The 72,089-nt window shown below is 35.9% G+C and overlaps 2 protein-coding genes and 1 long non-coding RNA gene across 3 annotated transcripts; 1 reads left to right on the top strand and 2 right to left on the bottom strand.

The window, feature by feature from the left end:
• Window positions 1-35,454: 35,454 nt before the first annotated feature.
• LOC107607002 (uncharacterized) lies at window positions 35,455-36,303 on the bottom strand. Its single transcript, XM_016308995.2, has 2 exons — window positions 36,298-36,303; window positions 35,455-36,099 (listed from the first exon to the last, which is right to left on the bottom strand). The coding sequence occupies exons 1-2, from the start codon at window positions 36,301-36,303 to the stop codon at window positions 35,455-35,457; spliced, it is 651 nt and encodes a 216-aa protein (XP_016164481.2).
• Window positions 36,304-37,256: 953 nt separating this feature from the next.
• Window positions 37,257-50,380, bottom strand: LOC148550631 (uncharacterized). Its single transcript, XR_015892275.1, has 4 exons — window positions 50,060-50,380; window positions 38,215-38,282; window positions 37,739-37,819; window positions 37,257-37,604 (listed from the first exon to the last, which is right to left on the bottom strand). It is a non-coding gene; the product is annotated as an uncharacterized LOC148550631 (long non-coding RNA).
• On the top strand, window positions 39,933-41,341 carry LOC148550632 (uncharacterized). The gene is made up of 2 exons (XM_088492617.1): window positions 39,933-40,983; window positions 41,304-41,341. The coding sequence occupies exons 1-2, from the start codon at window positions 39,966-39,968 to the stop codon at window positions 41,339-41,341; spliced, it is 1,056 nt and encodes a 351-aa protein (XP_088348743.1). The 5' UTR covers window positions 39,933-39,965.
• Window positions 50,381-72,089: the final 21,709 nt, after the last annotated feature.

The raw sequence follows: 72,089 nt of genomic DNA, 5'->3' as shown, positions 1-72,089 counted from the left end.
TTCCTGATTTCTAATCCTAATTCCCAATTCAAACTTAGAAACCCTAATTCCCAAATTAAGAAACCCTAACCCTAGAACCTCCACCCCTCTTCAGCACACATCCATACACAGAAATATGAAAGAAAGAAAGAAACAGAGGAGGGAAGAGGGAAGAGAGAGTCGCGCCAGGAGAAGAGAAGAGAGGAAGGGGGCTGTCCGCAACGTCACTGCGCCGTCGCCACCGTTCCATGAAGCTGCCATCGTCGTCATCCTCGCCAGCTGCAGCGCCGCCGTTCGACCTCGTCCCGCCGCATCTCCATGATCGCCGTTGCTGCGAGCTCGCCGCTGAGGAAGGGAGCCCAACCGCCGTCGCTGGAAAGGAGGCTTGGCCGTTGATAGGTGATTTTATGTCGGTAAAGAATTTCACAAAAATAATTGTTACGTTTCAAGTATAGTTCTAAACCAACAATGAATCCTCACATCGAAATTTAATATGATTGTCACTAGTTCAACCCCAATAAAATAACCGAGAGTATTAATCCCGGGTCGTTCTCCCTAGGAATTACAATGAAGTGCTTTGTTATTGGCTATGAAGGAATTTTTTGGGGTTTTTTGTAATAAGAGACAATGAATGAAAATAACAAGAGAAATAAGCTAATAATTAAGAAAGCTCTTGGCGAGGGATGAAAATTAGAAGTCCTATCCTCATTATTATCGTCAATTGTGACAAGAATTGTCCATTGTTCCCACTTAGTTAACCTCTAACTATGAAGGAAAGTCAAGTGGATACAATCAACTTGAGTCCACAAGTCTTAGTCAAATCTTAAGGAAAGACTAGCTTTAGTGGCATTCAAATCAATTTGCAACTTCCAATTATCAATCAACAAGAGAGTTTGATAACTCAAGTGTCTCTAATTATTCAACTCAAGCCAAGAAGAGAAAAATCTAACTCATAACTAAAAGAGACATTTCATCAAACACATAGAGGGTAATAAAAGTAAACATCATAAATTGCAAGAATTAAAGGAAGCTATAACTACAAAGGCAAGAGATCAACAGTAGGAAACTAAAGCAATTATAAAAGACATGAAAATCATAAATTGCATTAAAAGAAAATGGAAATCAATAAAAGAGTTCATAAACTAAAATTGACAAAATAAAGAAAATTAACAAGAGAAGTAGAATGAACTAAAGTTCTAGAACAATAAAAGATGTAAAGGAAAACTAAATTGAAGGAAGATTGAAATCTAGATCTAAGAAGAAATGGAGATGAGAACCCTAAAATCTAGAAAGAGGCGAAAGCGTCTCTCTCTAGAAACCTAGCCTAAAACATGATCAAAACTAAAACTAACACTACTTGGTTCATCTCCCTTCAATCCTTGGGTTCAATAGCATCAGAAATGAGTTGGATTGGGCCCAAAATGAGCTAGAAATCGCTGGCCGTGAGTTGCTTAAAATGGCCCACGCTGATCATGCGACATGTGCGCATGGAACGATGCGTACGCGTCACCAAACGTCCTGAAAACTATAATAAATTGCATATCATTTTGAAGCCCCGGATGTTAGCTTTCCAACACAACTAGAACCGCCTCATTTGGACATCTATAGCTCAAGTTATGATTGATTAAGTACGAAGAGATCAGGATTGACAGCTTAGCAATTCCTTCATTTCTTCATGAGTTCTCCATTTTTACATACTTTTTCTTCATTCCTTCAATCCTATATTTGCCTTCTAAACCTGAAATCACTTAACAAACATATCAAGGTATCAAATGGAATTAAAGTGGATTAAATTTATCAATTTTTGGGCCCTAAAAATCATGTTTTTACTTTTACGCACAATTAGGAGAAATCCGCAAAACCATGCTATTTTACTAAATAAGTGTAGGAAAAGTTGATAAATTCCACCAAATTCAATACAAGATAAACCATAAAATTATGGTTTATCAACCTCCCCACACTTGAACGTTAGCATGTCCTCATGTTAAGCATAAAGAAATAAAAGAAATAGGGTATGAACATTTATTTAATGCAAAATGCTTCTACCTACTTGGTTAAAAATGAATCAATCTCCAAGAACATATATACGCATGTAGGGCTCACAGATAAACCACTATTTTATGGTTTATATTGTGCTTAAGTGTATGGTTTTATCACTTCTTTACCCACTTATTCATATGATTGGCATGGATTTATATTTCCTTCCTAAAATTATTACATGATTGAATATTTGCTTCCTAAAGACTTTTAATTATGTATTTTAATTCTCCTTCATTCCATTAGATGCCGTGATCTGTGTGTTAAGTGTTTCAGGCTTTATAGGGCATGAATGACTTAGAGATTGGAAAGGAAGCTTGCAAAAATGGAAGGAACACAAGAAATTGAGGAGATGACCAGCGAGAAGTGACACGGACGCATGGCTAACGCGACCGCTCGACATAGAGGAAATCGCAGTGACGCGGACGCATGGCTCACGCGACCGCGCGAATTGGAACTGCACAAGTGACGCGGAGGTGTGGATGACGCGCATGCATGGCAAGGCAAAACGCTGAATGACGCGTTCGCATGAATGACGCGATCGCGTGACATGCGCGAATTCGCTGGGGGCGATTTTGGGCCCTGTTTTGACCCAGTTTTCAACCCAGAAAAGCATACTAGAGCCAGGGAACATGCAGAAACGAAGGAGAACAATTCATTACAGACAAATCTCAGTTTTAGATATAGTTTTTACTCCTCCTCTAGGTTTTCTCTCTACACATTCATAGTTCTTAGGATTTTATTTTTATTGCTTTTCGCATTGGGATATTGAGAAGAGTTATTACCTCAACGAGACTTCGTCATTCTAGTTTGTTTTCTTTACCTGTCTCTTACTCTTCCATGTCCTTTGTTTACTCAGAAATATTATTGGATTATTTTTAGAATTTATTAATACAAGAACTATTTTTATTTCTAATTGATCCCTTTGATTATTATTTATTATGTCTTTCTATATTTCCCTTTCCTATGTTATGAATTCTACATTTACAATGAGCGAGTAGTTTCATAACTTGGATGGGAGTTGATTGAAAGGAAGACCTTGAGTTGGAATGCTTAAAAGAAAAATTGTAATTGGGTTTATTGTTGGATTGCCTTCTAGTCACTGACACCAATCCTTTCCAATTGAGTGGATTGGAATTTGTGAATAGAAATAGCTTTCCAACTTGCTTGACTTTCCCTTACCTAGTAAGGGATAACTAAACAGAACAACCCTCAATTATCAATTAATCTTGAGAGTACTCCAACAAGAATAGGGCTTCTAACTAATCTACTCCCAGTCAAGGTTTTTATTTAAAATTACATAAATTCTCTAATTTAATTTCCTGTTATTCAACTCAAACCATTTTTTGAAAACATCTGATTAATAAAATAGCACACCTTTCTGCAACTCGTTGGGAGACGACTTGGTATTCATACTCCCAGTATTTTAATTTAAATTTTGTGACAACCCTTCTAAATTGATAAGCGGATTTCTGGTTGGTTAAGAACTGTACTTGCAACGTCTCTCTTATAATAATTTCTTAACTCGCCAATTTCCGCCACGTCAATTTTTGGTGCCGTTGCCGGGGAGTTGCAATAGAGTGCTAAAGTTATTAATTGGAATTTATTTATTTGTATTTTATTTTATTTTGCTACTATGAGCTTCATGTTTCTTTCATTAAATGACGCGTTCACTTCCTGATCCAAGCTTGCCAGTATTCGATCCTGAGATTGAAAGAACTATTTCACGAATAAGGCAAGCTCGGCGTCGGTTAGTCCTCTCTGAGGGCGGATCTGAAACGTCACTTGAGGAAGAAACATGCTCCCTTTCTGCTGATTCGGTTGATTTACATGCAGGTGACATGGCAGCACCTAGGAGAATTACTATCCAGAAGGCTAGAGCCCCTGATTTTTCAATGCAACCGTTTCAAGCGCATCACCCAACGGTGGCTACAGACTTTGAAATAAAAATAGCACTACTCAATTTAATGCCCAAGTTTCATAGCTTACCTGCTCAAGAGCCTATCAAGCACCTTAGAGACTTCCAAGCAGCCTGTTCTACTGTCAGGTGTGATGGTGCAGATGAAACTTCAATTTTGTTAAAAGCGTTCCCATTCTCTCTTGAGGGAAAGGTGAGAGAGTGGTACTACACTCAACCCGCAGCAACTATATTTGACTGGGATACACTTAGAAGAGAATTTTTGGAAATTTGAAAAAATTCTTTCCAGCTGAAGTTACTGATAAACTAAGGAAAGACATTTCCATGATTGTTCAGGACGAATCCGAGACTCTCTATGAATACTGGGAGCGCTTCAACAATCTTCTGGAAGCATGCCCCTACCATATGATTGACAAGATAGTGTTGCTCGGCTACGTCACACAGGGCATGATGCCTCAAGATAAGACCACATTGGAAAGTGCTAGCAATGGGTCTATGAAGAAGTACAAGACCACTGATGAGGCATGGCAATTAATCAGCGACTTGGCTGAGTCTACAAGGAATCACAGGCAGAAACAAGGCCGTTCAAAAGTTGTTGCAGAAGTATCCTCTAGCAGAGAGATTGCTGCTCTAACTCAGAGTATCTGTGAAATGACCAACTTACTGAAGTAGATGCAATTGAATCAACAACAAGTTCAGCAAGCTCAACCTTCTCCAGCACAGCAAAGCCAATAGTTAGTCCCACAGAGAGTTTGTGGAATCTGTGCTGATTATAGCCATTATACTGATGAATGTCCGCAGCTCCAGCAGGAAGATAACACTGTGGCAGCCACTCATAACTTCTATGACCGCCCCAACCAAGGGTACAATCAAGGTGGCAGTTACAGCCATGGATGGCAGGACAATTCTAACCAGAATTGGAGAGATAATTCTAACCAGAATTGGAGGGACAACAATAACAGAGGAGGCAGAGACAATCAGGGAAATCAGAGGTGTAATAATAACAACAACAGGCAGCATAACCAGAATCAGCCTTACAGAGCACCTCACCTGAGGCAATCCCAAGGATCACAGCACAACCAACAGCAGACCTCTCAGATCACTTACCCCTCTTCATCTTCTAATGATGAGTTACTACAATCTATTGATCGGAGACAACAGACCATGGAAAATAACCTTAATTCTACTCTAAATGGTCTGAACTCTACCTTGCAAGCTCTTATCTCACAGATTGGATCAATGAATAACTCCAATAACTAGCCTTTGAGATCCAGTGGAATCCCCTCTCAACCATTACCTAATCCAAAGGGTGGCATTAATGCCATCACCCTAAGGTCCGGAACCACACTGCAGGAGAGGAATCAGGAGGAGCCAAACCCACCAGAACACGCCTCAGCTGAAGAGGTAGTGGAAGTAGAAGATGTTGAAGAGGAAGAGGACATACAGGACATGGTTGATGAAGAAGAAGTTCAACCACAGGAAGAAGCACCAAAGGACGCTGAAGCTGTGAAGAACGCCATTCCTATTCCATTTCCACAAATTTCAAGGAAGGCCAGGAAGCAGTTGGAACCTGATCCCAAAATGGTAGAGATATTCAAAAAGGTTGAGGTAACTGTTTCCCTTTTTGATGTTATTCAGTAGGTACCTAAGTACGCAAAGTTTCTAAAAGATTTATGTATACATAAAGACAAAATTAATGAATTAGAAACTATTCCTTTAGGTAGTTCTATATCTGCTTTAATGGGAGGTATACCTGAAAAGTGTAGTGATCCAGGTCCATGTATGGTTAATTGTATTATTGGTGGTGTGATATTTTCTGACTGCATGTGCGATTTAGGAGCATGTGTTAGTATAATGCCTTTGTCTATATATGATAATTTGAGGCTCTCTCCCTTAAAAAGGTCGGCAGCTCATTTTGTGTTAGCAGATAAAAGCATTATTACAGTGGCTGGAGTTGCTGAAGATGTATTAGTGGGCATTAAGGGGCTCACATTTCCCATTGATTTTTATATCCTGGAGATGCCCTAAAATAACTCAGAGAAGCCATCATCAATCCTGCTCGGAAGACCATTCCTGAAAACCTCAAAGTTCAAATTAGATGCTTTTTCAGGAACATACTCTTTTGAAATAGATGGCCGAGTAGTAATCTTCAATCTGAATGGAGCTATGAAGCATCCTCCAGAGGATCATTCTATCCTCCAGTGTGACATCATAGATGAAACCGTGGCTGAAATTCACCAGGAGGAATTTGAAGAGAAGTATATAGGACAAGGTCCGAGTGTGGGGACACTTTCTGAGGACAATGACAGTGCTTTACCATTGTTACCAGCTCCAAACAACCTAGAGCCTGACCATGAGCAGAAGTTAGAATTGAAACCCCTCCCTCCACACCTCAAATATGCTTACCTTGAGGACAAGCAGAAGTTTCCAGTTATCATTGCAAGGGAACTCACTTCTCAACAAGAAGAGCAGCTACTTAGTGTGCTGAGGAGGCACAAGAAGGCAATTGATTGGAGTTTAGCAGACATAGTAGGCATCAACCCTCGAGTTTGTGAGCACAGAATATTCTTAGAAGAGGGAGCAAAGCCTATCCGTCAACCCCAGAGCAGACTGAACCCCACTATCTTAGAGGTTGTCAAGAAGGAAGTGACCAGACTACTGGAGGCAGATATCATCTACCCCATCTCAGACAGTGAATGGGTAAGCCCAGTACAAGTGGTGCCCAAGAAGTCTGGAGTCACTACAGTGAAAAATGAGCCTGGAGGGTCTGCATTGACTACAGACGCCTAAACCAGGCCACTCGTAAGGATCACTATCCTCTTCCATTCATTGATCAAATGATGGATCGCTTGTCAGATAAATCACATTATTGTTTCTTAGATGGTTACACAGGCTATTTCCAGATTTATATAGCTCTTGAAGATCAGGAAAAGACCACTTTTACATGTCCTTTTGAGAGTTATGCTTATAAGAGAATGCCCTTTGGCTTGTGCAATGCACCAGCTACTTTCCAAAGGTGCATGATGAGTCTTTTCTCTGATCTTATTGAGGACTGTATGTAGGTTTTATGGATGACTTTAGTGTATATGGTGATTCCTTTAATCTTTGCTTGGATAGTTTATCTAGAGTGTTAGATAGATGTGTCAGTACAAACCTTGTATTGAATTTTGAAAAATGTCACTTTATGGTTAAACAAGGGATTGTACTAGGACATGTTGTGTCTAATACTGGCATTTCTGTAGATCCAGCAAAGGTGGATGTTATTTCTGGTTTACCTTATCCCTCCTCTGTGAGGAAAGTCCGTTCGTTTCTTGGCCATGCAGATTTTTACAGGAGATTCATTAAGGACTTTAGTAAGGTAGCACTCCCCTTATCCAGACTACTGCAGAAAGATATTGAGTTCGAGTTCAGTGAGGATTGCAAACAAGCGTTTGATAAGCTGAAGACCGCCCTGACTCAAGCTCTAATTGTGAGAGGACCAAACTGGAGCCAGCCATTTGAAATAATGTGCGATGCCTCCAACCATGCAGTAGGTGCAGCATTGGCTCAACGTGAAGGTAAGGACCCCTTTGTAATTGCTTATGCGTCTAAAACTTTAGATGCCGCTCAGTCTAATTATACTACTACTGAGAAAGAGCTTCTTGCTATTGTTTTTGCTCTGGATAAATTTCGAGCCTATGTACTTGGTACAAAAGTAGTAGTGTACTCAGACCACGCAGCTCTAAAGTGTAAAAAGGAATCCAAACCAAGGCTTATACGTTGGATACTGCTACTACAAGAATTTGATTTAGAAATTAAGGATAGGAGTGGTAACCAGAATCTAGTGGCAGACCACTTGAGTTGCCTTGAGCACATTAAGCATGACTCCACTCCTATAGCTGATAATTTCCCATTTGATAACCTGCAAGCAGTATCTGAGGTAGTCCCTTGGTATGCACCGGTAGCTAATTATCTAGTTAGCCGCACCTTTCCTCCAAACTTTACTAAGCATCAAAGAGACAAGCTGAAAAGTGAGTCTAAATATTATATATGGGATGACCCATATTTATAGAGATGTGGCGCTGACCAGGTAATTAGACGGTGTGTACCTCAATCAGAATTCCAGTCCATTTTAGAGGCCTGCCACTCATCTGAGAGTGGAGGACATTTTGGCCCTCAAAGAATAGCTAGAAAAATCTTAGACTGTGGATTTTGGTGGCCTACTCTTTTTAGAGATGCTGGTGAATTTTGTAAATCTTGTTTCCCATGCCGAAAATTTGGTAATATCCAAGAGGGATGAGATGCCTCAACAAATTATGCTTTTCTGTGAAGTTTTTTATGTTTGGGGCATTGACTTCATGGGTCCATTTCCAAATTCTAATGGTCATTTTTATATATTGTTAGCTGTGGATTATGTTTCCAAATGGGTGGAAGCAATTCCTACCTGCACTGATGATGCTAACACTGTTGTTTCCTTTGTTAGAAACCACATTATTTGTCGCTTTGGATCCCCACGAGCAATCGTGAGCGATCAAGGCACCCATTTTTGTAACAGGAGATTAATAGGATTAATGAAGAAGCATGGGATAATTCATAAAGTTGCAACCGCTTACCATCCTCAGACTAATGGGCAAGCCGAGGTGTCAAACAGAGAGATAAAGCGTATATTGCAGAAGATAGTCAAACCTCATAGGAGAGGCTGGAGCACCAGGCTACAAGATGCACTTTGGGCATACAGAACAGCATACAAGACACCCATTGGGATGAGTCCTTTCCGCTTAGTTTATGGAAAAGCCTGCCATCTCCCAGTTGAAGTAGAGCACAAAGCCTTTTGGGCAGTAAAAGAGTGCAACATGGGGTTTGAAACAGCCGGAGATGAAAGGAAGTTGCAACTGCAAGAATTAGAAAGTCTTCGTTTGGAAGCTTATGAGAACTCAAGGCTGTACAAGGAGAAGATGAAGGCTGTACATGATAAGCACATCAAGAGGAGAGAGTTCCAACCTAGGTCCTCCTTTATAAATCTCGACTGAGGCTCATGCCAGGCAAGTTGAGATCAAGATGGGAAGGTCCATACAGAGTAGAGAAGACCGAGCCGTACGGAGTTTTTCACCTAAGTCATCCTTCAAGCTCTGAACTCATCAAAGTTAATGGACATCATTTAAAGCTGTACCATGGCGAGAAGTTGAAGAAAAATAAGGAGCTCGAGATCTTCCTCTTGGAAGATCCACATATAGCCGAAGACTGAGCTAGTGGAGCGTCCAACTTACGGACGTTAAAGCAAAGTGCTAGGTGGGAGATAACCCACCATGGTATGATCGTTCTTTTCTTTATTTGCAGTTTTCTTTTTCAATAACTCTTCTCCTTATTCGTACATTTATCTTGCATCTGCATTTGCATATTTTTATTTCAAAAAAAATATTTTTTTCACGCGACGCGACCGCATCAATGACGCATCCGCGTCGCAGGTGGCTTAGAAAGAATAAGAGAGCGAACAGAAAGTCACGCGAGAGCGTGGCTGGAGGCATGCCTTTGGCACAAATCGCCCCACGCGATCGCGTGCCTCACGCATCCGCGTCAGGTGGACAATTTGCCTCTCACATGACCGCGTCACCCACGCGGCCGTGTGACATGAAAATTGACGTGAAAAGGGTGCATAGCCGAAAGTTATGCTGGAGTGGTGCTGGACTAGTGCTAGACGCACAGTCCCTACCACGCGAACGCGTGCCCCACGCATCCGCGTCATACGCGATCGCATGACCCACGCGATCGCGTCACCCATATTTTGGCAAAATAAGATTTCGAGCAGAGACTTGTGCGAGCGCGAGGCTGCCCTCGCGCCAGTAGCATAAAACGTGTCACGCGTCCGCGTCGCTTGCGCCGCACAGCTTACCCTGATTTGCCAAATATCTTATCTTTCTTTTCCCCAAATCCTATTTTCTCTTTTCCCTCCTTATTTCTTCCTTCTTCCTTCTTCCTTCTTTCTCACTTTCTTCTCTCTCTCTCTCTCTCATCCCCATTATCAAGGTTTTTATTTTCTCTTCCTTCCTTACTTTTCCATTACCTTTCTTATTTTTATATTTTCTTCTTTTCTTTTCTTTTTACTTTCATTATTCATATTTTCTTTTTCTTTCTTTCTTTTTTCTTTTAATTGGTGTTAGAAATTTAATTGAGTCATTATTTCTCATTATATGCTTGTGGATTGTTGCAAAATTGTTTGGCAATTATATATTACTTTTTAAAGGGTTGCTTGCATGTTCAAATTATTATTTTCAATAGTTTATTCATCATGCATGCTACGTGTTTGTGAAAAAAAACCCATATGGCATTATGCATTTTCTACATTATTTTATTCTACTATTCAATGCTTGCTTTTTATAAATTTCCTTTACTATTTTATTAATTTAATTTAATTGTTAATACAAACGTGATGGTTAGTTTGTTACGAGTGATAACATATTTAACAAATTAAATGCTTGATCTATGCTACTCATGCCTTTGCCTGCATGCCAATAAATACCTTGCATTTAATTGTCATCAAATGCACTTTCTATATTTCCATTGGTGAACTTTTCACATGTAGTCATGACCATGTGTTAACGACATCCTCTTTACCGTGCATTGATTATCACTTATACCATCCTCTTCCTTGCTCTGCCCCTTTGAATTCATGTTACTTTCTTTTTCCCTTTTCAGGATGGCCACCAAGAAAGGAAAAGAGAAAGCTACTCCCAAACCACCAGCAAGAAGAGGAATAAAAAGAGCATTAGTGGCAGAGCCTTCTTTAACTGTAGTCAAACCCTCAACAAAAAGAATTAAGAGGATTATAAAGGTTGATGAAAAAGAGAAAGCCTTTCCAGCAAAGGACACTGCGCGATTTTCCAATCGCTACTGTGAGCAGATGTTTCCTATCCTGGCAGAACGGAGCTACAACAACGAATACCTTCTTATCCTCCCGCCCAATATTGCTACCTTTGTTGTGCCGCAAATTGAACGAAGACAATGAGGTTTCCTCCAGAGACAACCAAGGCAAGTTAATCTTTCTTGGGTAGTTGAGTTCTACTCTAATTTCTACCTGCCAACCCTACAGTCTGTCTATGTACGTCAGAAGCAAGTCCCCATTACAGAAGAGGCCATTCAACAAGCTCTAGATCTTCCCCCTGCTCCAGAAGGATTGGACGCCTTTCAAGAAGCCTCACTCAAGCGCCAGATGTACCAATTTAACTGGGATGCCGTTCTCAGAGTTATCACACTACCTGGCAGCAGATGGATGACGATTGGATTTTTGACGGTTTAGAAATTCACAAATGAAATCTCGTTGTAAAGTATAGCTTCTAAACCAACAATAATCCTTTCATGCAAAAATTTGTTTGTCACAAGTAACAAACCCCTAAATTCTATAAACCGAAGTATTTAAACCTCGGGTCGTTCTCCCTAGGAATTACAATGAAGTGTCTTGTTATTGGTTATGGATTGTATTTTGGGGTTTTGGGATAAGAGACATGAAATGTAAATGACAATGAAAATAAACTAACAACTAAAAAGCACTTGGCAAGGTTGTGAGAATTAGAAGTCCTATCCTAGTTATCCTCCTCAATTGTGACCACAATTGTCCATTGCTACCACTTAGTTAACCTCTAATAATGGAGGAAAGTCAAGTGGATGAATCAACTTGATTCCACAAGTCCTAGCCAACTCCCAAGGGAAAGACTAGCTTTAGTGGTATCTAAATCAATTAGCAACTTCTAATTATCAATCAACAAAGACATTAGATAACTCAAGCGTCACTAATTACTCTACCATAGCCAAGAGGAACAAAATCTATACTAAAATCCAACCAAGCATTTCATCAAACACTTGGAAGGCATAAAAGAAAAGCAAAGTAAATTGATAACAAAAATAGAATCTAACAACAATTATGGCAAGGAATTAACAACCACAATCAAAAGGAACACCATTATTATGAATTACCTCTAATTGAATTGAAAGAAAATAGAAGGAGCAAAAGTAGATCTACAACAAAACATAAGAACAACATAAAGGAAATTACAACAAAAGAATAGAAGAAGAATGAATGTAACAACAAGGAATTGAAAGATAGAAGGAGATGAAAGCATGAATTAAAATCTAGATCTAAGGTTATTGAACTAAACCTAATCCTAATTCTAGAGAGAAGTGAGAGCTTCTCTCTCTAGAAACTAACTCTCACTACTAAACTAAGCTAAAACTAAACTAATGATAACAAGTATCTAAAGTATGAAAGTATGAAAAGTCTCCTCCTTCCCCCTTCAATCCTTGGCTTAAATAGCATCAGAAATGAGTTGGATTGGGCCCACAAGGCTTTAGAATTCGCTGGCCACGTTTTGTTTTAAGTGAACCAGGTGGCAGCAACGGCGCGTGCGCGTACTTTGCGCGTGCGCGCCACCATACGTGTAGCAACTATAGCAAATCTTATATTGTTTCGAAGCTCCGGATGTTAGCTTTCCAACCCAACTGGAACCGCATCATTTGGACCTCTGTAGCTCAAGTTATGGCCGATTAAGTGCGAAGAGGTCGGCTTGACAGCTTTCCGGTTCTTCCATTTCTTCATGAGTTCTCCAACTTTTCATGCTTTCTTTCTTCATTCCCTTGATCCAATCTTTGCCTCCTAAACCTTAAATCACTTAACAAACATATCAAGGCATCTAATAGAATCAAGGTGAATTAAATTTAGCTATTTTGAGTCCTAAAAAGCATGTTTTCACATTCAAGCACAATTAAAGGAGAATATACAAAACCATGCTATTTCTTGAATAAATGTGGGTAAAAGTTGATAAAATCCCCAAAAATCAATACAAGATAAACCCTACAAATGGGGTTTGTCAACCTCCCCACACTTAAACCAAGCATGTCCTCATGCTTAAACCAAGAATGAAGTAAGGGTATGGCATTTATTCAATGGAAACTAACTAAATGCAATCTACCTATATGCAACTATCTAAATGAATGCAAGTGCTTGGTCAAAATAAATCAATTCCCAAGAAACATATATGCACAAGGGCTAAGGACTAGCAAGTCTAATCCACAATTGAATTGAGTTATTAAATATTTTTACAAACTTGCATGAAAAGAGATGATCATAGGTGAAAACATGTAATTGAGCATCAAACCCTCACCGGATGTGTTTGCACTCTATTCGCTCAAGTGTTTAGGGTTGATTCACTCAATTCTCCTCTATTTCATGCTTTCCAAGATTTGTTTTTCTTCTAACAATCAACATTTATTTCATGCATGCATACAAGTATCATGAGGTCTTTTCATTGGTTGTAATGGGGCTAGGGTCAAGGTAGGATGCATATTTGGTCAAGTGAGCTTGAAATTTGAATCTTTGATAAGCTTAAACTTCCCACCTAACCTATGACATCCTATACAATTAAGTTCTAATCTAGCTACCCATTCTTCACTTTTTCACATACTCATGCATTTTCTTTTTCATTTCACAACACTTATGCATTGATTTTATTGGACCTTGCCTTGGGGCATTTTGTCCCCTTTTTATTATTTTTTTCTTCTTTTTTTTTTCTATTTTTTTTTTCTTTTCCATATTATTTTTCTTTTGTTTTTCTCATTTTTTTTTCTTTCTATATACAAGAGCATCAATGCATAAGGTTTTACATTTGATCAATACATGAGTATGTACCCAATTCCCAATATTTTCAATAACAATACAAAATACCCTTTTATTCACCCAATGTCCCAAGGTTCCCACACTTGAATGATACTCACACACACTAGCCTAAGCTAATCAAAGATCCAAATTAAGGGACAATTATTGTTTTTCGCTTTAAGGCTTGTAATGTGCTAAAATAAGAATAAGTGGGTTAATCGTAGGCTCAAATTTGGCTAACAATGGAAGATAAAAGGTAGGCTATTTGGGTAAGTGAGCTAATAAAATGATGGCCTCAATCATATAAATACATGAATACACAAAATAATGGACATAAAGAATCAAACAAATCAAAGATTACAATCATAGAAAGAGAATAATGCACACAAGAAGGAAAAATAAGTGGTTATAAGATGTAACCACATCATTAGGCTCAAATCTCGCAAGCTTGTGTTCTTAGCTCAAAACATGTTCCACAATATATATAATTCAAGCAAGTTCTATGAAAAGTTTTCACTCAAATCAATTGACATGCCCTATAGATAGAAATCTTGAAAAATTCTCATTATCTTGACTAAGCTTATTGTGTATACATATGCAAAAATAAGAAAATGCAAGTAAAAATCCTAAAATCCTAAAATGAAATGCAAAAGTGTTGGGATTAGAAATTTGTCACCCAAAATCGCCGACCGGTCGGACGACCTCCCCACACTTAAAAGTTTGCACCGTCCTCGGTGCACTCAAAGATGAGCAAGGGGTACGGCGACTCTCCGGATTGCTATGTGTTCTTTCTTCCGCTTCCATGGTTGCTTGTGGTGCATTCGTTATGAAAAACAAAAATATAACACCATAAGATGAGAAGATATAAAAGCAAGGAAGCATATATTGTTGGAATGAGGTAAATCACTAGAATGAGGTGAGTGAATTAATGTGACATTAAGAAATATTAGGTGTGTGAATTCTAAATTGCGCGGTTTAGAATACACATTAGCATAAAAGCTATGTCACAAAAGAAGCATGCACTTCACTTATCCTAGTGTGCTTGAGATGCTTTAAGTAAGCTTGTAAGGTAAGACAAGCATTAGAGAAGCATGAAAGCATTCAAGTCAAACATATGGATGGATATAATCATGAAATACAATGCATTAAGGTAAATGCACCACATCATCCATCAAGAGGTTGCCTAATCGAGGGAAAAGGATCCAAATCACATGGTGGCTAGCTACAACATGCAATTCAAAAGAGTTATAAGCTCGAAGACAATTCTCATCACTTGGTATTTTTTCAAAAGGTAAGCATGAAGAACTCAAAACCAAGTAACAAAATATAACCTCAATCATAGAATCCAACAAAGATTATCTAAAAACATTCATGCTAAAATAACATTTAGGTAATAAGGGATATAGCAATGTATAGTAAACAAAGTCAATACTCCAACACTTATGATGAAAAGAGAGAAAATAAAATGAAAACTAAACTAAAACTAACTAATCAACTAACTAACTAACTAATTTGTTAACTAAAATAAATGGTTGTCAATGGTGTTTGGAAGTGTTGGATGAGGGGTAGGAGGAGGGAGAAGGAAAGAAATAGAAAGAGGAGAAGAAAAGAAATGTGGTGAAGGAAGGAAATCCGCGCGTACGCGCGCATGCCGCGCGCGCACGGATGGCTTATTTCGAGAGTGACGCGTACGCGTCATGTGCGCGAGCGCGCAAATAGGTTTGTGCTAGAGGCATAACGTTGGCGCGGCACAGGAACAACTCTCTGGAAAATGTATGAAGGTTGGAACTTCTCAATCCATGCGTACGCACGCATGGCGCGCGCGCGTGGATGGTCGAAAATGCTGTAAGTGCGCGTACGCGCCATGTACGCGTACGCGTGGATGGTGCTCTGTTTTTCAAAAAAAATTTTCTATGTTTTTGCACCAATCCAAGCATTCCAAACCTCCAAACAGCTACCAAAACACCATAAAACCTTATTTAACATACTTAAACTACCAAACATACTCAACTAACTAAACAAAACATGAAATTAAGCTAATTCTACCAATATATACAAAAGAGAAAATGAAAGGATTTTACCATGGTGGGTTGTCTCCCACCTAGCACTTTTGTTTATTGTCCTTAAGTTGGACTTATGGGGAGCTCCTCATCAAGGTGGCTTGTGCTTGTACTCATCTTGGAACTTCCACCAATGCTTGGACTTCCAATAAGCTCCATCATTCAAGATTAATATCTTCAAGTTTTGATGGAGTTCTTCACAAACCATGGGCTCCCAATGTTGATCCTCATGTGTTCCCGGATCCCATATTTTGTCTTCACACCCATCTCCAAGTTGATTATCATTAATCCATGTGGGTGGTGAGCAAGGTGAATTCTCAACAAAGTGACCAAACATCCTTCTAGACCCATGTACTCTAGTTATATACCAACCTTTGCTATCAAGCTTTGGACATGTGACCATAATGAACCTAGAATGATGCTTCCAACCACTAACCATCTCCTTTTTACTCTTAAAGCCACTGATTTTTCTAAGTTGACCATCCGTCTCAAGCAAACCATATTCACGGGGAATAACAAAGCTTAAGTATAAGGAATTTACCCACTTGAATGAGAGAATGGATGGTGGTGGCTTGGGGAGAGGTATCTCCAATGTGCTTGCAAGCTCTACTCCCTTGTTTGCTTCCTTGTCAATCTCCACCTCTTCATAAACTTCTTCATTTTCAATCCTTTGTTCATCAACTTCCTCTAACTCTTCAACATCACTCAAGTCATAAATGGGAGGTTGAGAGAAATCTACCTCCACATCACTTTTAAATTCATTGGGAGAAGGTTCTTCAAATTCAAAGGATTCTTCACCAAGAAGATTGGATGCATGATCTTCATCACCAAGGGAACTCAATTCTTGCTTCATTCTCTCCAAGTCTTCATATAGAATATGCCTCGGAGGTTGTGCACATTCCTCCTCAACATCAACTTCAATCTTCTTGGAGGAGTTTTCTATAACTCTAGGTTCCCATGGAGGTTCCGCATCTCCTAAGTCTTCAACCATTTCTTCCTTTTCTTCAATAATCATAGGCTTCTCCAATTGTTCTAACACAAAGTAGCATTCCTCCTTTTCCACCGGAGTTTCCAATCTTTCCTTCATGCTATGCTCTTTAATTGGTTCTCCACATGTGACCATGGGAGTGCTTAGTGCTCAAGCATTGGGAGGCTAAAATGCTTACTACCTTGGTTAAGGTAGCCATAAATTCTAGTGTCTCCCTTTGCATTTCTCCTTGCCCTTGAAGTATAAGGCTAAGGGTTTCATCCATTGAGAATTGGGGTGGATAAGAGGGTTCATTGTCTTGGAGAAAGAGTTCATTATAGGAAGGTGGTTCTTCTTGGTAAGGTGGTGGTGTGTATTGAGGTGGTTCTTGGGAGTAGTAATCTTGGAATTGTGGTTCCATGTATGGCTCATATGGTTCAAAAGGAGGTTGGTATGGTAGGTAAGGATCATGGTCATATGGAGGTGTTTGTTGAAAATAGGCTTGTGAGTGTGGTTGAGGTTCATGTTGAGGATATGACTCATAGGCATATGGTGGTGGTTCTTGAAAGTCACAAGGAGATTCACCATAGCCATTGGATTGATATGCATCATAGAATGGCTCTTCTTCATAGTGCATTGGTAGAGGTTGTTGCCAAGAGGATTGATCATAAGCATATGGCTCCTCCCACCTTTGGTTATCCCATCCTTGACACACATCTTCATTGTAGCTCCCATCACCTACAACATAGTTGTAATCACACTCATAGCCAAAGTGAGAATTCATAGTAAAAAGTAAAAATAAGAAACAAAAGCTAACAAGAAATAATGAAACAAAGTCCTAGAACTAGCAAAAACTAACAAGCAATCCAAAAATCAAGCTATTCACAATATTCACATATATACAATAACCAATAACATAACACCATTGCAATTCCCCGGCAACGGCGCCATTTTGACGATTGGATTTTTGACGGTTTAGAAATTCACAAATGAAATCTCGTTGTAAAGTATAGCTTCTAAACCAACAAGCACCTACAACAACCCAACTGCTTCATCAGATACTTGAAAAGTTAGATCGGCAGGAACAGAAAACTAAGCTAAGAGAGCGCCGTAACAAGCGCCGATTCACATACCTTAAGGAGCTGATTATGGGGAAATTCAAGGACTCAGACACCCTGGACTCCACTTTCTTTACCAGCACAGGGAGCCATGACGGTCCCGACTGTGGAGATAGTGCTACCATCCCACCCTTGTTCCTGACAGATGGCACCGAGGACGGTGCAAAGCCTTAAGTGTGGGGAGGTCGGTCAGTACCTGACTTCCGGAGGTAATTTCTCTTCCTTAACACCAATATATTAGGATATTTAGTTAGTTTTTCTTTTGTAGAATAGGATAAATTGCATAGTAATAGGTTAGTTGCATGCATGTTCTACTTGATTGAAAAGACAATAAGTTTCTTCTAAGACCCTATCTTTAGAACAAAATTTCACTAATTTTAATCAAAACTCTTATATTAAATTTGCTTGAAGTTGTATTTGGAACATGGTTTTTGAGCTAAAGAACACACAACCTGTGAGATTTGAGCCTTTATGCATGGTTACATTATTTAACCATAATTATTTTATTCTTGTGTGTTTACTTCTATATGATTGTAATCTACATTTTGTTTCATCCTATATGCCCAATGTTTAATATATTTATATGTTTGCATATGATTGAGGCCATTACTTGTTTAAACTCACTTATCCAAATTAAGCCTACCCTTTCAATTACCTTTGTTAACCACTTTGAGCCTTTAAATCTCATTTGTTCTGTATTTTACTACATTACTAGCCTTAAGCGGAAAAACAATTTTATACCCCAATTAAATCTTTGGCTAGTTTAAGATAGAATTGTGTGTGTTAATTAAGTATGGAAAATTGTGGGAACAAAAGATAATAAGGGAATGTGTCATGATAATATAATGGGAATTTGGGTACCTACTCATGTGAAACTATAAGAATAAAAAAAAATCTATGTGCATTGATTAGCTATGTTTATTTTTTTCATGTTTATATTAAAAAAAATCCAAAAATATTCGATAAATAAATAAGGGGACAAAATTACCCCAATGCTAAGTTAAGAATTCAAAGATCAATGCATGTATGGTAAAATTAAAATAAAAAGTTGATACATGAGTATGGAATGTGAAAGAGAAATTTTGGGTAGCTAGGTGTGAATCTTAAGTTATATAGAATATATATATGTTGGGTTGAAGCTTGGGTTAATTAAAGATTCAATTTGTAAGCTTACTTAGCCATATATGTATCCTTACCCTTACCTTGGCCCCATTACAACCTTGAAAAGACCTCATGATGTTTGCATTGATATATTAATTGTTGTTGATTGGTTAGGTGAAGAACAAAAAAAATTAGAAAGCATGATTAGAGAAGGATAGAGTGATTGCCCTATACACTAGAGAGATTAGAGTGTACATACATCATCGGTGAGGGTTCAATGCTTAAGATTCTATGTTCCCTGCTTTCATGAGCTACCTTCTTGCATTTTTATCTGTTCTTACTGTATAAGAATTGAATTAGTGGAGTTTGATTTGTGATTGTCTTGAAAACCCTATTTACTTTTGATCAAGTAGACAAGAATCATATAGTTGCATTCATATATATAGGTTGCATTGCATTACATGAGTTTTACATGTTCCTGCTCATTTATTTTATCTCCTTCAACTAAGCATGAGGACATGCTAATGTTTAAGTGTGGGGAGGTTGATAAACCACTATTTTATGGTTTATATTGTGCTTAAGTGTATGGTTTTATCACTTATTTACCCATTTATTCATATGATTGGCATGCATTTATATTTCCTTCCTAAAATTATTACATGATTGAATAGTTGCTTCCTAAAGACTTTTAATTATGTATTTTAATTCTCCTTCATTCCATTAGATGCCGTGATTTGTGTGTTAAGTGTTTCAGGCTTTATAGGGCATGAATGACTTGGAGATTGGAAAGGAAGCTTGCAAAAATGGAAGGAACACAAGAAATTGAGGAGATGACCAGCAAGAAGTGACGCGGACGCATGGCTCACGCGACCGCGCGACATAGAGGAAATCGCAGAGACGCGGACGCATGGTTCATGCGACGGCGTGGATTGGAACTGCACAAGTGACGCGGAGGCGTGGACGACGCGTACACGTGGCAAGGCAAAACGCCGAATGACGCATCCGCATGAATGACGCGATCGCATAACATGCGCGATCTGCAGAATCTGCAGAATTTGCTGTGGGCAATTTTGGGCCCTGTTTTGACCCAGTTTTTGGCCCAGAAAAGCATACTAAAGCCAGGGAACATGCAGAAATGAAGGAGAACAATTCATTACAGACAATTCTCAGTTTTAGATCTAGTTTTTACTCCTCCTCTAGGTTTTCTCTCTACACATTCATAGTTCTTAGGATTTTATTTTTATTGCTTTTCGCATTGGGATATTGAGAAGAGTTATTACCTCAATGAGACTTCGTCATTCTAGTTTGTTTTCTTTACCTGTCTCTTACTCTTCCATGTCCTTTGTTTACTCAGAAATATTATTGGATTATTTTTAGAATTTATTAATACAAGAACTATTTTTATTTCTAATTGATCCCTTTGATTATTATTTATTATGTCTTTCTATATTTCCCTTTCCTATGTTATGAATTCTACATTTACAATAAGCGAGTAGTTTCATAACTTGGATGGGAGTTGATTGAAAGGAAGACCTTGAGTTGGAATGCTTAAAAGAAAAATTGTAATTGGGTTTATTGTTGGATTACCTTCTAGTCACTGACACCAATCCTTTCCAATTGAGTGGATTGGAATTTGTGAATAGAAATAGCTTTCCAACTTGCTTGACTTTCCCTTACCTAATAAGGGATAACTAAACAGAACAACCCTCAATTATCAATTAATCTTGAGAGTACTCCAATAAGAATAGGGCTTCCAACTAATCTACTCCCAGTCAAGGTTTTTATTTAAAATTACATAAATTCTCTAATTTAATTTCCTGTTATTCAACTCAAACCATTTTTTGAAAACATCTGATTAATAAAATAGCACACCTTTCTGCAACTCGTTGGGAGACGACCTGAGATTCATACTCCCAGTATTTTAATTTAAATTTTGTGACAACCCTTCTAAATTGATAAGTGGATTTCTGGTTGGTTAAGAACTGTACTTGCAACGTATCTCTTATAATAATTTCTTAACTCGCCAATTTCCACCACGTCACTCACATAGCATGATGATTCATGAATTCCACCAATTCAAATCTCAAAATAAAGCACAAGTAGACTTACAAGAAGAAAGCTCATAAAAGCCTGGAACAAGGAATTGAGCATCGAACCCTCACCGGAAGTGTATCCGCTCTAGTCGCTAAAGTGTATAGGGTTGATTCACTCAATTCTCTTCTAATCATGCTTTCCATGATTTGTTTTTCATCTAACAATCAACAGTTATTCAATGCATGCATATATTCATCATGAGGTCTTATTCATAGGTTGTAATGGGGCTAGGGTAAAGGTAGGGATGCATATGGTCAAGTGAGTTTGAAATTTGAATCTTTGATTAACCTAAGCTCTCACTAAACACATATAACAACCTATACAACTCTAATACAATATCTAGCTACCCATGATTCCCACTTTTTCACATACTCATGCATTCTTTTTAATTCACATTCCATATGCATTGTTATTACTACTTTGCTTTGGGGCATTTTTGTCCCCTTTTTTATTGCATTTTTTTTTATATATTTTTGTTTCTTTTATTTTTTTATTATATATATATATATATATATATATATATATCTTTTTTTCTCATTTTTTTATTCATTTTCATTTTTTCAAACTAAAATATATATATATAAAAGCATCAATGCATATGGTTTAAACATTCAATTAATACATGAGTATGTACCCAATTCTCAAAATTTTGAAAAAAATATAAAAATACCTTTTTATCCCAACCAATGTTCCCAAACTCTCCCACAATTAAATGATAAACACTCTCACTAGCCTAAGCTAATTAAAGATCCAAACAATGGACATTTATTATTTTTCGCTTTAAGGCTTGTAATGTGCTACAATTAATAACAAATGGGTTTAGCATAGGCTCAAAGTTGGCTAACAATGGAAAGTAAAAGGTAGGCTATTTGGGTAAGTGAGCTAATTGAAACAATGGCCTCAATCATATAAATGCATGTATACACAAAATAATGGACATAAAGAATCAAACAAATCAAAGATTACAATCATAGAAAGAGAATAATACACACAAGAAGGAAAATAAGTGGTTATATGATGTAACCACACAATTAGGCTCAAAACTCACAAGGTTGTGTGTTCTTAGCTCAAAAACATGTTCCACAATATATAATTCAAGCAAGTTCAATTAAAATTTTTTTACTCAAATCAATTGGTAGGGTGCCCTAAAACAGTTTTCTTGGGAAAGAAGTCATCACCATAACCAAGTAGTCCTAATAAGAAAGGAGTGGTAAAATATGTACAAATTCTAACTATCATGCAACCTATCATGCAATGCAACAACTAGCTAACAAAGAAAATAAAAAATTGGTGTTGAAAAAAAGAAATTGTTACCCATGGAGATCGGTCATCGACCGAACCTCCCCACACTTGAAGATTGTACCGTCCTCGGTGTATGCAAAGAAGAGCAAGGTGGATAGGTTACTACAACTGATGAGCTCCTTCAAAAGGTTGTGCGGACGAACTTGTTTGTTGCCCCATCTAGAAGCTTTTTCTTTCCCTCTCGGTGGCCAGTTTAGAATGAGAGAAAGAGAAAGAAAATTAAGCCTATAACAAAGATATCAAAGCAAATAGAACATAGGTGGGGCTAATGCCAAATAAGAATGGGGTTCTCAACTACATGGTGGCTACAACATGTGAGTGAGAAAACAATATAGGCAAAGGCATATCAACTCATACTTGATGAAAAAGTAAAATCAAAGAACAAGTAAATGACATGAAGAGCATGTTGAGCATCAAGTTCAGACAAGAAAGAGTGGGTCATGAAAGACAATATGAATTCATATCAATGCACAAAGGATGCAAGAGTCATCAAAGATTAGGCATTGATTCAAAGGTTTCATCACCCATCAATATCAAACAAGTCAAAAAGCACCAAAATTAACCAAGAAAATCTCAACAATTGAGTAAGAGAAATCTAACACCAATGTTAAAATAAGAACTTAGAGAAGAAAATAAGAACAAGCTATAAAAACAAAATTAAAATGTAATGAATAAAAATATGCAAATGCAATAAGTAAAAGAAAATGAAAGATGAGAAAAAAAAGTGAATTTTTTTCTTTATTTATTTATTTATTTATTTATTATTATTATTTTTTTTTTTTGAAGAGAGGAAAAAGAAGAAAGTAAGAAAGGAAGGAGAGAAGAAGAAAGGTAGAAAGAAAGAAAAAGGAAAGAAGAAAGAGAGAAGAAGAAAGAAGAAGAAATAGGGCGCAAGGCGACGCATAAGCGTCACCCACGCTTACGCGTGGGGTGCAGCAGGGACAAGCAACGCGTAAGTGGCGCCCACGCGTACGCGTGGAATGCAGAAAGTGTAGGGGACGCGTAGGCGTCGCCCACGCTTAAGCGTGGGTCCAGATTGTGCTATTCGCACAAAGGCAGCACAATTTCAGCACAACTCTCTGGTTTTTGTACCAGGAGTCCCCATATGGCATACGACGCGTGCACGTCTCCCACGCTTACGCGTGGATTGACCTTTTTTTTTCTTAAACATAGAAAACAGAAACAGGGCACTCTCCTAACCTATAAACACTCTAAAGCAACCAAAATTCAAATTTAACAAAAATCTTTTAGTTTTTGAAAAATTTTCAAAGACAAAACAAACAAAACTTGCACTTCAAGCAAAATGAAATTCAACAACAACTATTCTAATCAAAGCATGAGCCTAAAAAGCAACCTAGCAATCAAAGCAAAATATGCTAAAGTATGAAAATAAGAAAACTACCTAACAATGGCAACTCAATTCATTCATTGATTATATATACAAGAGAATGGAAAGAGTTTACCATGGTGGGGTATCTCTCACCTAGCAGTTTTATTTTAAGTCCTTAAGTTGGACATTTGGTGAGGTTCTTGATATGGTGGCTTATGCTTGAACTCTTCCTTGAATCCCTACCAATGCTTTCATTTCCAATAGCGTCCGGGATCCCAAATTAGGCGCACAAGGCCTTTAAGGAAGCTTAAGCAAATGACAAGGCCCAAAGTTGATGATTGTCTATGTATATTCCGGGGTCCCATAATTTGTTTGTCAACCCCCTTTCTTCTTGATCTTCATGCTTCCATTTGGATGACTTGGCTGACAAACTTCTTGAATTCTCCTTAGAACTCCTAATCCTCATCCTAAATCCCTTGAATTGAACTTCACTCCAACCATGAATCCTAAAATTTGAGCTTCCTTCCACTATGCACCTTGATTCTTGTTGCCAACCAACACCCAACTCATTTCTACTTTCTAACCCACACATAGCTCTAGGTTGACCATCCGTTTCTAACAATGCATATTGATATGGGCCAAGAAAATTAAAAGATGAGATGATTACCCATTCAACTTGTAATTTGGATGGTGACTTAGAAAGGAAGATATCTAATGGTCTTGACAATGTAGGCTCCACTTCCTTTGACTCCTCCTTGATGACTTCCATCTTTTGACAACCTTCTTCAATTTCCTCTTGTTTGCTAACTTCTACTACATCTTTCTCATTAATCAAAATGTGTATTGGAGAATGTGCACATTCCTCCTCAACATCGGTTTCACATTCAATGGAAGAAGCGTCAACAAGATCATCATTGTCATTTGGTATAGAGTTGTCTTCAATGATGGAGCTTCTTTCTTGTTCAACCTCCCCTAGGTCTTCTTCCACTTCTTCTTCCTCAACAATCTCCATCCCTTCCACTTGTTGCAAAACACACTCCATTTCCTTGTTCTCAAGTTGAGACTCTAAAATCTCCCTCATACTCCTATCTTCGGTTGCTTCTCCACAATCATCCGTAGTCATATTTTGCTTGTGGTATAAATCCCATGAGTCCAACTTTTGATGGACGGTTGCTTGAAGCTGATACATCACTTCTGTAAGAAGATCCTTTGATTCTTGTTCTACTTCACTAATATAAGTAGGATCATATTGCTCTTGGATTGATGGACATGGATATTCTTCCATGGAAGGTTGTGATGGAAAGGAGAATTCATCATGTGGTTGGAAAGGAGGTTCATCAAAGCTTGGAGGTTGGAAGGTATTTTGGTTGTTGGTAGAAGATAGAGGTATGCGGGATATAAGCTCTTGGAGGGCGGAGGTAAAACTAGTGAGTGTGGTTTGGAGCTCTTCTTGCTCTTGAGAAATGATACCAAGTGTATCATCCATAGAGGCTTGGTTGGAGAAAAAAGAAGACTTGTGAGGGTAGTGATGTTGAAGTGGTGGTGGTTCTATGGGTGCTTGTTCATAATGGTTATAAGTGTGTGCATATGGAGGATATGGATTATGATTGTGTGGAGGTGATTGATGGAAATAGGATGTGGATTGAGAATATGGTGGTTGGAATGGTAATGTTTAGGGACTATGTTGAGAGTATGCTACATGAAATGATGGTGGTTGAGTGGCATAATCATGATAAGAACCATCATATCCATTGGAATGATATGCATCATAGGAGGGGTTGCAATCATAGTAGCTTGGTTGAGGAGGTTGCCATGATGATTGCTCATATGGATGTGGCTCCCTTCTCAAGAATTCATCCCTTCCATAATGTGAGCCATCATTAAAGTCTCCATTACCTACAACATAATCACAATCATATCCAAAACCACAAGGATGAGAATTCATATGGAAAAGAGGAAATCAAAACAAAAATCTCAAAAAGGCAAAGAAAAAGTAAACTCCTAATTACTAGCAAGACTTAGAAATAACCAAAAAGTAAGATACTCACAATATTAACATATTCACAATAGCCAATAACATAACACCATTGCAATTCCCCGGTAACGGCGCCAAAATTTGATAGGTGATTTTATGTCGGTAAAGAATTTCACAAAAATAATTGTTACGTTGCAAGTATAGTTCTAAACCAACAATGAATCCTCACATCGAAATTTAATATGATTGTCACTAGTTCAACCCCAATAAAATAATCGAGAGTATTAATCCCGGGTCGTTCTCCCTAGGAATTACAATGAAGTGCTTTGTTATTGGCTACGAAGGAATGTTTTGGGGTTTTTTGTAATAAGAGACAAGGAATGTAAATAACAAGAGAAATAAGCTAATAACTAAGAAAGCTCTTGGCAAGGGATGAAAACTAGAAGTCCTATCCTCATCATCATCATCAATTGTGACAAGAATTGTCCATTGCTCCCACTTAGTTAACCTCTAACTATGAAGGAAAGTCAAGTGGATATAATCAACTTGAGTCCACAAGTCCTAGTCAAATCCTAAGGAAAGACTAGCTTTAGTGGCATTCAAATCAACTTGCAACTTCCAATTATCAATCAACAAGAGAGTTTGATAACTCAAGTGTCTCCAATTACTCAACTCAAGCCAAGAGGAGAAAAATCTAACTCATAACTAAAAGAGACATTTCATCAAACACATAGAGGGCATTAAAGGTAAACATCATAAATTACAAGAATTAAAGGAAGCTATAACTACAAAGGCAAGAGATCAACAATAGGAAACTAAAGCAATTATAAAAAGGCATAGAAATCATAAATTGCATTAAAAGGAAATGGAAATCAACAAAAGAGTTCATAAACTAAAATTGACAAAATAAAAAAAATTAACAAGAGAAGTAGAATGAACTAAAGTGTTAGAACAATAAAAGATGTAAAGGAAAACTAAATTGAAGGAAGATTGAAATCTAGATCTAAGAAGAAATGGAGATGAGAACCCTAAAATCTAGAGAGAGGAGATAGCCTCTCTCTCTAGAAACCTAACCTAAAACATGATCAAAACTAAAACTAACACTACTTGGTTCATCCCCCTTCAATCCTTGGGTTCAATAGCATCAGAAATGAGTTGGATTTGGCCCAAAATGAGCTAGAAATCGTTGGCCATGATTTGCTTAAAATGGCCCACGCTGATCATGCAACGCGTGCGCGTGGAACAACGCGTACGCGTCACCAAACATCCTGGCAACTATGGCAAATTGCATTTTATTTTGAAGCCCCGGAAATTTTTACAACGCAACTAGAACCGCCTCATTTGGACCTTTGTAGCTCAAGTTATGATCGATTAAGTATGAAGAGGTCAGGAATTACAACTTAGCAATTCCTTCATTTCTTCATGAGTTCTCCATTTTTACATACTTTTTCTTCATTTCTTCAATCCAATCTTTTCCTTCTAAACCTAAAATCACTTAACAAACATATTAAGGTATCGAATGGAATTAAAGTGAATTAAATTTATCAATTTTTGGGCCCTAAAAAGCATGTTTTCACTCTTAAGCACAATTAGGAGAAATCCACAAAACCATGCTATTTTAATGAATAAGTGTAGGAAAAGTTGATAAAATCACCAAATTCAATACAAGATAAATCATAAAATTGTGGTTTATCAGTCATCGCCTAACAGAATGTGACGATACTGAGAGATATCACTGTTGTTGACGCCGGAGGTCGACAACGGCTGTAGCACCATCCAAGCCACTTCCTAGTCATCATCATCGTCGTGCCTACCAAGACCCGAGGCAGAGAGCAGCGCTGAGAGGGAGAGAGGCCACCGTTGCTGTCATTTATGCTCTCCGAAAGGAATCCTATGGTCGCCATCACGCCTTGCACCTTCAGTTTCGTTGCACCGCCGTCTCTGAGTTCGTTGCCGTGCTTCGTCTCTGCCGTTGTTACGGTCACCAGCGAGTTTCATGGTGTCGTTTGGGTTTGAAGATGAAGGTTCATAGATTGAGGTTTTCCAAAATCAAGGTTTAGGTTTTGGTCAGGTTGGTTCAGTGGTTGGATTTTGGAGATTACTGTTTTGGGAGTTACTGCTGGAGGAGGAGAAAGCTGTGTCACCGAGATTCTGGCCACTGGAAACGGTTCTGTGGCCGACGAAACCACCACCGAAGCTTCTGCAGTTTGGTTTAGTCATTACACCTTTGTTACGATAAGCCTTTATGTTTTGAAACCTTTGAAAACCAGTATTTTGTTGTGTTTGGTTAGAGATTCTAAGGTTTTAGTAATGAAGGATTGTTTCCTGGTTGTTGCATGTCGCGTTTGGGGTTGCCGCCGTTGCTGCGAGGGTGGAATGGGCTGTGGTTGTGATGCTGAGGGTATAGGCCGAGAGGAAATGAAATTTGTCACGTAGTTAAGTCGTGAACGAGGTAGGGGTGACTTCTTAAACTTAATTCACTATTAAGAATTGCTTTAAGTTGATATTAATAGTGAAAATATATTTTTATGATTTTGCAAGTTTTATGAATTGAATTGAGTTACCCAGAATAAATATAAATGCTAGTTTGAATGGTTTATTGATTGATTGAAAAATGTTTAGTTAACTTTTGTACTTGATTTAAGGTTATTATGATGATGATTGAATTGTGACTGTTTTTGATTATTAAGTTGGAAAGTCGATTTGATTAAATACTATGTAAAATGATTTTCTTGGTTTGAGGTTAATTTGATATTGAGAATGAATCCGCATTTGAAACTATCTGAGATATTGGGAATGAGTTTTATTGATTTATCGAAAATGATTTCTGATATTGGAACTGGTCTGAGTTATTGGAAATGGTTGAAAAGAGGTTGAGAATGGTTCGGTTGGGACCCGAAACGGGTGACAAAATCTGAGTTTTAGGGAAAATGCTGTCGAAATTTTATTATGAAACTTAAGCACTTTGTTTATTTAGAAAAAGGTTGGACTTGAGAAATCGTATTGTTTGATTTTTGATTTATTAATAAAAGATTTATGTTTGGGTTTGATTTATTAAGGAAAAACTTTATGTTTTGAATGTGATTTGTTAAGAAAAGATTATGTATTGAATTTTTACTCATTAAAGAAGACTTTATGTTTTGAGTTTGATTAAAGAACTACTTTTAAGGAATTATGATTCAAGGAGTTTATTAATTTTAAAGAACGAGTTTGATTGTCGTCCTCCCTAAAGGCTCGAGACTTTGCCGTGAGATTTACTTAATAAATGATTCTTTTTAGTCTTTTGAAAGAGGTTTAAATCTAAAATGTTTTTGAAGTTGGTGTTGGTTTTAAATAAAAATGATTTGAGTTTGGTTTGTTAAGAAGAAGAAAGAAACAGAAAAGAGAACACGGCATGTGTGATTTATGAAATGATTAAAAGGTCACGAAAGGGTGACGGAAAGTAAGTGGTTAAGGTGCTGATGTGAAAATGTTAAGCCGTAGGCTTTATGTGTGAATGATTGTGCGGGAATGCCCGTGTATATGGAATGGCTTCCAGGAGAAAGGGGCACATGCTTCAACTGGAGAATCAGCGCCTGCAAAGGTTTGGGACCTTGCAGAGGTTATGCCGCTGGAATGCCTTATCTGACTTGCGAGTCAGATTGCGTCGGGTGTGGGTCAAAACCGACAAATGAGCTCATTACCTGCGTTAGGGATAGACATGCATCATGTTGCATTTGTGTGCTTTGTTTGGGTGTGCTTAAGTGTTTTAGTTTGCTTGTTTGATGAATTCTGTTTATCTGGTAATTGTTCTATATATGTGTTTGCTTTGAATTTGATTGTGTTTGTGATTGATTATGTTGAACTTGAGTTTCGATGGTGAATTGTTTTGATTTGGTCCAGAGGCCAAGATTTAGTTATGCTTGGGCCGGAGGCCATGATTGACTGGATTAGAGATAAGTTTTGATTAAAATGTTATTTTACGTGAAATTTTTGTAAGAGAAATACAAATTTTAGATTTGAATAATAAGTTAATAATCACTATTTTTTTAAAAATAGTTTTAATTACAATATCTTTTTTTTGAGAATCATTTCGAGGACGATGTTCTCACTCCCCTACAGACTTTCTTTTCAGGAAACGAACGAAGATGCTTATGAAGAGTTTTTTAAGTTTAACTAATGCGATATGGATGTATTAGTTTAGTTATTATTATTCTTCCCTCGCCATTAATATTATAATTTTTATAAGAGGGATAAGAGTTGTATGATTTGTATGTATAAAGTTACTTGAGTAAGAAGTTTTGTTTATATATATACTTGTTTATTTTATCGGAAAAGTATTTTTTGGTTTTTTTCAAATAAAATAGCAATACAGTTTCGAGTCAAAGGCTCATATTTTATTATTAAGTACACGAAGTCATCGTAATACCTTTTGCTATCAGAGTGGCACACCCAGAAGCGTGACATTCTGATAGTGAGGGTGTTACACAGCATAAAGCGTGCTATTATCACCGCCACCATCATTACTTTGATGAAAATGAGCATCAATCATCTAATAAAATATATAACACATTATCAATAAGTTAAAAATTAAAATTATTTTAATAAATGATTAGAAAATAAACTATAATACTCACTAGTAAGACTTCCATGTTAATAGGAATATGAGGCTCTTTTTCAATAACTTTTTCATCATCCAAAAATTAAGTAAATTGATATTTTCATAATCAATTGGATTATATTGTATTTTTTGCTTCTTTTTTTGTTTTTATTTTCTAATAAATTAAATACAATATATATAAAAACAATATAATATATTAAATACACAAAATCCAATGATATGAAATAAAAACATGAAACATGTATTATCCATATTTAAGAGCAAATTATATGTAACATACACAATATCATTTAGCCTTTCATACTCCAATCTATTTCTTCTTTTCATATAAAGATAAAAAGACTCTAATTTCTTTCACATTTTGAGAAAGCAAATGCTTGACTAAGAATATAAATTGCCATTTTTTGTAAACATGGAGCAAAATTACTGAACAATTCTCACCATTCATGTATAAGTTATAAATCCATAACCATACTATTATTTATCAAAAAAAGAAAATGAAAATATAAAATAAGTTACTATCAAACAGATATTTTTACCAGGATGAATATTTTTTGCAGCTCGAATAATATTATGGCCTATCGAAGATTTCCTTCCGATCTCTATGTAAGTATATTTGTTTCATTGCCTCAACTGAATCTACATAAGGGAAAGTATGAAAAGCCAATGAAATATTTATACAATGTGTACAATGGAGGTTTAAGGAGTATTAGAGATATAATCATTAGTGTTACCTTTTCCCATCAGCTAAAGCTTTTGGGATGAGTGGTATCATGACATGGTATTAGAGCGCTAGATCCGAAAGGTCAAGAGTTCGATCCCCCAAAATCAGTTTAAGCTTTTGGGAAGATGTTTATTATTGCTAGTACTCAGATGGTTATTCTAGATAGTATGGGAAATGTTCATTTTGTAACTCAATAGTCCATTGTCTCCCTAGCGGGATCCCGCTAGCACGATATTGTTCGTTTTGGCACACAAGGCCTCACAGTTTTGTCTTTGACAATAGGGATGATAGCCGAAGCCCCCCACACTCACTCGTCAAAACGCGTCATACTAGGGAGAGGTATCCACACCCTTATAAGGCATGCTTCGTTCCCCTCCCCAATCGATGTGGGATCTTACACTTGCCGCCTGTTTTGTTCCTCTGTCACCGCCAGTTTGGTTCCTCCGTCATTACCGGTAATCTCCTCTTGGTCAAATTTTTTTTTGTTAATTTTTATGATTTTGATTTTCTGTTTGTTAATGATTTTGGGACCTGGAATAACTGAATAATGTTTATAATTATATGTAAGAACAGTCAAAATTTATGTTAATTTGTTTTGTTAATTTTACTAATTCTGAGTTATTAAAATTTGATTCTTGAGTAGCTATTTTTCTTTTTTTTTTCTGTTTGCTGTATTTTAAATTGGTATTATTGATGGTGTAATTGTTGAGTTTGGATTTTCTACTTAATATTTATGTTTTTAAATTCTCTAGTTTTTCTGTATTTAGATTTTGAGTGTTTGTTCAATTACTTGATTCTTCTATTTAAAAATAGAATGGAATGGAAGAGGAAATTCATTCTTCTACCTTATTTTTATTTGACTTTAGAAAGTTTAGCTTAGAAGAGAAAAATGGTAATGGATTCAATGAGGGTCACTGAATCCATTAAAAAAGGCCTTTATCTTTTACATAATAAGGTAAGCATCCATTTGTTGTTGTGAATGTTTGGAGCCAAATAAAATGAGGGAATGGATCCTCTCCATTGTTAAAAAAAATTGAGGGTGTAAAGTGTGATCTCTAGCCCTTCATTATTCTCTCTCTCATATTTATTATTGATCCCACTTACAAAATTAATGGTGAGAGATTACATTTTACTCTCTCAATTGTTAAAAAAAATTGAGAGGATCCATTCCCATAAAACGAAGGCCGGCTATTCTTGACTTTAGGACATTGTTATCAGAACCGAACCGGACAGGCCGGTTCGACCGAATAATCAGAAAACTGGTGGTCTGGCCGGTTCGGTTGGTAAATTAGACCGAAATTCCAATTGAACCGGTCAACGGTGGTCAAACCCGTTGAAAACCGGCAAGTTCGCGTTTCAAACCGAATCAACTCGCGCAGGTCCACAATACACTGCACGCTGCCGAACCATGGAAGAAGCTCCTGCAAAAGCCACAAGCCCAAAAACGAACTCGGTCAAGTTCGAACGCGGAACATCTCCCCTATGCCACTAAGCCATTTGGTTTTCTGTTAATATATCTGCCAAAATTTAAATATATAATATTCTATGAACGGATTTTTATTTTTTTATCTTTTTAAGGATGGATTGATATGGATACCAAACAAGTAACAACACATGATATATAAATAAATTGATATATTGATATTGATTGTGTTATCTTTTATTTTTTCTTTTGTTTATTTAAATTGAGAAAATATTTTGTATTAGTGACTAATTTTTTATTTCTTTTTACATCATAAATTATATCTAAAAATTAATATTTGATTATTATTAATATATTTTTAAAAATATGCATTTTAACTTTTAATTTCAATTTTATTTTTATAATTTTATATTTTTATTTTATTATGACCGGATTAACCGGTTCAACCAGTGACCCACCGGTTGAACTAATAACCCAGTAACCTAGTAATCTGACCGGTTTGATTACCGGTTCGGTTCCGACAACTATGCTTTAGGACTATACGGGTCCTTGTTTTCTTGATCAACTAACTTCATGCGGAAAAAATTTAGATCTTGGAGACTAATTAAAAATCTTTTATTTTGTGAATTTTTAATAATTAAATATGAATAAATTATTATGTAAAATTATAAAAATTTTAAATTTTATTAATTTAAAAATTATTGAATTTAAATATTTAAAATTGTATATTAAATTTTTAATAATTTTATTATATATTTAATTAAATTAGTTTAACTATGATTCGATTTCAGTTGGACTTTTAAATCATTAAACCAATTATGTGACCGATTCTAGGACCGATTCAGTTCTCACAATTTTAATGTAAATGTAAATTGAATTTAAAATTTTAAACTAAAATTGAATTCTTTAAAAGTTTGTATTTTTATAACGCATGTAACTTAAGTCGCTATATAGAAAGAAAATATATAATTTTAAATAAAAAATTTTCTAGAATAATTCATATTTAATGAATAATAAATGCCTAAAAAGATATAATTTTTCCCTCTCTATTCTCTAAAACTAATTTCTTCGCTAAAAAAAATTTCATTTACATCCCTTCCGAAAAAATAAACCCTATTTATAAAGCAATGTTGTATATACAACCTTTTTTTTTATCATTATCTATTTATATAAAGATATTTGACTAAAATAATTAAATATAAGTTAACTTTGTATGTCACACAAGCTTGTGTACTCGTAATTTTAAAGAAAGGCATAAGCATTCCTTGACCAAAGAATAAATTAAAAGATTCAATGATGAAGATTCTAAATGATCTAAACACAATACTTTGTAAAAGCAAAAACTAAAAGTCTAAGATAAAAAAAGAAAAACAAAGTTATGGGCAGTGGTGGAGTTTGAAATAAAATTTTGGGGACCAAAAATTTAAGGTCAAACTCATCTGATGTAATTTTTTGAATTTTTGAAGGTTGTATTTCACTTTTTTTGTGATTCATTAAAGTAGAAGAATTATTTATGTGTTGATATTGTAGAAGTTATATATATGTTCTCCTTCTTGAATATTAGTCTTCCTCTTAAAAAATGTATAAATTTTTTGATTTTTTATTATTATTTTGTATAAAAATTTGAATATATATCCTGTAAAATATATAAAAAAAATTAGAAAAATAAATATTAAAATTTATAATATTTATTAATTTTTTTATCAATTTATACAAATACAATAATATCAATACTTATTGAATATTCTAATATTTTTTATCATATAAAAAAATTAAATTAAATAAATAAAAAATACCTAATTTTAGAATGAGAAGCAAAACATATTTTTATAATGATGATTGGCCCACTCTAAAAATTATTATGCAATAAAAATATGAGATAAGATTTAAATTTAGGTACCCTAAATTATAATAAAATATTTAAGTGAACTAAACTACTCTTTATTTTTTGAAAAATTACTACTAATCTTTTTATAAAAAAATTTGGGAGGTCATACCCCCGTTGCACTAGTTAAGTTTTACCATTGGGGAGTATTCAAACAGGAGGACAAAAAAAGTTAACATCTGATAACACTTCTTGGCAACTCCCATCTTCTAAATTGAAGATGCCAATGTTATGATAATAAGTCTCTACTATTGATTGCTCTTCAACCAAGCTATCTGTAAAGTAGATTTGATTTTCTTTGGAATTTAAAAGATCGCCAGCAAACATTTGAACAGAAGCATTCAATCCAATTACCAGTATATAATTTCCCAAACTACTAATCCTTGACCATGCATTTGAATTTTCCTTCAATTCATAAATATCGAATCTGGTTGTCTTATAGTAACGTTCATCTTCCCCACAAATCAAATTAATAAGATGTATTATCACTATCAATAAACTTCCATCAGCAGTCGCAATCAGATATTTTTGATTAATGTCTTTAACAGTATCAAATGGAGTCATGGTTTAAAAATTCTTACCACGGGCCCTGCTTTTGTCGTTGTATCAATTTCGTATAGCCGCCCATCATGTTCTATTGCATATATCTTCTGTTGAAAAAATATGACATCTTGAAAACATGGATCATCCCTTGCTGGTAATTTCAGCCATCTCCTATTACTTGGCTTGTAAAAGGCCAATCTACAACCTCCATATAAAGCCACCGCCATAAAATTAATGTCACCCGGGACTGAATTTATGATAACCTTCCAAATTAGAAATTTACTAGTGTTAAATTCGTGCGATGCACGGACTTATATTTAAATTTGACATATTAAATTAAAAATAATATTTTATAATCATAAATTTTTTTAGTTTAGTATAACACGATCATCGTCATTATATAATAAATGTACTGAACAGGTTGTTTTATCTTTATTTAAAGTAAAAAATAAATAGAAGAATTTGAAGTCTATAATATTCTTGAACTATAAGGAGAGAGACATGAAAAAAATAAGAATATATATAACTGTAATAATAGCATGTCAATTTTACACTAAATTTTATATTAAAAGGCTAATAAAAATTTATCAACAACCTAGTATCTTATTAACTTCATTAGAAAAGCAATTGGAATATGATGTTATGCTCCTTGTTACACATTTCATCTCAAATCTGAAAATGAAGCTGTAGATAAATTAGTTATATCTACAGTAAATATTTTATATAAAAGTGTAAATTATAACATGCTATTAAAATGAAAATAATATTATTCTTACCTAAATATTATTAAAAATTTCTTTGAACACGACGTTTATTGTTAATGACTTTGGATTGCCGTATTCGTCTAGAATTAAAACCCTGAAACCACTGCGACTCTTAATTCTTGACAAAGCAACATAAAGTTGTCCATGGGTGGACACTGATTTTGGCAAGTAAAGTCCTACATGTGATAATGATTGACCCTGACTCTTGTTAATGGTCATTGCAAAGCATATTATTAATGGAAATTGTCTCCGTTGGAACTTAAATGGCAATCCTAAATCTGAAGGGATCAAGTTCATTCTTGAAATTTTATCTCCAATATTTCTACCGGTCACTACCGTCGCTCCAATTACGTTGCTGCCAAGTTCATTAATTATTAATCTTGTCCCGTTGCATAAACCTAAAGTCTGGTCTATGTTTCGCAGTAGTATTATAGCGACTCCTGACTTCAAATTCAACTTGTGATTGGATAGTCCCGAATATTTAATGTCATTTAGGAACTCTGGTGTAAACCACTCTTGTTGTACATCTTCATTCTCATCAGCTTGACATGTTGTGTCAAAACTCAAATACTCCTTTTCCATTTCTGAAAAGATTGTCAAGACAAAATCGTTTACCTTCTCGACACTCTCAAGCGTGGGTTCAAGAATTGCCCTACTCTAAAAATACATGTAATCTGACATATTTTGCAACAAATTTGGATATGCAAAGTCTACCAAATGAGAGAGATAGAGGGTCATCAGTAGTTGTAATCAATAGATTATCTGGAATTTCAATTTTTGATTCATCACCAACAACAGAACCAATATTTCTATTTTCAACATCAAATATTCAATTAGCAAATCTCTTCATTTTACCTTCATCTTGATCTAAAGAAGAGATTAGAATATTTATGATTAAGAACATAGGAATTAGTATTAGAATTTCAAATTTTAAAATTTTAAATAAAGTTTTCTAATTAAAACGTTTGTTGTTCATTAGGAATATAGGAATTTATTAATTTAAAAATAATTTTTATTAATTTTGTCATAAATAGTATTAATCCTATTATTTGTCGATAAAAATAAATAAAATTAAATACAATCTAAAAATTAATAACCTTATAAATTACGTAAATTTAGAAAAAAATATTTAAAAAGAGAGAAAAAATGAAAATACTTCTATTGTAGAGAAACAATCTAAAATATAACAATGTAAATTGAGTAAAGAGAAAATTTATAAATGTGGCAAGTATAAAAATTTAAATTTAAAAATCGAAATGGTTAAGGAGTCACTTAATTATGAATTAGTATTAGAATTTCAAATTTCAAAATTCTAAATAAAGTTTTCTAATTAGCTAGTACAAATTTTAAATTTTTAAATAGAATTTCCTGAATTAATTTAATTTTTTCGAAACAACATTAGAAACAGAATTTAGTATAGAAGAATGTCAAATTAAAATTTTCTTTTAAAAAGTATAAATAACCTTACATTTTAATAAGACTAATAATTCTATTTACTTTAATATAATCTTTTGTAATTAGCATAGTAGCTTATAAATTATATAAAGTTTTAAAAAATATTCTCAAATCCAATTGCTTAATTAAAAATTAAAAAAAAAAGTTTATTTGAATTTAAATTTACATAATACTTTCATTAAAAGTTATAATTGATTTTTTTTAAAAATAAGTACACATTAAAAATTAATAACTAACTTAATTGTATCAACAATAATTCATATGAGAAATTTATAACTTTATGACATTAAATACTAAATTAGAAATTAATAGAATATCAACGGTGCGAATCAAGTTAAAAATAAAACCACAAGTAATAACCAAATAACTTCAATTTATATTTTAAAAAATTCTAAATTCCAAACATAAAAATCGAAAAGAATCAAAAGAAAAATAACAACTCAAGAAAAGATAATGTTTCCACCAAAACAAACATATACTTGTTGGTATTATTCTATTAGATAGACTCTAAAAGAGATTCCAAAACATGTGCATCCAAATTCTCAAGTTTCATTCTCAATCTTGATCTTCTTGCAAGTTGAGGTATCTCCTTGCACCTTCGAATCTTCCGACTCCGAGGATAGTCGCTTGGTTGGTGTAATAGCATTTTTCAACACTTCGGATTCATCATTGTCCGCAACTTCATTAGAGAATTCAAGCAACAAATTCTGTATAAAATACTACGTTAAATTAAAGACTTCCTTCTCACATTTGATTTTATCTCAATAATATTTTTTGAATAAAATAAAGATTTAACTTTTAGAAAACAAACAAACAAAAAATTCATTTTTTGAACAAATACCTTAGCACCTTCTACTTTCTCCCCTTCAATGATTGAGGATGCCTTTGAAGTTAGAAGCGAACCACCGATATAGTTAACATCCTAAAATTATAATTAGTTATTAATTATTATTTATAAATTAGATACTACTAATGACCAAGAAAGAGAAAAATAAACTAATTTTTAATAAAAAGTACACTTATAACTGTACTCACAATTTGAATAGGGTGAGCCTTTTTGAATTTATTTATGAGGTCCATATTATCAGTCATCTTCTTAACTTTATAAGAATGTGAAAAATATGGATTATCATATATTTAAACTTCAACAATGAAAAAAAAGGTCTTATCAATTAGGTTGAGAAAAAGTGTAGGTGTATCCGATAGATCTCCTTTCTGCAGGGTATTATATAATATATTAATAATAAATAATATAAAAATTAGCATAAAAAATATCTTTAGTAATGTTTTTAGAAATAAATATTAGTTAGAACTTACCAATAGGAGTGAATCAAGTATCTCTACACATCTCTTTTTCAAAACTTGTTTTGCCTCCTTGTCAAAGACTACAAAACATGCACAGTCACAGTCATCAATGACACCAGGCTTTATTTGGTATTTGCTTAATAAAAAAAATAATATAAAAAAATGTTAAACATAGACTTATTCAATATCTAATTCATTGTGATTAGACTTTAAATTAAAAAAAATAAATAAATAACTCCAACTTTGGAGTTATGGATAAAATGAGACGGCCACAACTTGAACATTTGAAAGTTTTTGTAAAAGCATATGTGGACCTGTTGCATTCACATTGATCGTACTACCAGTCTGGAGTATCTATAATATGACTTATAGTAGCCAAAACAACACAAACAGCATCTATAATATCTTATTTGGTAAGATATTCCTTCGTTTATCAAATTCACGAATCGAGACACAAGAACCCTCTTAACCGAGACGTATATTTTTCTTCCCTAGAATTGATAAACAAAAATCAAAGAACAATTAGTTGGGGATAAACAAATAAATTTAAAATAAAATATAAAATTATTAGTAGAAAACTCACGGCTTCATCAAACCAAACCATCTCAATTGAGTATGGCAATGAAGAATTTCCGTAACTTGGTAGTGTCCATAACCGTATCACTCGTATATGTACAAACAAATTGTCGATTGTAGAATTGATTTCTGCGATTTTGTGAATACCAGCCATTGGAATAAGTAGAGAAATTTTAGATTTTGGATGTATGTAAAGAAAGGGTTTGATGTACTTTAAATTGTGATGCTATACACATATCATAATTTATACTTTTATAGTTGACTCATAACTAAAATTTTTTAAATTTGATTGACTTTAATTTAAATTTGAATTAAATTTGTAGATAAAGTAAATAAATATATTAACAATTTTAAAAATTCTAAATTAACATAAATATATTTAAATTTACGTATGTAGCTATAATTTTTGAAAATAATCTACAAAAATTTAAAAAATAATGCTAAAAAGAATCAACAAATTTTTAAAAAATAGTGTTAAAATTTAAAAAATAACAACTTAAATAAAATAATTTAAAATTTAAAAAATAACAACCTAAGTATAACAACCCAAACAAATAATTTAAAATTTGAAAATAACAACCTAAGAAAATAATAATTTATAATTTATAAATATAAATCTAAAAATTTCGAATGACGACACCTAAGCAAATAAACTCCCAGACTCAAAAAAATCTAGAAAAATTTTAAAAATAATGCTAAAAAGAATCAACAAATTTTTAAAAAATAGTATTAAAATTTAAAAAATAACAACCTAAATAAAATAATTTAAAATTTAAAAAATAATAACCTAAGTATAATAACCCAAACAAATAATTTAAAATTTGAAAATAACAACCTAAGTAAATAATAATTTATAATTTATAAATATAAATCTAAAAATTTTTAGTGATGATACATAAGCAAATAAATTCTCAAACTCAACGTATGAGCGCCACATTGTTGAGATTTCTTATACTTAATTATAGAAATTCTATAACTTATTTTTAGGGATCTCTTTTTTTGTAAATATGGAAGCTATAAATTAGAATACTAAATTATAGGGTCAGTAGCTAAAAGATAGGGCCTAGAATAGTAAACAATTTTTCTATATATGTGTACATATACGTTGAAATATTATGAGAGAATACAATTGATTTTCTTCTCATAAAATAAACTTGGTATCAGGAGCCCAGGTTACGTCTAGTACAATGGGCAAGTCAGAGTCTGACCCCTCTGAACCCTCTGGCACTAAGACTGCTCCCATCATTATTCAATCTGAAAATTCATCTTTCAATGCTGGAATTGTTCTTAATGAAACGAACTATGATGTTTGGTGCCAGATGATGGAGATGCATATTGCTGAGAAGGAGAAACTCTCCTTTATTCGTGGTAAAACAGCACCACCGACTGAAAAAGATGCAAGTTACGACAAGTGGTACACAGACAACCAAAGAGTCAAGAGATGGCTATTGATGTCCATGTCTCCAGAAATCATGAAGCGATATATCCGTCTTCCTACTGCTCGTGAAATTTGGAAGGCTTTATCAAAAGCTTTCTATGATGGGGCCGATGAACTGCAAGTTTTCACCTTGAATCAGAGGGCTTTCTCTGCCAAACAAGATGGCAGAACGCTTTCTATCTATTATGGTGAATTAATCGAAATTTTTGGTGAGTTGGATCATCGCAATAAGGTGAGTATGGAATGTGAGAAAGATGTAGAACTGTATCGCAAATCCATTGAGAGACAAAGAGTGCATATCTTTCTTGCTGGTTTGGATTGTGAGTTCGATCATATTCGTGGTGATATTTTGAGAAAAGATCCAATCCCTGAATTAGAAGAATGCTACTCACTGGTTCGTCGTGAGTCTGTGCGGCTTGCAACAATGAAAGGAGAACCTGAGAAGCCTGAAGCTTCAGCCCTTGTTAGCCGGAACCGATCCACTCAACACAAATCCAATTGGTATCCCAATCAGCAAGATCGAACAGGTTCCAATCATTTTAAATCTACTGCTAGTGCTAACAAATCCACTTATAGATGCGCCCATTGTGATCAATCTGGCCATACCAAAAGTCGCTGTTTTGAACTTGTGGGATATCCGGATTGGTGGGATCATAATCGTGATCCACGAAAGAAGAATTCACACAAGAACTCCACTTCTGCAGTTGTAGAATCAAAGGCAGAACAAGATATTGAGAAAAAAGGCTCGGCTTTGGTAGCAACAGCAGGTAATGGAGGTAAAGTTTTAAATATTTACGCACCTGTTTCTAATAGTACATGGATAATTGACTCTGGTGCTTCGGATCACATGACCTTTGATTCTAGACAGGTTCCATCCCTTAAACCTTCCTCAAAAAAATTTGTCTCTACTGCTAATGGTACCTCAGCTCCTGTTATAGGAGAAGGATCCTTGTCTCTTACTGATACTTTGAATTTGGATTCTGTTTTAGTTGTTCCATCCTTGGATTATAACCTTTTGTCAGTATCTCAAATCACCTCTGCTTTATTTTGTGTTGTAATTTTTTGGCCTGAATTTTGTGTGTTTAAGGACATCCAAACAAGGCAGACGATTGGTTGTGGTGTTAAGAGAGGGAATCTATATTACTTAGACATGGAGTCAAAGAGTTTGAATCAACTGTGTCAAGCATTGACAATGGACAACGATGAAGCAACAAAAAGAAAATCTGATATCTGGTTATGGCATCGACGTTTGGGACATGCCTCATTTGGTTATCTTAAAAAATTATTTCCTAGCTTATTTGCAAAATTTGATATTTCTAGTTTCCGTTGTGATACTTGTGAATATGCAAAAAGCCATCGTGCTTCATTTCCTTCAAGTTTGAATAAAAGTTTAATTCCTTTTATGGTTATACATTCTGATGTTTGGGGTCCATCCAAAGTAGTTACCTTAGGTGGAGCACGCTGGTATGTCACTTTTATTGATGATTGTACAAGAATGACTTGGGTGTGTTTGATGAAATCCAAAAGTGAGGTAAATATGTTATTCCAAAAATTTCACAAAATGATTTGTACTCAATACGATGCAAAGGTTAAGGTTCTACGAAGTGACAATGGAGGTGAATATTTGAGTTCTAGTTTTCAACAGTATTTGGAAGCACAAGGAATCATTCATCAAACTACTTGTCCTGAAACACCCCAACAAAATGGGGTGGCTGAGAGAAAAAACCGTCACCTATTGGAAGTTGTTCGTGCACTATTGATAGAGGCTCATATGCCATTGTGTTATTGGGGTGAAGCACTTACATCTGCAGCATATTTAATTAATCGAATTCCCTCCAGTACCATTGATTTCAAGACACCATACCAAACTCTTACTGAAGCTTTTACTGAAGCTGCTACCACAACAAACTTACCTCCTCATATCTTTGGTTGTGTAGCATTTGTACATCTCCATAAACACCAGCGCAACAAATTGAGTCCTCGTGCATTGCAATGTATTTTTGTGGGATATGCTACTTACCAGAAAGGGTATCGATGTTATCATCCTCCAACACAAAGAATGTTTATTACATTGGATGTCGTCTTTCATGAAGACACAATGTATTTTTCCCTTCAGCCTGAACTTCAGGGGGAGTACCAAGAGGAAGTTCTGACTTTAGATCTTCAAATATCTAAAGAAGTAGAACCCTCTACTAGAGAGGAGGTTGCTGAACTTAATGCTCGAGATATGGATGAGTTGAACTTGGGTAATGGTGAGCACCTAGAAAGGGAAGTATCAAGTCCATCATCGACATCTGAATCCCTCGAACCACAAGAAACCAATACACCAAACAACCATTCGTTAGCTGAGGATGCTCCTGATATGACTGAACCACCTAGAAAACAACTACCACCACGTCACACCAGAGGAATTCCTAAACCCACATATGAACCTGAGATTTCTAGTAAGGTCAAATATCCTATGAGTCATTATGTGTCTAACCACCGCTTGTCTGAATCAAATCGATCATTTGTAAATCAATTATCTACTGTATCTATTCCTAACAGTGTGCAGGAAGCCTTAGCCGACCCGAGATGGAAGGCAGCTATGAATGAGGAGATGGAATCCTTGCAAAAAAATGAGACTTGGGAGCTTGTTGATTGTCCTCCCGGGAAGAAAACAGTCGGATGCAGATGGGTTTATACAGTAAAGTACAAAGCAGATGGTACAGTCGAACGCTTTAAAGCAAGACTAGTGGCTAAAGGGTACACTCAGGTCTATGGAATTGATTATACAGAAACATTTGCACCTGTAGCCAAAATCAACACAATTCGAGTCTTGTTGTCTTTAGCTTCTAATTTGAACTGGCCATTACAACAGTTTGATGTGAAGAATGCCTTTCTACATGGAGAGTTGTCTGAAGTAGTCTACATGGACCTTCCACCAGGATGCATGATACCAGAAAAACACACTCAAAAGGTGTGCAGATTAAAAAAGTCATTGTATGGGCTTAAGCAATCTCCAAGGGCATGGTTTGGAAGATTCACCAAATCCATGAAGGCTTTCGGCTACAATCAAAGCAATACAGATCATACTTTGTTCTTGAAGAAACAACATGGTAAGATAACTGCACTTATTGTTTACGTAGATGACATGGTAGTAACGGGAAATGATCCTGAAGAAAGAAAGGCATTACAAAGTTACTTGTTTAAAGAATTTGAAATGAAAGACCTCGGTCCTTTAAAATTCTTCCTTGGCATCGAAGTGTCTAGGTCCATCAAAGGTATTTTTCTATCTCAAAGAAAATATACTTTAGACTTGTTACAAGAAACTGGCATGTCAGCCTGTCAGCCAGCTGATACACCAATGGAAGAAGGATTGAAGTTATCAGTTGAATCAAATCAAGTGCCAGTCGATAAAGGGCGATACCAGAGATTGGTTGGAAGGTTAATGTACTTGGCACACACAAGGCCAGATCTTGCATATGCATTGAGTGTTGTGAGCCAGTTTATGCATAATCCTGGTGAACAACATATGAATGTAGTGGTACGTATTCTGAGATATCTGAAATCTTCTCCAGGAAAAGGAATCTTGTTCACTAAAAATGCAGACTGTCAAAATGTGGATGCATATACAGATGCTGATTGGGCTGGGGCAATAGATGATCGACGTTCAACTTCTGGTTATTTCACCTTTGTAGGAGGTAATCTTGTTTCCTGGAGAAGCAAGAAGCAGAATGTTGTAGCACGTTCAAGTGCAGAGGCTGAATTTAGAGGAATGGCACTTGGACTATGTGAAACACTATGGCTAAGACTCCTCTTGATGGATTTGGGTTTTCCCCCCAAGCAACCAATTCAATTGTATTGTGACAACAAGGCTGCATGTGATATTGCTCATAATCCAGTCCAACATGATCGTACGAAGCATGTGGAAATAGATAGATTTTTCATTAAGGAGAAACTAGATGAGAAGATTCTGGAGTTACCTAAGATTCGATCAGAAGATCAACTGGCAGATATCCTTACAAAAGCAGTTTCAAGTCAAGTTTTTTCAAAATTCTTAAGCAAGTTGGGCATGTGTGATATCTATGCACCAACTTGAAGGGGAGTGTTGAGATTTCTTATACTTACTTATAGAAATTCTATAACTTATTTTTAGGGATCTCTTTTTTTGTAAATATGGAAGCTATAAATTAGAATACTAAATTATAGGGTCAGTAGCTAAAAGATAGGGCCTAGAATAGTAAACAATTTTTCTATATATGTGTACATATACGTTGAAATATTATGAGAGAATACAATTGATTTTCTTCTCATAAAATAAACTCACATCAGCATATAAGGTCTCTATTTATATTACTATAAAGATTTACAAAGATGGTTTTCTCCCTGACCATGGAGTATCCACCAAAGAAAAAACTACATTCATCCCCGTTATGAATTACATCCGGCAGATCTGAGATGGGAGGAAGATCCAAGTAAACTTTTGTCAATGGATTTAACATTCTTATGGTGCCTTCGTACATGGATACAATTATTAACCATCCATAACAAGAACCACGGATAAGGTCGTATTGCAAGTCTGGAAGTGTGAGATGGTAAATCCCCTTCTCTTCAAGAATTTCTTTGTGAGTATTAACTTTGAAAGCTTCTTTAGTAGCAGCACCGCCACCAATAGGTAACAGCAGCCATGGAGCTTTGTTGCCATTGAGGATCTTCGGAAGTTTGAAGTTCCACTGCTTACAAACCAATCGAAGTTGAAGATAGTCATCATATAAATGGAGCCGCTTTGTAAATTCGTCCAACATATCTTGATGAATGTTTGCCCATTGATCAACTACCTCTCCCATGATACGTGTATGTCAGCCTCAAGCTATGTCAATTGGCCAGACTCGCAATAAGTACACCCAAAAAATTTCTTATATAGATAGATAAAAATAGAGTAGTGCTAGGGAGTGAATGGTGTAAACGTATAATGTGTACAATTGACTAAATCTTTGGTTTATGAATAAAATGAACATCACCTATACTATCCAGAATAACCATCTGGATACCAGAGATAATAAACATCTCATGTTATAAAAAGTTAATTTTGGGTTCACCAAAGTTCAAACTCTTAGACCTTCCGGATCTAAAACTCTAATACCATGTCCTGAAACCATTCATCCCAAAAGCATAACCTGACAAGACAATATAACACTAATAATCATATCTCTAATACTTTCTAAACTTTCATTGGTTTCCTATACTTTCTCATCAAAATAAGAAGTTTTAGTCAGCTTGAACTTTCAATTTTCAAAGCATTGTTGCATTTATAACGATAATATGATTGTGTAAATTAAGGTAGGCTTCTGCTGCGTGATTAAAAGATAAGATAAAAATATAATCTTTGAAAATTAATGTGATATAAAAATCAAAGTTTGAAATTTGTTATAAAAGATAGATCAAATCTTTTAAACTTAGCATTATTTGAGTTTAATTTTAATTTTAATTTTTTTTTATCAAAGATAGAAAACTCAAACCCGCAACTTCTTAAATTAGTATGAAAAGACTATGCTATTTGAGTTCTAACTCATTAGCGTTTAATTTTAATTCATTCATGACAAAGTAAACAAGTTTTTAAATATATTATCTTTACTAATTAAATGTTAATAATATAATAATATAATATCTAAAGTTTAAAATTTTGTTACAAAAAGCTAAGTATATATATAAAATCTTTGGCTTAAATCCATTCCCAATTTCCCATAGAATATTAGTTTTTTCCTAACTTTGTTTTGTCAAATACCGGTTAGAAAAAAACAATAATATATATATATATATATATATATATCGTGCAAAAACTAATTTAAATCAAAATCTTTTACAAAATTTCACCTACCGTATTATCTATTTATTTTTATCTTTATCTTTTATCTTTATCTTTATCTTTATTTTTATCTTTATAATAATACAAATGAGGAGCTCATCTGCTAACGTGGTGCTCATACGTTGAGTTTAGAAATTTATTTGCTTAGATTGTTACTTTTTAATTTTAAGTTATTTGCTTAGATTGTTTTACTTAAGTTGTTATTTTTAAAATTTTAAGTTGTTTTACTTAAGTAATTATTTTTTAAATTTTAAATTATTTACTTAGCTTGTTATTTTTTAATTTTTATGTTATTTACAGATTATTTTTTTAAATCATAAATTATTATTTACTTAAGTTGTCACTTTTTAATTCTAAATTATTTGCTCATACATTAAAATTTTCGAAAAAATTAATTTAAATTTAGTTTAATAAATAAATCATTAGTAATCTAACAAGTTTCTTGCGTTAGTTTTATATTTGTCAATTATAAATTGTTATACGATAATGAATATAAATCAAATTTGTTGGTTAATTTTAAAATTTTATTTATAAATTATAATTTATTATTTACCTAAGTTGTTACTTTTTAAATTTTTAAATTTTAAATACACTTTTTTAGATTGTTAGGTATTTAATTTTTAATATATATTGCTAAATAATTAAAAAAAACCGCTGACGTAGAAATGGTTTGGAATTCTTTAAAATTGGATTTTTATGGAAGCTTAATCAACGATCTTTCCAACGGTTTAGAAATGGTTGAAAAAAATTTTGTAGGAGAAGTTATGTGTGTTGGAAGTTTGGGGTTTGAAAATGTAATTCTGCAGCTTTTTAGCTTAGTACAAATTTTGGAAAATTGTGCTTCTACGCGCACGCGTCAGTCCCGATTTTTACTCACCCACGCGTGCGCCTGACTGACGCGTATGCATCGCTGCACAGATGCGAATGCCTCGTAGAAAATCTAGAGAGTTGTGCGGGTATTGTGCTGGTTTTGTGCGAGGAGCACAAAACGCACCCACGGGTATGCGTGACTGACGCGCACGCGTCACTTGATTTCCCTACTTTCCACGCGTACGCATGGGCGACGCTCACCCGTCACTCTACTTTTCAGCCTTCCACACGTGCGCGTGGGCGACGCGCACGCGTGACCCTGTTTTCAGCAAAAGTTGATTTTGAGTATTTAAAGCCGAATTTCAGACTTTTAAGCCTCCATTCTCATCCTCTAAGTCTTAAATCTTTATGGTATGCCTAGTAATGAAAAGAAGCTAGGATATGTAGTAACTTGTGGATGAAGTAAAGTGAGAATCAATGATGAATGATGAGTATTGATGATTGTATGAGTTACTGAGGGTGATGATGAAAGTGTGGTGTATGTCGTGAGCCGAAGGGCTGTATTTAATGATGATTATTGGCTGGTTTTGGGTTATGTTATGAGCCGGATGGCTATGATCATTATTGATTTATGGCTGAAAATGAAAATATGACTCTGAATGATTGTTTTATCTTGATCTCTCTTTCTCGAAAGTGCGACTCCAGAGAGATGAAGGAAGGTGAGGATCCCCTTCCTTTTTCCTCCTGGTATTGTAAAATCGCCCCCAGCGAGATAGTGGGAGGTTAGGATCCCCTCCTTGGTTCCTCCTGGGCATGTGAGGACATATCAAGGGTTGTGGTTGCGCCCCACTTGCTCCAGGTTGGTTACTATAGAGGCTCCCCGAGTAGACGCAACGGTTGTGGTTTCGTCTCACTTGCTCCGGGATGTGGTGAGACATACCTGTCTGGGTAGATGCAGTAGCATGGATTCCACTTGCTCCGGGTTTGGTTCGCAACTCCTGGGGTAGATGCAGTGGTTAGCCCCCACTTGCTCCCAGTCGAGGTTGATTTGAGATTTGTGAAATTATCTGAGTTTCGAATTTCCTTGGGTAGATGCAGTGGGTCAGCTCCACTTGCTCTAGGTTGAGATCCGAGATTCTGCTGACCCTATGTCGTAAGTGTAGTCGGACACTGTGAAAGTTTCGAATGAGCTCGTCCCCGTGAATAAACACTAGTATGGGTGTTGTGTGATTATGATTATGATTGTGAATAACTCGTGCTAGGGATGCACGACAGAGGGACAATCCAATAGTTAGCTACCAGGACTTGTCGGGTTGGCTTTATAACTGACAGATGAGACTCATCAGCCATAGGACAGGCATACATCATTTGCATATGTTTGAATTGTTTGGGTTTGCCTATTTGTTTTGGATTGATATATCATATATGCTATGTTACCTAATTATGTGCTACTTGTTCTACTTGTACCTTAATTGTGTTTTACTTGACTGTATTGCTTGTGTTTGTACAACTGAGAGGTCCCTCATGCTGGTGTCGGTGGATGCTGAGGGTTGTTCTTGACGAGATGAATTGATGATATAATTGAATAATGATGATGATTATTGAATGAGGAAATTGAGCTCCCTAGGTAGACACAGTGAAATGATTTCACTTGCTCCAGGTTGATAATGAGATAATTTCAGCTCCTTGGGTAGAGCTATAGAATTGCTAAGACAAAATAACTGGTGATAGTTTGGCTTATGATTCTGATTCTGATTTGTTGGAGAGTTAGAAAGTCGGGAGGCATGAAAGATACGAATTAGATCTAGCATTCCCTTATGACAATTGCCTGTTTATGGACTAGTGAGAACATAGGGTGAATATTTGGTGAAAAGAAGTTTAGGATGCTTAGTGAGGTTTTATTGTAATGCATTGTATTTATTTGGCACTTTTACCGTACTGGAAACCCATGAGTCGGGCGTTCTCATTCCATATATATCTCTTATTTTTCAGATACAGGTCCAGGTGCTCAGAAGTGAGCTGTGGTTTATCTGAGAAATGGCGAAGATCTTTATATTCTCCACTTTATATTTTTCTTAGAATCTCTCCACCTTTATTTTGAAAAGCTTATATTATGTATTGAACTCTTTGAACTTGCCTATAGGGGCTCTTATGTTTCTTTTGGAAGAGATTAGGAGATACTGTTGTCAACTACTTTCATACTGTACCCTAGCTGGCTTAAACTTCGCGGTTCGCGACTAGTGGCTATTTACTTATGTTATATATCTATATATTGTCCTTCTCTTATCCTTTTTAATGCCTTTATCTGTATACCGTTTTCGACTTCACGCTTTATTTTTTAGTTGTCGTTACGTGAGTGATACGACTTCACGATTTTATTTTTACTCTTTTCAGGCTTCTCGATTAATACTCCTTTCAATTATACTTATAAATAAATATTAAAAATCCACCTTGAGAGTCGTACCATCTTATTATCATTGACTTATGACTCGAGTATAAGGATTTGAATATTAGGGTGTTACAAAACCCTTTCCTTAATATGATCAAAATAGGTTTATAAATCGAATTTCCAATAAAAAGATCATTTCTTAATATAAGTACATATAAAAATCTAAGTTTTCAAAACAAAATCACTTTTTCATTTGTCTTTACAAGAATACGGGCGGAACCCCTCCTCAAAACTCAACTTCACCACCCTTACGGGCAGTGGCGGAGCCACGTTATGAGCAAGGGGGGCAATGGCCCCCCCAAACTAATAAGGTGTATGTATAAGTTTTTAATTTTTTAGTTTAATCTCTTTTTAATTTTTAATTTTTCTTTCTTCTTAACTTATATTTTTTATGTTAGCCCCTCCCAAAATAATTTCTAACTCCGCCCCTGCTTACGGGCCCCTCACTTTCATAACTTATGACAGTTTACCAGCCTTCCATCAGCACTTTTTAAACACAAGGTTCTCAATAATCGACATATAATTCCAATCCTAGTAAAATCATTTATATAGTAACACCAAAATCAATTAACATTCACTTTTTCAACCAAAAACTCAATTACAATCACAACCAATCATCCACAGCAAAAAAATCCAAACTCAATAACATTATAATTACTAACATATTTGTAATTATTTACTAAATTTTTGGGCATTTATAAATTGAAAACTGTTAATTTTAAAATAAAATCCCTACCTTCGTACGGAACCAAAACAATGGAAGCTCTAGAAAAGCTTTCTGATCGAGCTGTCGAAGAGGAACGTCGTGCCTTCTAGAATTTCAATTGGCCAAACTTAAGAGAAAGAAGAGCTACGCTATTGTCAACTTCTATCAGACAAAAATAATATCAACGTGTAGAAGAAGGGGATATGAACACTTTTACTGAATTAGATTTTTTATTGGAGTTATGAATTTTAAGAAAATGAAGTTGGAGATATGGAGGTTTCAGGGTTTCTCTCCCTCACTCTCGGTCACTCTTGCTTTCTTTTCTTTCACTTTTGGTTCGGTTTCAAGAGAGGAAAATGAAGATTAGATGATGATGATAAGTATGATGGAAAAATTATTAGGTGTCATGGTTGTAGATAAAAGAAACATGTGTAACTATTATATATATGCATATATGTATAGCAAGCCACGTTTCCTTATAATGATGATAATGAATTATTATAAGTGAATGGATATATATATTATGTATATATGTAACAAATCTTTCCTTGTTTCTTCCATGGGATCTGGCCACGTCCTTCTTTCTTCTTCATTTGTTTCATAATAATAATAATAATAATAATAATAATAATATTTAGAAATATCAATTTAAACTTTGTCTATTAAAATAGTTTTTAATAGATAATTAAATTTTAATAATTATAAAATTTTATTTAATTATTTTTGTTGAAAATAATTTTTTTTAACAATTAATTATTTAACTTTTAAAAATTCGAAATGTTATACATATTGTTTGAATTATTTGTTTGTACATTAACTGGATGTGCCTAAATATACTTGCTATGCTAAATATATAATTGTTAACTGCAGAATTTGTATTCTACTTGTGTTTGTCTTTATCTGCTTGACTGTCTATGAAATATCATTGGTGATGGAGAAACGGAGGAAAGGTGGACAGATTTAGTGTTGAGGTTAAGTTTAAGTTAAGTTTAGATTTTCCTAGACACCTACCCCCTTTTATGGTTTTTGTTTAGTATATTAAGCTGTATAATATGAGTGTCGGCGTTCTAGGATTGCCTCTGACATTCCCAGGACCTTATATCTTATGTGCGTGACACCTTTACCATGCTGAGAACCACCAGTTCTCACCCCATACTGTGTTGTTGTTTTTCAGATGCAGGTCGAGAGGCACCTCGCTAGGCGTCTAGACTTCTGAAGCGGAGTGATTCCTGAGTTCTTTTGTTGTTTAGTTTATGTAAACATGTGCTTAGCTTTCTCTCCAAGAAACTTGTTTATCTTGTCGAGTAAAGTATCGTTTTTGTCCCCAACATTTGGGGTAAGTCCCAAAGTTGTCCCTAACATTTCAATTGTCCTATTTAAGTCCCTAACGTTTCAAAATTAACTCAATGTTGTCCTGCCGTTAGGGATCCGTTAACAGAATTGACGGCGGGACAAAATTGAGACGATTTTGAAACGTTGGGGGCAAAAATGATACATAGAAATAAATTTTAATTTTATCCTTCAATAATATCAATTTTTTACTATACATAGTATTCAATTATTTTTTAATCACATCTAAGTAAATTGCACTTAATCATAATACTTTCATTTTAAATAAATTAATTTTTTTATAATTTTACTCTTAAAGATTTTTAGTTATCATGAAATATTTATAGAATGACTAGTATATAAACTTGTAGAAAAGAAAAAATAATATATATACAATAAAATATAAATTATATATTTTGTCTCTAATGTATCAAAATTCTTTAAAATTATAAAAAAATAAATTTATTTAAAATGAAAGTAATGTGATTAAGTGTAATTTATTTAGATGTAATTAAAAAATAATTGAATATTATGTACAGTAAAAAAAATTAATATTATTGAAAGATAAAATTAAATTAAAATTTATTTTTATGCATCGTTTTTGTCCCTAACATTTTCGTCTTATTTAAATACCTAACGTTTTAAAATCGTCTCAATTTTTTCGCGCCGTCAATTCTGTTAACGGATCCTAACGGCAGGATAACATTGAGTCAATTTTGAAACGTTAGGAACTTAAATAGGACGATTGAAACATTAGGGACAACTTTGGGACTTACCCCAAACGTTGGGACAAAAACAATACTTTACTCTTATTTTGTCCCTCTTAAAGGATTAAGAGAGTTAGGGTTTCATCTGTGTATTTTGGGATCTTGGGATATATATATATCCTCCGACCAGCCTTGGTTTCGCAAGCTGAGTTAGGAGCTAGATATTCTGTATCCTTGACTCTCTAATCATTCTTTCTATTTATTTATGCCTGCGAACTTTAGGTTTCTTAGCATGCAAGTAATCTCGTTTTCTGAGCGTTTGCGCTTTTTATTTTTGCGATTTATTTTATCTATTTTCCAAGACTCCTCGTATATTACTCTCTTTCAGATACTATTATATATATATATATATATATTTGTTTTAGAGTTCGTAAAACCACACCACCTTTGTTTTACGGCTTAAGCATAAAGCTCTATGTGGTAGAGTGTTACATTTTACTTGGGTAGTTATTTTTTAAATTTTAAGTTGTTTGTTTAGGTTGTTATCTTTTAAATTTTAAGTTATTTGCTTAGGTTGTTACTTTTTAATTTTAAGTTATTTGCATATTACTCTTTTGAATTTTAAAATTTTATTTATAAATTATAAATTATAATTTTCTTAAGTTGCCACCTTTTAAATTTAAGTTGTTTTGCTTAGTTGGTTATTTTTTAAATCTTAAGTTATTTTGCTTAGGTAGCTACTTTTTAAATTTTAAGTTATTTGCAGATTACTCTTTTAAATTATAAATTATTATTGTTTGCTTAAGTTGTACTTTTTAATTTTAAGTTATTTGTTTATAAATTAAAATTTTTGAAAAAACTAACTTAAATTTATTATAATTCAAATTTATTACTAAACTAATAAGTTCACGTAATTATTGTATGAGTCAACTCGAATTAATTCAAATTTATTTCTAAGCTAATAACAATGATAATTAATAATTATTCAATTAGTTTTCATGTAAAAATAATAATTTTGTTTACATTATATCATCTTTTAATTTGTCGCTAGGATTTTTATTTTAAATTCAAATCAAAGTCAATTAGGTTTCAAAAAATCTCAGTTATGAGCCAACTATAAAAGTACGAATTAGAGATGCATAACACCACACCTCCCTTACTTAGTACAAGTAATTACTCCTTTTAAAATTTTGTATGTACGTATACGAGTGATAAGATTATAGACACTATCGAGTTATGAAAATTCTCCATTACCATACTCAATTGAGATGGTTTGGCTCGATTAATAAAATTCTTCATTAATATATATATAACATACAACTCCTATCCCTCTTACAAAATTGTAATAACAAAGAGGAGGGAAGAAAAATTATATAGTTAATACAATATCATGTAAACCAAAACGCAATATAACTCTTCATAATGCTCCTTCATCCGATTCTTGAAAAGGTAAAGCTGTAGGGGGGAGAACCTAACCACACGGTCTCACCACGGAGTTTCAGAATTGTATCAATGGGGGTACCATTCCCATGAATTTATAAGTGCCCAGTCACTCTTACGTCGTAAGGTCAGCAGAGTATCGAGTCTCAACCTGGAGCAAGTGGTGGCAAGCCACTACGTCTACCCAGGGAAACTTGTGTCTCAGATAATTTAAATTCATAAGCCATATGAATGATTTGTTCAACATTCATTAATATCTAAGTCATTCTCAATATCATCATCATTCGTCAATCCATATCTCATTTCTAAATTCATTCAAAAATCATATTTCAAAGTCAATTCTCATCATCCTTCTTTCCATTTCGTTCATCAACAATCCCAATTCAAAATATAATTCTTTCTTTTCTAAATAAATCAATCTTAAACATATAATGCTTAAAACCAAATCTTACCAAATAATTACTTCAAACGAAACTTCCAATTTTATAAAATTTCGGCAGTATCTCCTCTAAAATTCGGACTCTGCCACCCTTTTCGGGTTCCGTCCAAATCTTCCTCACACCCTTTCTCAACCATTTTCAAATCTCAATCATTTTCCAAAACTCAACCAGTTCTAACATCAAGTTATTTTTGAATCCAACCATCTCCACTAATAAATCTTTTTTCAAAATTAAACCAGCTCAAATATTAAATCATTTATAAAATCAAACTAATTCAAAATTAAACTGCTTCCAAAAATTAATTCATTTTCATATCTCAAATCATTTCCAAAGCTGATTCATTTACATTATCAAAATAACTTCAAAACCAAGAAAAACTATAACAGCTCAAACCACCCGCTAGCACGATATTATCCGCTTTGGCACACAAGGCCTCACGGTTATGCCTTTGACGATATGGATGATAGCCGAAGCCCCCATACTCATTCGTCAAAACGCGTCATGCTAGGGAGAGGTATCCACACTCTTATAAGGCATGCTTTGTTCCTCTCCCCAACCGATGTGGGACCTTACAATCCACCCCCTAAGGGAGCCCAGCGCCCTCGTTGGCACATCGATCCGGACTCCGGCGCTAATACCATGTGTAACAGCCCAGACCATCCGCTAGCACGATATTGTTCGCTTTGGCACACAAGGCCTCACGATTTTGCCTTTGACGATAGGGATGATAGCCAAATCCCCCCACACTCACTCGTCAAAATGCGTCATGCTAGGGAGAGGTATCCACACCCTTATAAGGCATGCTTCGTTTCCCTCCCCAACCGATGTGGGACCTTACAAGATTCACGTGGAAGTGGTCGACCGACTTGGCAAGACTATACCAGGCTACAAAGACAAAACATGAGCGAAGAACAGAGGCAGCAACACCTGGCCAGAAGGCTTATCGAGAGAGTATTAGATGACGAAAACAAATTGATACCTCGAGTGGTCTACTAATATGACAACAACATTAGAAGATATCACAAATATACCCATAATTGACGCTCATCAATACTCTGTGTCAGGTACTCTAAGTTATACTTCCAATTAATAAATTTATGTTGTTAATTTATCATTTAATTTGAATTATTTTCTACAATATATCCATGTTACTGTACTCTTAATACTATTTATGTATAATTTATCTACTGAATGTACTCTTAAATTCTCAAAATATATTATTTTCATGCTAAAAATAATTTTTTTAAATATTCAGATACTCATAATAACAATGGAGTTAGTCCAAGTAACAGATTGAATGGTGATAATATGGGTAGCAATCCTTTATATTTATTTAATTAACACTAATCTATTTTTTCTTAGGTTTTGATTCAATAAATCTTCTATTATTGTCCTAAATAATATTGTTATAGATATTATTATATTATCTTAATGTACTTTAAATACTTATAAAGTCAATTATTGGATAATTTAATGATTTTCGAATATAATATTATAAGAATATAAAATTTTCCACCGTATCATTATAAGAAAATTATATTAGATATATGTTTAATAATATATTTGTTATTAAATTTTCTTACTCTAGAACAAAAAAATTTAGTTGATAATTCTGGTATATTTTTTTATTTTTCTTCATACAATTTAGTTTATCATTTAATTTGAATTATTTCTACAATATATCTATGTTAGTGTAATAGTACCATTTATTTATAATTTATCTATTGAATGTACTCTTTAAGTTCTTAACATACACTATTTTCATGCTAATAATAAATTTTCTAAATATTTAGATACTCATGATAACAGCGGAGCTGATCCAAGTAACAGACCGAATGGTGATAATATGGATAGGAATCCTGTCTATTTATTATAATCTATTTTTTTAAATTCTGATTCAATAAACCTTTTATTATTGTCCTAAATAATATTGTTATAGATATTATTATATTATTTTGATGTACTTTAAATACTTATAATGTCAATAATTGGGTAATTTAATGATTTTTGAATATAATACTATAAGAATCTGTTCCTACTTGGCCCAAAACATCAGCCAGGCCCAAAGGCAGAGAAAGCCCAAAAGGACAGTCACCAAACAACCGACCTCCTAAGAGATCGGACAAGGCGTCATAAAGGAATAACTCTCCCCTGAAGGAGTCATAACTAACTCCTAATATCTCTCACCCACTAGAAGGGAGATCTTAACAACCCCTTAATAAAAGGGTGGTTATCCACCATCAATAGTGGAACGACTCCAATTGTGGTTATTGGCCCATCACCTATAAATACACTGGCACCCCTCAAGAATACTTAAGTTCCAATACATTATAAACCTGCTAAGACCATTGCTGACCTAGGTATCGGAGTGTTTTGTAGGTACCACCCACCCATCTCCTAATATCTCTCACCCACTAGAAAAGAGATCTTAACAACCCCTTAATAAAGGGGCGATTATCCACCATCAATAGTGGAACTATTCCAACGGTAGTTATTGGCCCATCACCTATAAATACACTTACACCCCTAATATACTTAAGTTCTAATACACTATAAACCTACTAAGACCCTTGTTGACTTAAGCATCAGAGTGTTTTACAGGTACCACCCTCTATCTCCTCACAAATAACTCGGATGACAGCCACTTGACATGGGCTAACTCGAAAATCACCTCGCTAAGAGCTTGGACCTCACGTTCAAGCCCAAACACGATCCAGTTTCAGGTAACCCTCGGAACATTGGCGCCATTGCTGGGGACCTAGAGATCAGCACTCCATGGCGGACGATCACCCTGAAGACGAACGTACAGCGTTTGAGTCAGATCTAGAGTACCAAGACGTGGTCAACAACGACCAAGCCCTTGTAGTACCTCCTCCGAGGATGGAGGAACCGTATGGGGAAGGCGTGTTGGGTGATCATCATCCCAGAAGAACCCTTTTTGAGGTTCGTCACCCAGAAGGAGAAAACCAACCCCATTCCACTGACCTTATGGGGCTGCTACATGGTCATCATGGCTAACTCAAACAACTAGAACAGGAGTTAGAGCAACAGCAGGAGGCAGAGAGAAATCTAAAAAGAGAAATTAAATGACGAAGAGAGTTGGAAGAAAAGCTCTCAAAGTTGGAATCCAACCTCCGAGGCGAGAATTCACGCACAATTCGGGAAGACACCCCGCTGGGAGAGGAAGACCCTTTTACTGAAGACATCATGTGAGCTAGAGTTCCTAAAAACTTAAAAAGCACTGACATCAGACTTTATGACAAGATGACCGACCTGAGACACCACCTGAGTAATTTCAAATGTCGGATGTACCTAGCTGACGCTTCAGATGCAACTCGCTGCAAGGCCTTCCTGACGATCATATCGAAGTCGGCCATGAAATGGTTTGACAGCCTACCACCTAGGTCGGTTACAGGTTTCGACAACCTTACAAGGAAATTCCTTACACGATTTTCAATTCAAAAGGACAAGGTCAAGCATGCACCCAGTTTACTTGGAGTCAAATAGGAAGTCGGTGAATCCTTCAGAGGCTACATGGAGAGATTCAACAAGGCATGTTTGAAAATCCAAGACTTACCCATATAGGCAATAATAATGGGACTGATCAATGGTAAAAGACACCCGACTTCTTTGAGCGATGTACAAGAACGGGCTGAAAAGTACATCAACATGGAAAAAAATGCCAGGCTACGAGAACCAAATTGGCAACTAGGGCATCCTCATCAGGCACGGGAAAAGGAAAAGGAGCCCAAGAAGAAAGAAGAATTTGGCTCACAGAAACCTAGGAGGTATCACAACTACACCTCTCTATGAGTTTTTCTTGTAGATATCTACATGGAAATTTGTCATACCAAGAAGCTTCCCCCCTCGCGTTCAATCAAAAATAAAAAGGGTGGAAGCCGTAATGAGTATTGCGAGTACCACAAGTTATATGAGCACTCTACAAATTACTGTTACGACTTAAAAAATGTGATAGAAAGACTGACCAGAGAAGATCAGTTAGATAGATATCTCATGGAAAGGTTAGACGGCCATGGAAAGAGGAAGAGAGATGATGAAGAAGTCGGCCGAAGAGGTCAGCCCCCACAAAATCCAGAGCGACATGTCCACATGATAGCAGGAAGCTTTGCCAGCGGAGGAGTAACCAAGTCGTCTCAAAAGATGGAAGAGGAAAGATGGAAAGATGGAAGGAAGTCTATATTGGAGAGGAATTTAGAAAAAATACCAACATAGAAGTTAATATAAGGATAGATTTGAAGAAAGAACTCGTAAAACTCCTGCAGGTGAACTCCGACCTCTTTGCTTGGAAGGCCACCAACATGCCTAGAATAGACCCCGGACTCATGACCAACAGAGAAGGCGTAAACTCGGACCAGAGCGAGCTCAAGTGGTCAAAGAACAAGTTCAAGCACTACTAGAAGTCGGATTCATTAGGGAAGTCAAGTATCCGACATGGTTAGCAAATGTGGTGTTGGTAAAAAAGCAAAATGAGAAATGGAGGATGTTTGTCGATTATACTGACCTCAATAAATCCTACCCAAAGGATCTGTATCCCTTTCCCAATATTGATGCTTTGGTGGATTCCTCTTTAGGATATCAATACTTATCCTTCATGGATGCGTACTTAGGATATAATCTAATCCCGATGTACAAGTCAGACCAGGAGAAGACGTCGTTCATCAAACGCAGAGCGAATTACTGTTAGGTGGTCATGCCATTTGAATTAAAAAATACAGGTGACACATATCAAAGGTTGATGAACAAGATGTTCGCACCCCACCTTGGAAACTTAATGGAGGTATATGTGGACAACATGTTGGTAAAAACCAAGGATAAGGCAAATCTCCTGTCCAATCTTTCACAAGTCTTTAGTACCATAAGAAAGCATGGGATGAGGTTGAGTCCCACAAAATGCACCTTTGCAGTAGAAGCAGGAAAATTTTTGAGATTCATGCTCACACAGAGATAAATTGAGGCTAACCCTAAAGAGTGCATAGCAATTTTGGATATGAAAAGCATGACTTGTTTGAAAGAAGTCTAATAGCTGAATGGCCGACTTGCAGCCCTGTCTAGATTTTTGACAGGATCAGCCTTGAGATCCTTGCCACTTTTCTCACTACTTAAAAAAGGGTTCCAATTTGAATGGACTTCCAAATTTGAAGAAGCCTTTCAAGAATTCAAGAAATTCTTAAGTCAACCACCCATCCTTTCTCGGCAAAAAACGGGAGAAGAACTCGTGTTGTACCTAGCTGTCGCTGACAAGGCAGTAGCCTCAACACTGGCACGAGAAGATGAAGTCGGACAACATCCTATTTATTCACTAGTAAAGTCTTACAAGGGCCAGAGTTAAGGTATAAAAAAATAGAGAAATTTGCATATGCTTTAATCCTAGCATCCAGGAGGCTCCGACCTTACTTCCAGACGCACACCATAAGAGTCCGGACAAACCAACCTATGAAGCAGATTCTCCAGAAAATGAACATAGCAGGTTGGATGGTACAATGGGTCATAGAGCTATCCGAGTTTGACTTAAGATATAAAACTCAGACAGCCATCAAGGCTCAATGCCTCACCGACTCAACAACTCGCCTAAAACAAACTCGGTCTTTGGGATCAGGGGCTATTATTTCATATTTTACTTCATCCTCTCTAGAACTACAAATCCTATGATGCTTATGGAGGTCCTCTACAAAGACACTATCAACTAAAGGAACCGAACAAAGAACTGAAGAATCTACCTATTTCAACAAATCCTCAGGAACTTTAGAAGACATTTTCGGCGGAGTTGAACGAGACATATAGAAGAATATACCTAACATTATGAAAAAAGAAGTTGTCACTACCAATTGTAAACAAAAGAAAACCCCTTCACAAATCAAAGTAATCGGAAAACACGGGGGAGTATTGATGAAGCACAGAAGTTGGTGAATTAAAAATTATTAAAATAGTTACGTTGCAAGTATAGTTCTTAACTCACCGAAAATCTGCCTATCAATTTAGAAATATGTCACAGAGAGTTAAATTAAAAATTACTGGGAGTTTAAGTCCCAGGTCGTCTCCCAACGAGTTGCAGAAAAGTGTGCTATTTTATTAATCAGATGTTCCAAGAAGTTGAGTTAAGTAGGTGGAAAATTAAATTGAGAAAATTCAAATAATATGAATAAAAGCCTTGACTGGGAGTTGATTAGTTGGAATCTCTATTATTGATGGGATGATTTCAAGATTAATTTATAATTAATGGTTGTTCTGTTTAATTATCCTTTACTAGGTAAAGGAAAGTCAAACAAGTTGGAATGCTAGATCTATTCACGAGTTGCAACCCACTTAGTTCAAAGGGATTGGTGTTAGTGATTAGATAACAATCCAACGGTTAACCCAATTACAATTTTTCTTTCAATCCTTCCAACTCAAGAGTTTCTTTCAATCAACTCCCCATCAAGTGAGGGAACTACTCACTCATTGTAAATAATAAATCCATAACACATGAAAGGGAATTAAAAGAAGACATGATTATTGGAATGGAAAATAAATTAAATTGGAAGAAATAAGTTAAAATCATGAAAGTATTCAAATGACAAAATTGAACAAAGCAAAGAACATGGAAGAATAAAACCGAGTTAAGAGAACGAACTAGAATGACGAAGTCTTGATGAGGAAATAACTCTTCTCAATGTTCCAATGCTAAGACCAATTGAAAATTAAAATTCTTAAACCTAGAGAAAGAAAACCTAAAGGAGTAAAACTAAATCTAAAAACTGAAAACTGTCTAGAATGAATGTTGTCTTTTGTTTCTGCATATTCTCTGGCTCTAGTCTGCTGTTCCGGGCCGAAAACTGGGTCGAAATAAGGTCCAAAATCGCCCCCAGCGAAATCTGCAGATTATGCAGATCGCACATGTCACGCGATCGCGTCATCCATGCGGACGCGGCATTTGCGCTTTTCCTTGCCACGCGTTCGCGTCGTCCACGCTACCGCGTCGCTTGAGCTTTTCCAATCCGCGTCACTGCGATTTGCTCTCCTTTGCGCGGTCGCGTGAGCCATGCGACCGCGTCACTTCTTGCTGGTTATCTTCTCAAGTTCTTGTGTTCCTTCCATTTTTGCTAGCTTCCTTTCCAATCTCCAACTCGTTCATGCCCTATAAAGTCTGAAACACTCAACACACAGATCACGGCATCGAATGGAATAAAGGGGAATTAAAATTACATAATTAAAGTCTCTTGGAAGCAGTTTTCAAACATGTTATAATTTCAGGAAGGAATTATAGTTTCATGCTAATTTAATGAATAAGTGGGTAAGGATCATAATAAAACCACACAATTAAACACAATATAAACCATAAAATAGTGGTTTATCAACCTCCCCACACTTAAACATTAGCAGGTCCTCATGCTTAATTGAAGGAGATAAGGAAATAAGTATGAACATGTAGAAACTCATGAAATGCAAAAACTCATGAAATGCAATGCAAGCCTATATATATATATATATATATATATATATATATATATATATGCAACTATATGATTCTTGCCCACTTGATCAAAAGTAAATAAGCTCTTCAAAACAATTACAAATCAAATTCCACTAATTCTATCATTATACAATAAAACAGATAAAAGTGCAAGAAGATAGCTCATGAAAGCAGGGAACATGAAAATTCAAGCATTGAACCCTCACTGATAATGTATGTGCGCTCTAATCTCTAGTGTATAGGGTAATCACTCTATCCTTCTCTAATCATGCTTTCTAACTTTTGTTCTTCTCCTAACCAATCAACAACAGTTAATATACCAATGCAAACATCATGAGGTCTTTTCAAGGTTGTAATGGGGCTAAGGTACAGGTAGGGGTATACATTTGGTCAAGTGAGCTAATAAATTGAATCTTTAATTAACCCAAGCTTCAACCCAACCTATATATTTTTAATGTAATCTTAAAGTTCATACCTAGCTACCCAGAATTCCCTTTTTCTATCCATACTCATGTATCAACTTTTTATTTGATTCTATCATATGTGCATTGATCTTTGAATTCTGAATTTAACATTGGGGTAATTTTTGTCCCCTTATTTATTTATATAGATATTTTTTTTTACATTAAAATAAATATAGCTTATCAATGCACATAGATTTTTTAATTCTTATAGTTTCACATGAGTAGGTATCCAAATTTCCATTAAATTCTCATGACACATTCCCTTAACAATCTTTTGTTCCCACAATTTCCCATACTTAACTAGCACACACAATTCTATCTTAAGCTAACCAAAGATTCAATTTGGGATATACAATTATTTTTCAGCTTAAGGTTAGTAATGTGGTAAAATATAGAACAAATGGGATTTAAAGGCTCAAAGTGGTTAACAAAGGTAATTGAAAATGGTAGGCTTAATTTGGATAAGTGAGTTTAAACAAATAATGGCCTCAATCATGTGCAAACATGCAAATATAATAAATATTGGACATATAAGATAAAACAAAATATAGATTACAATCATAGAGAAGTAAACACATAAGAAAGAAATAATTATGGTTAAATAATGTAACCATACATAAAGGCTCAAATCTTTCACAGGTTGTGTGTTCTTTAGCTCAAATGTCATGTTCCAAATACAACTCAAGCAAATTTATCATAAAAATTTTGAAAAATTAGTGAAATTTTGTTCCAAAAATAGAGTTTTAAAAGAAACTTATTGTCTTTTCAATCAAGTAGAACATGCATGCAACTATCCTAACCTATGCAATTTATTCTATTCTATAAAAGAAAGAAAATCTAACTAAAATATCCTAATTATTGGTGCTAGGGAAAAGAAATTACCTCCGGAAGTCAGGTACTGACCGACCTCCCCACACTTAAGGCTTTGCACCGTCCTCGGTGCCGTCTGTCAGGAACAGGGGTGGGCTGGTGACAGTATCTCCACAGTCGGGACCATGATGGCTCCCTGTGCTGGTAAAAGAAGTGGAGTCCGGGGTATCCGAGTCCTTGAAGTGTCCCTTGAGTAGTTCCTTGAGGTGTTTGAATCGGCGCTCGTTACAGCGCTCTCTCATCTTTGCTTTCTGTTCTTGCCGATCCAACCTTTCGATTATCTGCTGGAGCAATTCATCAGTTGTAGGTGCTTGTGGTGTTGAAGAAGGATTATCTTCAACTGGAGTAGTAGGAAGGCTTGTAGTGGCTGCTGGGAGTTTGAGGTATTTCCCGTTAGGGACATACTGATCATCCCGTGGAAGCACGGCTTTGGTGTCCCCAGCTCTGTAGGAGACTCCGGCTGCTGAGACAAGATCTGAGACCAAGGCAGGGAAAGGTAAGTTACCCGCAATTTGTACGTGTCCCATAGCATTCCAGATATATCTTGAGAGATGCAGAGGTTGGTCTGTAAGGATGCACCATAGTAGAACAGCCATGTCCGCAGTGAAGGAGGACTCATGAGTGCTAGGAAAGACGTAATGGGACATGATCTGTGCCCAGACGCGAGCCTCCAAGGTGAGTGCTGAAGCCAAGATTCTCTTAGGCCGAGTACGGTGGTATCCGTAGATCCAACGGCTACCAGGTAATGCGATAACTCCGAGAACGGAGTTCCAGTCAAATTGGTACCTCTGGCGCTTAAGTGCGGCTTCTTGGAAGGCGTCCATTCCTTCTGGAATATGGGGAAGACTCAGAACTTGCTGAATGGCCTCTTCTGTGATGAGGACTTGCTTCTGCCGGACATAAACAGAGTGCAGGGTTGGCATGTAGAAGTTAGAGTAGAACTCAACTACCCAAGAAAGATTGACCTGCCTTGGCTGTCTCCGTAGGAAACCCCATTGTCTTCGTTCAATTTGCGGCTCAACAAAGGTAGCAATATTGGACGGGAGGATAAGAAGGTATTCATTGTTATAGTTTCTTTCTGCCAGGATAGGGAACATCTGCTCACAGTAGCGATTGGAAAATCGCGCAGTGTCCTTTGCTGGGAAGGCTTTCTCCTTCTCATCAACCTTTATTATCCTCTTAACTCTTTTTGTTGAGGGCTTGACTGCGGTTGAAGAAGGCTCTACCACTAATGCTCTTTTAGTTCCTCTTCTTGCTGGTGGTTTGGAAGTAGCTTTCTCTTTTCCTTTCTTGGTGGCCATCCTGAAAGAAGGGAAGAGAAAGTAAATTAAATTCAAAGAGATATACAGCAAGGAAGGAAAATGAAAAGAAGGTGATGGGTGCACAATAAGATATACTGACATTATCACATGCTCGCGAGTACATGTGAAAAGCCAATAATGGAAAATAGCTAGTGCATATAAAGGCAAGTGACTGCAAAGTGTTTATTGGCATGCCGGCAAAGGGCATGAGTAGCATAGACCAAGCAATACTTTGTAACAAACCATCACGTTTGTATTGACAATTAAATTCAATTAATACAATAGTAAAGGAAAGTTGTGAAAAGCAAGCATTGGATAGTATAACAACATAGAGAAGTGCATAATGCCATTTGAGCTTTTTCACAAACACATAGCATGCATGGTGAATAACGTATAGGAAATATGAAGGTGAACATGCAAGAAATCCCTTAAATAGAATAAAAATAATTGTCAAACAATTTACAAAAATCCACAAGCATATAATGAGGGATAATGACTCAAAAAAAATTTTCTAACACCATGTAAAAAGGAAAGGAAGAAGAAGGAAAATATGAATAATGAAAAGAAAAAGAAAAGAAAAGAAAAATAACATATAAAATAATAATAATGATAGAAAAGAGAAGAAGGAATAAGGAAATAGAACCTTGGTAATGGAGGTGAGAGAGAGAGTGAGTGATAAGTGAGATAGAAGGGAGAAGGGAGAAGGAAGAAATAAGGAAGGAAAAGAAAAATTAGGATTTGGAGGAGAGAAAGATAAGATATGTGGCGCATGCGACGCGGCCGCGTGGGGCACGCGTTCGCGTGGATGCGCTTCAAGTAAGGTGACGCGATCGCGTCGGTCACGCGGTCGCGTGACCCATATTATGCTTCTGGCGCGAGTGCAGCCTCGCACCAGCACAACTCTCTGTTCAAATTGATTTATTTGCCAAAATTGGGGTGGCGCGATCGCGTGGGTCACGCGATCGCGTGAGTGTGTGCCAGAAAATGGATGACGCGGCCGCGCCAGCGATATGGTCGCGTGATAAGGATTGTGCTTCAAGCACCAATCCAGCATCACTCTCGCACAATATTTCATTGTGCACCCTTTTACGTCGAAAACTCAGGGCACGCGGCCGCGTGGGGAACGCGGTCGCGTGGGAGGCCATGATTCCCATGCGACGCGAACGCGTCAGCGACGCGGTCGCGTGCGTTGATTTGTGCCATTGGCACGCCTCCAGCCACACTCCAGCATGACTTTCTGTTCATTTTTATTTTTCTTTACTCCCCCTACGACGCGGACGCGTCGCCGATGCGATCGCGTCGCGTAGCAAAAAAAAATTTTTTTTTGAAAATAAAAACATGTAAATGCAGATGCACGATAGTACTAAGAAAGAGAAGAGTTATTGAATAGGAAAAACTAAAAGTAAAGAAAAGAACGATCATACCATGGTGGGTTGTCTCCCACCTAGCACTTTGCTTTAATGTCCGTAAGTTGGACGCTCCATTAGCTCAATCTTCTGCCATGTGGGGATCTTCTAAGAGGAAGATCTCAAGCTCTTTGTTTCTCTGCATCTTCTCGCCATGGTATAGCTTCAGGCGTTGTCCATTAACCTTAATAAGTTCAGAGCTTGAAGGATGGCTTAGGTGATAAACTCCGTACGGTTCGGCCTTCTCTACTCTGTATGGACCTTCCCATCTTGATCTCAACTTACCTGGCATGAGCCTTAGTCGAGATTTGTAAAGGAGGACTAAATCCCCAGGTTGGAACTCTTTCTTCTTGATGTTTTGATCATGTACAGCCTTCATCTTTTCCTTGTATATTCTGGAGTTTTCATAAGCTTCTAGGCGAAGGTTCTCCAGTTCCTGCAGTTGCAACTTCCTCTCAGCTCTGGCTTTCTCAATTCCCATGTTGCACTCCTTAACTGCCCAAAAAGCTCTGTGTTCTACTTCAACTGGGAGATGACAAGCTTTTCCATAAACCAAGCGGAAAGGACTCATCCCAATGGGTGTCTTGTATGCTGTTCTATATGCCCAGAGTGCATCTTGTAGCCTGGTGCTCCAGTCTTTTCTATGAGGCTTTACTATCTTTTGTAAGATACGCTTAATTTCTCTGTTTGACACCTCGGCTTGCCCATTAGTTTGGGGATGGTAAGCTGTTGCAACTTTATGAATTATCCCATGCTTCTTCATTAATCCTGTTAGTCTCCTGTTACAAAAATGGGTGCCTTGATCGCTCACGATTGCTCGTGGTGATCCAAAGCGACATATAATATGGTTTCTCACAAAGGAAACAACAGTGTTAGCATCATCAGTGCGGGTAGGAATTGCTTCCACCCATTTGAAAACATAATCCACAGCTAACAATATATACAAATATCCATTAGAATTTGGAAATGGACCCATGAAGTCAATGCCCCAAACATAAAAAATTTCACAGAAAAGTATAATTTGTTGAGGCATCTCATCCCACTTGGATATATTACCAAATTTCTGGCATGGGAGACAAGATTTACAAAACTCAGCAGCGTCTCTAAAAAGAGTAGGCCACCAGAATTCACAGTCTAAGATCTTTCTAGCTATTCTTTGAGGGCCAAAATGTCCTCCACTCTCAGATGAATGACAGGCCTCTAAAATGGACTGGAATTCTGAGTTGAGGCACACAACGTCTAATTACTTGATCAGCGCCACATCTCCATAAATATGGGTCATCCCATATATAATATTTAGACTCACTTTTCAGCTTGTCTCTTTGATGCTTAGAAAAATTTGGAGGAAATGTGCGGCTAACTAAATAATTAGCAACAGGTGCATACCAAGGGACTACCTCAGATACTGCTTGCAGGTTATCAAAAGGAAAATTATCATCTATAGGAGTAGAATCATCCTTAATATGCTCAAGGCGAATCAAGTGGTCTGCCACTAAATTTTGAGTACCACTCCTATCCTTTATTTCTAAATCAAATTCTTGTAACAGCAGTATCCAACGTATAAGTCTTTGTTTGGACTTCTTTTTAGCTAATAGATACTTTAAGGCTGCATGGTCCGAATACACTACTACTCTAGTACCAAGTAAATAAGCTCAGAATTTATCCAGAGCAAAAACAATAGCAAGAAGCTCTTTTTCAGTAGTAGTATAGTTGGACTGGGCAGTGTCTAAAGTCTTAGACGCATAAGCAATAACGAAAGGATCCTTACCTTCACGCTGAGCCAGCGCTGCTCCTACTGCATGGTTGGAAGCATCGCACATGATTTCAAACGGCTGGCTCCAGTCTGGCTCTCTCACAATTGGAGCTTGAGTCAGAGCAGTCTTCAGCTTATCAAACGCTTGTTTTCAATCCTCACTGAACTCGAACTCAATATCCTTCTGCAGTAATCTGGATAAGGGAAGTGCGACCTTACTAAAGTCCTTAATAAATCTCCTGTAAAAACCTGCATGGCCAAGGAACGAACGGACTTCCCTCACAGAAGAGGGGTAAGGTAAACTAGAAATAATATTCACCTTTGCTGGGTCTACAGAAATGCCATTATTAGATACCACATGTCCTAATACAATCCCTTGTTTTACCATAAAGTGACATTTTTTGAAATTTAATACAAGGTTTGTATTAACATATCTATCTAATACTCTAGATAATCCATCTAAGCAAAGGCTAAAAGAATCACCATAAACGCTAAAATCGTCCATAAAAACTTCCATACAGTCCTCAATAAGATCAGAGAAAAGACTCATCATGCACCTTTGGAAGGTAGCTGGTGCATTGCACAAGCCAAAGGGCATTCTCTTGTAAGCATAAGTCCCAAAAGGACATGTAAAAGTAGTCTTTTCCTGATCCTCAGGAGCTATGTGAATCTAGAAATAACCTGTGTAACCATCTAAAAAGTAATAATGTGATTTACCTGACAGGCGATCCAACATTTGATCAATGAATGGAAGTGGGTAGTGATCCTTACGGGTAGCTTGGTTGAGACACCTGTAATCAATGCAGACTCTCCAAGCATTCTGAACTCTAGTTGCTATGAGCTCTCCATGCTCATTCTTCACTGTAGTGACTCCAGACTTCTTGGGCACCACTTGTACTGGGCTTACCCATTCACTGTCTGAAATGGGATATATGATGCCGGCTCCCAATAGTCTGGTCACTTCCTTTTTGACAACTTCCAAGATGGTGGGATTCAATCTTCTTTGGGGTTGACGGACAGGTCTTGCTCCCTCTTCTAAAAATATTCTGTGCTCACATACTTGAGGGTTGATGCCTACTATGTCTACCAAGCTCCACCCAATTGCCTTCTTATGCTTCCTCAGCACATCAATTAACTGCTCTTCTTGTTGAGAAGTAAGTTCCCTTGCAATGATAACTGGAACCCTCTGCTCATCTTCAAGATAAGCATATTTGAGATGCGGAGGAAGGGGTTTCAATTCTAACTTCTGATCATGAGCAGGCTCTGGATTATCTGGGGCTTGTGAAAATGGCAAAGTGCCCTCATTGTCAGTTAAAAGGGTCCCCACACTTGGACCTTGTCCAGTGTGCCTCTCTTCAAACTCTTCCTTGTGAACTTCAGCTACACTTTCATCTATGACATCACACTGGAAGATAGAATGATCTTCTGGGGGGTTGTCAATGATTCCATTCAGATTGAAAATTACTATGCGGCCATCTATTTCAAAGGAGTATGTTCCTAAAAAAGCATCCAATTTGAATTTTGATGTCTTCAGGAATGGTCTTCCAAGTAGGATTGATGATGGCTTATCTGAATTATTATGGGGCATCTCCAAGATATAAAAATCAGTGGGAAATGTAAGCCCTTTAATGTTCACCAAAACATCTTCAGCAACTCCAGCCACTGTAATAATGCTTTTATCTGCTAACACAAAACGAGCTGCCGACCTTTTTAAGGGAGGGAGCCTCAAAATATCATATATAGACAAAGGTATTATACTGACACATGCTCCTAAATCATACATGCAATCATAAATTACTACACCACCAATAGTATAGCTAACTATACAAGGACCTGGATCACTACATTTTTCAGGTAATCCTCCCATTAAAGCAGATATAGAGCTACCTAAAGGAATAGTTTCTAATTCATTAATTTTGTATTTATGGATACATAAGTCTTTTAAAAATTTTGCATATTTAGGTACCTGCTGAATAACATCAAAAAGAGGAACAATTACCTCAACCTTTTTGAATATTTCTACCATTTTGGGGTCGGGTTCCAGCTGCTTCCTGGGCTTTCTTGAAAGTTGTGGAAATGGAATAGGAGTAGTGTTTTCTGTGGTGTCTGCGCCTTTTGGTGCTTCCTCCTGTGGTTGATCTACTTCTTCTTCAGCTATGTCCTGTATATCCTCTTCCTCTTCAACATCTTCTATTTCTACTACCTCTTCAGCTGAGGTGTGTTCTGGTGGACTTGGTTCCTCCTGATTCCTCTCCTGCAGTGTGGTTCCAGACCTTAGGGTGATGGCATTAATGCCTCCCTTTGGATTGGGTAATGGTTGAGAGGGGATTTCAGTGGAGCTTAAAGGTTGGTTACTGGAATTCTGCGTTGATCCAATCTGTGACATAAGAGCTTGCAAAGTAGAGGTGAGACCATTCATACTGGCATTAATACTATTCATGATGTTACTTTCCATGGTATGTTGTCTTCGCTCAAAAGATTGTAGTAGCTCTTCATTAGGAGATAAAGAAGAATGAGTAAATTGAGAGGTCTGCTGTTGATTGTTCTGTGGTCCTTGGTTTTTCCTCAGGTGAGGTGCTCTGTAAGGTTGATTCTGCTGCCTGTTGTTGTTATTATTCCATCTCTGATTTCCCTGATTATCTCTGCCTCCTCTGTTATTGTTGTCCCTCCAATTCTGGTTGGAATTGTCCTGCCATCCATGGTTATTATTTCCACTTTGATTGTACCCTTGGTTGGGGCAGTCATAGAAGTTATGAGTGGATGCCACCATGTTGTCTTCTTGTTGGAGCTGCGGGCATTCATCAGTGTAATGGCTATAATCAGCACAGATTCCGCAAATTCTTTGCGGGACCAGTTGTTAGTTTTGCTGTGGTGGAGGAGGTTGAGCTTGTTGAGCTTGTTGTTGATTCAATTGCATTTGCTTCAGCAAGTTGGTCATCTCACATATACTCTGAGTTAGGGCCGCCGTCTCTCTGCTAGAGGATACTTCTGCAACGGCTTTTGAACGGCCTTGCTTTTGTCTGTGATAACTAGTAGATTCAGCTAAATCACTGATCAATTGCCAAGCCTCATCAGTGGTCTTGTACTTCTTCATAGACCCATTGCTAGCACTTTCCAATGTGGTCTTATCTTGGGGCCTCATGCCCTGTGTGATATAGCTAAGTAACACTATCTTGTCAATCATGTGGTGGGGGCATGCTTCCAGAAGATTATTGAAGCGCTCCCAGTATTCAAAGAGAGTCTCATTGTCATCCTGAACAATTGTGGAGATATCCTTCCTCAGTTTATCAGTAACTTCAGATGGAAAGAATTTCTCCAAAAACTCCTTTCTGAGTGTATCCCAGTTGGATACATTTGCTAGAGGTTGAGTGTAGTACCACTCTCTTGCTTTTCCCTCAAGAGAAAACGGGAAAGCTTTCAGCAAAATTGAAGTTTCATCAGTACCATCACGCCTGACAGTAGAACAGGCTGCTTGGAAATCTCTCAAGTGCTTGATAGGCTCTTGAGTAGGTAGGCCATGAAACTTGGGTATCAAATTTAGCAGTGCGGTCTTTATTTCAAAATCTGTGGCTACCGTTGGATGATGCGCTTGAAACGGTTGCATTGTAAAATCAGGGGCTCCTTCCTCCTGGATGGTAACTCTCCTAGCTGCCATGTCTTCTGCACGTAAAACAACCGAATCAGTAGAACAGGGGCTGGTTTCTTCCTCAAGTTCACTTTCAGATCCGCCTTCAGATCGGACTAACCGACGCTGTTCTCGCCTTATTCGTGAAATAGTCCTTTCAATTTCAGGATCGAATATTAGCAAGCGCGGATCAGGAAGTGAACGCGTCATTTGACGAAAGAAACATGCAGCTCATAGTAGCAAAATAAAATAAAATGCAAATAAATAAATTCTAATTAATAACTTTAGCACTCTATTGCAACTCCCCGGCAACGGCGCCAAAAATTGATGAAGCACAGAAGTTGGTGAATTAAAAATTATTAAAATAGTTACGTTGCAAGTATAGTTCTTAACTCACCGAAAATCTGCCTATCAATTTAGAAATATGTCACAGAGAGTTAAATTAAAAATTACTGGGAGTTTAAGTCCCAGGTCATCTCCCAACGAGTTGCAGAAAAGTGTGCTATTTTATTAATCAGATGTTCCAATAAGTTGAGTTAAGTAGGTGGAAAATTAAATTGAGAAAATTCAAATAATATGAATAAAAGCCTTGACTGGGAGTTGATTAGTTGGAATCTCTATTATTGATGGGATGATTTCAAGATTAATTTATAATTAATGGTTGTTCTGTTTAATTATCCTTTACTAGGTAAAGGAAAGTCAAACAAGTTGGAATGCTAGATCTATTCACGTGTTGCAACCCACTTAGTTCAAAGGGATTGGTGTTAGTGATTAGATAACAATCCAACGGTTAACCCAATTACAATTTTTCTTTCAATCCTTCCAACTCAAGAGTTTCTTTCAATCAACTCCCCATCAAGTGAGGGAACTACTCACTCATTGTAAATAATAAATCCATAACACATGAAAGGGAATTAAAAGAAGACATGATTATTAAAATGGAAAATAAATTAAATTGGAAGAAATAAGTTAAAATCATGAAAGTATTCAAATGACAAAATTGAACAAAGCAAAGAACATGGAAGAATAAAACCGAGTTAAGAGAACGAACTAGAATGACGAAGTCTTGATGAGGAAATAACTCTTCTCAATGTTCCAATGCTAAGACCAATTGAAAATTAAAATTCTTAAACCTAGAGAAAGAAAACCTAAAGAAGTAAAACTAGATCTAAAAACTGAAAACTGTCTAGAATGAATGTTGTCTTTTGTTTTTGCATACTCTCTGGCTCTAGTCTGCTGTTCCGGGCCGAAAAC

The sequence above is a fragment of the Arachis ipaensis genome, chromosome B7 (assembly GCF_059453495.1).
Source record: "Arachis ipaensis isolate K30076 ecotype BB chromosome B7, ASM5945349v1, whole genome shotgun sequence".
Lineage (NCBI taxonomy): Eukaryota > Viridiplantae > Streptophyta > Magnoliopsida > Fabales > Fabaceae > Arachis > Arachis ipaensis.
Note: the sequence above shows the minus strand (reverse complement) of the source record. Positions and strands in the feature narration are given on the sequence as shown.

Coding starts and splice junctions, on each gene's coding strand:
- LOC148550632 (XM_088492617.1), top strand. CDS start 39,966: ATGGGCAAGTCAGAGTCTGACCCCTCTGAACCCTCTGGCACTAAGACT. Junction 40,984..41,303: donor GGCTTTGGTAGCAACAGCAG/GTAATGGAGGTA, acceptor TGTGTGTTTAAG/GACATCCAAACAAGGCAGAC.